We start from the raw sequence: 72,089 nt of genomic DNA, 5'->3' as shown, positions 1-72,089 counted from the left end.
ACACAAGCAATACCAGATAAAAAAATTTGGAAAACGGTTGGCCCTGCAGGTCAACCCTGTAACTTCCCGCTAAGTTCAAATCGCGATAACTTATAGAATGATAGAATGATTCGATTTTGGTAAAACGGGGTGAAAACAATAACTTCCCTATTTTCTTAGCGGGAAGTTAAAAATTTCCTAATTCAGAATTTCAATATAAATATCTAATTTGCATATATTCTTTTATAAACTTAAGTACGAAATAACTTTCAACTTAGATTTGTGATATGGTTAGTACAGAATTTCTCATTAATAAGTAATTTACTGCCTCGTAGGGTATACAAAAAGTTTTTATTCACATTTTCTAGAACAATTTTTTATTAATTTCGTAACAATAATCTAGAATTCTAGAAGATTGTAACAAGTTAATGATATAATTGTTATTTTAGAAATTTTCCCAAATAAAATACACAAAAGACATCTAAGCTAAGCACAGTGACTATATTATAAGTTCATATAAGCGCTTTGGTTTACAAATTTTATGTATATATGTCTCTCATATTACTCTTAAGAATTATTATGATTACAAACATACATACATACATACATACTTACATGCATGTAAGTAAGCAATGTATTACATATGTTTTGCGCAACATGCTTGAAGTAATAACTCTTACTACAAACAAGTAATGTACTTTGTGAAGAATTTGTGAATATTTTGTACCTCTAAATAATGTTTACTACATACAGTTTTGAGTTAAAAACTGAACCATTCTATAAAATAAACTTTAAGATGAAATATACAATAGTTGTAAAATATGCTGTAACGTCGTGTTTAATGAATTAAGAATTATTGGTTTCACTCTCATCTACACCTCCTACATTATTACCATTTTGGAGTATTTGTTAAGATAACAAATATCTATCGATTAAATAGGGTATTATCGTTAGTCAAAAATAAATCATGAAATTTGAAAAAAGTTAAAATATATGTAAAAATATACCTAAATATTCTGATTTCTGGTCATAAAACCACATTTTTCTTTTAAAATATTAAAATTAAAAATCGTAATTTTTTAAACGGTATATCACGTGACCTAAAACGCGGATAAGATCTACTGTGATGTCATAGCGGTATGAGTCATAGACCATCAGTTAGTTCAGTGTAGACAGCTGGGTATAATATATACAAAAATAATAAGTATTTATATTTATTATAATCAGATGTCTATGAATATATCTGTCAAAGTTATTTGTGTTATTTCGTATAGTGATACCCATATTACGTCATCAAACTGGATGCCCGCGTTTTTGATAGTTTAAAAAAGGTTTAAAATTTAATTTAAGTTTTTGGCAAGAAAGCGTGTGTATTTTTCCGAAATAAATTTTTGGTGGATTTGGATGGAATGGAGATTAGCAAAATCAACATTTTGAAGTACTTTTTCAAAAATAGTGGAATACCCTATTGTATTATTAGGTAAAATATGTGTTTTTACATAATTATTTCGTCATTTGTGTATTGATTTTGCCTATATTTTTAAGTAATGATATTACTTATCCTAAATATAAGCAATATTATTACATAAATGATGGAATTATTGTGTGAAAAAAACTAATAAATATTTCTGCACGTGGCGCTAAATTCGGTTCTGCAAGCAGCGAATAACTGAAATATGTTTAATAGTTAGAATCTGGATATACGAAAAGTACAAAATGTATAGGGATTGGTGGAAAGTATTTTTGGCAAATTTTGAAAAAGTATGCCGAAGTGGGTCCCATTCTATAACTCGAAGAAATACAATTCCGTACTTCCGAAGACTAGTGCATTGAGCAAAGACGAAGCATAAAATACTATTACTGCAACACCGTCCCAAGCTCATCTCCGTCAGAGCCTGGGCGTTACCAAGCAGACGCAAATGTGGGCTGCAATGAATCATATTTCATAATTGGGATTTTTCTAAAGAAATGAAGCTGGCAGTGTTGTGTATAACGACAGCGGTATAGTTGAGAAGGGTAGTATGTAACACTATGGACTAAACAATCATTATCAAAATAATAGAGAATATTGAAACTTACTATTCCACTTGAGTAATTTGTGATGAAGATTTTGGGTTGCCAGGTCCAGTATATAGAACACGGAAAGAGTTACAACCAAAAAGTTTCCATGTCATGTAGAAAGTTCGTGTTATAAAACTCGATAACAATATTAAATTAAGCAGAAAAATTTAAAAAAAATTTCTCAAGAAAAATGTTTACCAGTTTAGTGTCTTTAGTTTCAAAAACAAGAAAATAAATAAATTACCTACACCTATTTGCAGTTGTTAAATAACTTTCAACAGTTCGCAAAGTACTGAACTAATACTGAACCATTAATTCTTAATAAACTGAATAGAAATGCGACTAACATAAAAAAATTGTAAACTGAATTTTTACAGTTGAGAAGAATCAAATTTTTTGATATAAAGTTTACATGGTGTACTCGCAAAACTAGATACATACTATAGGTAATAATATTTTAGTACTACATAAGATCAAAGTGTTAAACATTTAATGAACTAATTTTCATCATATTTCAAAATTTGAAAATTGAATATTTTCTCATAATTATTATGAAAAGACACATTTTAGTTTGAAATATTTTTAGTGAGTTACTTTTAAATAAATAATTTAGTGCCAACCCATTTTGGCGTTTCGAAATATGTTCCCTCCAAATTTAAGCTTTGTAGGAGCAGATAATGTATTTCTAGTCCTATGACAACTTTTCTATGATTTGGTACGTGCTTGTAACCGCTAAAATGGGTTAGCAATTTTTTTACATTTAAATATATGTAATTTATATAACGTATTAAAATTGTGTAACTTTGTGGGCAACGGATAATAAGGGGTGGATATAATAAGGGGTGTTGATGTAATTGCGTTTTTACCATTTGTTCGTTTAATTTAGTGGTAGTGGAGATGAAGGGATGGTAAATGTTTCATTAAGAAAGATTTTTTTAATAATTTAAAAATAGTTGAAATTTTGTTAGGTATTATTGAACTGACCGCTAAATTCCAACCTCTAAAAAATTGAAATGATAATTCTTTTTCTTTCGAAAATTGTAGAAAATAGAGCTTTATTTTAAATTTTAAGTATAAAAAATGCTATAAAGCTTTTTAAAAAAGCTCCATTTCCATGTTTTTTCATCTTTATCCGCCATTTTTATATATGTTAAATACACAGATAAACTTCTGCTGTGTGTGTCTTACAATACGTATTTTCAAGCTTAAAAAGTAAAAAAAGTAATCCAGTTTCTAAAAGACTTTTCAAGGGAAAGTACTCAAATTTAGTAATTTTTGAGGGAATGTTTTCCTGATTCGCATTAAATATTTCATCACGTTTTTACTAATATGTTGGCGTCAGTTTAAACTTCAAAGAAATAATTATATTTGTAAAAAAAAAAAAATATAGGAAATATTTTCGAGACAGATATAAAATTTATTTAAATTTTTATACGTTTTGGCTATAATAAATTTTTTATAGTCTTAAATTTGGTTAGATTTTTGAATTTATTATAAATGATTATGATTGATAATTTATTTCTAGTTTTTTAAGATTTAATTGGCTACCATATTGGAGGAATCTGGGAAAAAAACTCGGCAATTAATACAATATTTTAATACAGTACTAATTTTTAGATGATTTGATTTGAGTAGGAAACTTGAGACCCATTAGTTTGTGTGTGTGGAAAATTAATTAGTAATCATTTTTTATTAATTTTTAAGGATGTATAAGAGAGAGTTAAAACTGTAAATGGTCTTAGAACCATCAAAGTGTAATTTTGGAAAGTTCTTGATTAATAATAGTCAGTAAATTATAAATACATATCTACAGAGATATTTTAAATTGTACCCATCATGTTGCTTTACTTTTTTCGTACTCTAGCAATGGCCATGATGGCAAAAATCTTGTCTTGTTAAGAGTAGTTTCGAAACTTGATATTAAATATTAGATATCAATAAAAGTTTTACTGAGATATTTGAAGCACAGAAGATTTTTCTAGTATCATTTTTTTTTCACCCAATTTACCCTATAAATACATACATATAATTAATTTCTTATGATTCTAATTCTATATATATAATTTATAGTGTGAATATTTAAATGAAGGTCTTCTTCACTTTGTGTTATCTTATGACTTCATCAATTTGGCCTTAGGTATTATAAATTATATTAGAATTTGTTGAAAAACACCTGTTTCTATCTCATTCACTTGATCGTTTATAATGAAAACAATATAAATAGCATTTAAAATAAACGTTAATTTAATTAAGTTTTTATTCTTTTTGATAACATGATCCAACAAGTAAATAAAATAGGTATTGAAATTATTTTGAGGTGGAGGCGTAACGATATGAAAAATAATTATAAGTACTAGTCTAATACATAGAAACATTTACAAAATATACTTAAAATCGAGTCTATATACGATACTTCGAACCAAACATCATATCAAGTTAATCTCATGAACCGGGGAAAATTAACTCCAAAAATTAATATCTTTCAAAAAATTTTCATCGAGTCACTTCGGCAAAAAATTAAGCATTGTCTGTTCTAGCAACTGATCCGTATGTATTTTATAAATGGTCAAGAATTTATTTTAAAGCAAATTTAATTAACTTTCCTAATATTCAAAAACTTTTACCGCCTTACATCTTGATACAAATGAATATAACGATTTCTTTACAAAATTGTGTAATAATATTTGTAGTAATAGTAGTAATATTGTAGTAATATTTTTTTTATATTAATGCTGCAGTATAAGTTGTCGGGAATTGTGCCCAAATTCATTTAAGGTAGTACCAGCATGAAATCACTTTTCGACAGATTTGGCCGAATTTTTTTTCTCGGGTTTATAATAGCTTTATTTATGAATTCCTAAAATTTCATAATTTTTGACCGTTTAGATCGCGAGATATTTAAAGACAAAGTTCGCGATTTTGAGGGTCATGTCCCATTTAAAGCATGTAAAATGTCCGGTCTCTCCAACTATTTTTTATGATATTATTATATATTGAAGAAAAAGTAGAAAAAAATGTTTATACAATAAAATTCTAAAAAAAAAATTTAGAAATTAATTTTCACTTTCGAGATATTAATTTTGACGTAAATTGATCGAAATTGGGACGTTGGCATAATTATTTCCCATTTTAAACGGTCAAAATTTCTGAAACTTTGGGAATTAATAGTAAGCATTATTAAATTCTTAAATTTAATTTTTCGTTAAATTCTGTCGAAATAAAAATTGTACCATTGCTTTAACATAGAAACTGCAAATACCATGCTGGAAATACCTTAAGGTGTTTGTTTCTCTACAGTTTTGCAAAAAAAGTTTTGGTTTATCTGCACGGTACATACATATAAACCAAATACATGCTTTGCAGTCAAGTAATATGTCTTTTTAGCTTTACAATACTACGCAACTACAAAAATATATAATATATTGTGTGACTCTGCTGCTTATAAATTTGAAAATATAGATATCTTTTTTCAATCATCAATACCATAAATATAGTCGTCTTTTTATCACAAAATGATGGACCTTGGATGAACTCATAATTAAATTAAAATTTTGTTTTTATATCCTCGACAACCTTTTATTTTTCTGGTATTATTATAAACTACAAGATTGTCTAAGTATTTTAGATAGTTTTTTATCACATTCTCTAGATTTATTGATATAGAAATATTCAATTGAAAAGGATAACCTTTATGATTCATCATTTTTTCAGCCAACTTTTAACGATAAAATAATAATAGAAAGTCCGATGACCTAGGATCTTTTTGTAATTTTTGGAAACTTTATTAATCAAAAAATATATTTATAAAGTTTTATTGATATCCCAGTATTATTAAATCATTCCATCTAAGTTAAATTAGCCCACAAATTCTCATAGCCGAATTTTGTTTCTAAATCACTTTTTTCTGAACAAATGTAGATCGTAAAGCTTATGATTTTTTGAAAGTTTATTAAATTTTCTGTTAAAATCTGATTCACATACTTTCGATCCAAAGTTATTATTCCAATAACTTTCAGCCGAACAGAATTGTGGGAAATTATTAAAGTAGGTAATCGTAGACTATTATGGTTTACCAAGTAAGTCCATAGAATGCCCTCGATAACAACAACGCATTGTCATTAAAATAAAACAGTTGTTTCGAATAAAGTTTAGTATATTTATTTGCAATTGTTACTTTATATGATAATAATTATTAATTACACTTATTTATAAATTTATGCTGCCAGTACGTTTTGAAAATTCCAATTGGGACTATGATTGTAAGTTTCAATGATTTGTAATTTTACTTCTCCTTAAACAGCAAAAACTTTGTAAGATACTCTGTAACCGAATGTTTTTTTAAAAAAAAAAAGGTCAATTATCACGGGAGAGGTAGTATACGCCGATACAATCATTTTGGTATAACAACCATGTGTCCGGAACAGGTCCATTCGTAGCTAATGAAATTATGCAAATCTCAGAAGCTGCCAAAACTTCACGCTACATTTTAGACCAGTACCAAATGCAACCAATAGTTATTCTTCTCGTCACAAACCAAACTACTAATTATAAAATTAAGAGAAGCGTACTAATTAGATTCGAAATCGAGTTTTACATTCCAAATCATGATACCTACTCAGTTAAAAACCCTGGAATGTAGTGAAATTGGAGTAAGGGTCTCATATGTAATTGGAGTGTGAAATTTAGCACCAGATTCTTATTTTCACAAAACTTAAGGAATCGTTTATCCCAAAATCAGCTCTTAGAGCGAAAACATGGGCTTTTTTACTTTTATTTCTTAGTTTGGCTTTAAGATATTCTGACATTAAAATTAAGTGCTTCACTGAAAAACAGGATAACATGAATTTGAAAGCGTAAAATTTCTTTAGAATCAATACGATAGTCTGAGATAAAGACAGTATATTTATAAAATATTTATACAGTTTTTAATGTTTTAAAAACAGAACATAATTTTTATGATATAACAACACCTCATGGTATCATAATTTTCAACTTTAATGTTTTATGCATATAATTTCATTAAAATGTTACAAGAGAATCATTTTCTATAATATTACGTATATACAGTTAAGTTAGACTAGCGAATACCGCGTGTTTCTTGCTGTATTGGGGCTTTCTAATTTAAGTAAATACTTTATATAAATATTATCAAAGATAATAAATGAGATAACTCTAGGATGTTTCGAAATAAATTTTGATTTTTACCCCAATTTGCCAAGATTTGCCCCAACTTGGCCAATGCGATCATGCGCATTGGTCAAGCACTAGTCAACTGAAGGAAGCTGATTGGCTGACGTCACTGACATTACTATTTGACAGATACTTGGGAAAGTATAACTTGTAGGTGCACGTAAATATCAATGTGCGTTGTGCAGTCCGCCACCAAATTAGCAACGAGTAACATTCACAATAAGAGTTATTACGATTAGCTAATTTATACTGATGATGACTACTTGGTAGTCAAAATACTTATTTATATAATACACAAGATTGATCAAGGAAATTGGGGAAAAAATCGAAATTTATTTCGAAATACTTTATAGATAATCGATGAAAATACTAAAATAAGTGGTAGATTACAATGAAGTTTCAAATTTTTTTTAATGATTATTTCAAACTAATCCATGAGAAATAGGAAGTTGCACAAAACTCTGAAATATTAAAATTTTACTAGTCTATATGTTATAAAACTACAGTGAGTTCGCATGACGTATTTTCGGGTATTCTAGGAGCAATAACAAGTGAAATTTACAAAATTAAAAAACCCCCCGACAAATGCGATTTATTCTTTGTAAACCGATTTTTGGAAAATTGGCTATAATATATTCTCAATCAAGTCGATTCGACCGTTTAGGTGCTACGATGCTACTGAGAACCACACAGACGCACAGATAAACACTTTAAACTTATAACACTCCTTCTTAAATCAATATCAAAGTGATGGTCAAGAACATCAGATGAAATGAAAAAAATACTTATAGAGCTATAATTTTTTTGGGACAAAATTTTTGGAAATATTTTAATTGAAATTGAAATATTTTAGTTGATCTTGTTCTTTTGAATTATTGTTTTGAATTACCTAATTATTTTACCATTCCACTTTTCGAAATGAATTGAGCCAGGTTTATTTAGTTTTTTGGGTACGGAAAACCAAACCTCGCATTGGAAAGATAGCTAAGAACACTCTCCCTTAAATTACATTTCAAATGAAACAAAACAATTAAAATTGGTTCATCCGCTTAGGCGCTACGATGCCACAGACACACACACATAGCGGGCAAACACCCCATTTTTTTAATTTGGGGGGTTAAAAAATAAATTTATTTGGATATAATGAGCCGGAATATTGTAATGGCATGCCAATATTAGCCCTGAAAAAAATGAGGAGTCTGTATGATTAGCTAAAAATGTTATAACTTACTTGTCACAAATTTACAGGCACTATATAACCAAACCTAATTACCTAAACGATTTCAAGGAATTTTTTTTCAAATGTATTAAATTCGCACCAAGGAATTCAATTTGGAAAACAAAACCGGTTATTTTTCTGCGGGTTTTTTGACATTTTAAGACAAAATTGTTAATCCTAGACTTTTGGTAATAGCTCTACAAAAAATTATTTTCAGAATAGTTTAAAACAGTGATAAGATCTCCAATTGGACGAATTATGACTGTGAATCAAAATAATTTTTTGAAGTTTATTAAAAATTTTCAGCTTAATTTTAAATTCATTAAATTTTCAATTAGTGGTGTCGTATTAATTAACCATTTTTGAAGTTTTTGAATAATTTAAGACTGTATCAATTTTTATTATTTTTTATGAATCTTTTTGGGAATAATACAATGAGTGATTTTCTATAACCCAATGGGTTCTTATAGGCGTTATCAATATACTTAAATAATTATTGCCAAAAATATTTATTTATTATTTTTTGCAAAGAAATTAAAAATCATAAAAGTAATCATAGTACTCACCATAGCTCCTAGAAAAGACAATACGAACATCATCGTACTTTCTCATTTGTTCATCGTCGTCGTCTTAAGAAGATAAAGAGTAAAGAAATACATTATCAAATATACAATAGAATATACACATTTATAATGAGTAAGGCGGGTCCGGGTTGCTACGTAGAACAGTAGTATTATAGTAACATTATCTATTGTTTTATCTATTTTAAGTTCTAAGAAATCCCAATGGGTTCAACATGCTTGATATCTTAGCACTTTCGATTATAATAATACTATATATGTACAGTATGTTCCACAAGTCATTAGCCACCCTTTAATGAGAGCATTCTTTTAAGGTAAATCGTTTTCGTTACTAGTTAAAGATAGAAGAAAATTTTAAATTAGTAATTGTTTCTTATAAAAATGAAAACATTTTTTTTTAAGGAGATTTGGAAATTGAATGTAAAACCATACTAAAACTGTTAAATTTTGGCCACCAATTTTTAATTTCATGTTCAATTTTGAATTATGAGAAAGTTTTAGAAAAAAGGAAATTGACACGCAATAGAACAAACTAAAAATCCTTTCTCATATACTAACAGACTTTCATAATTCAATGACACTCTCATGCCTAGATATATGTTGACAAACAAATAATGTTGATTTTTATGAGGAAATTTCTTTTAAAATAAAGCGGTACCCTATTTCGTTCCAATAACGAAAAAGAGTCTTAACTGACCTTGAAGGTTAAAGTCTGTGGGATAGGCCCCAAGGTGCCTGTGGGATATGCCCCATTGATACGATTAATTTTTGTTGATACATTTTTCTTTATCTGACTCACCTAGGTTTGGTTAGGTTAAATTGGCTGTCCACGAAGGACACACTTAGGCTATAGAGCCCATTGTGATACCATATGTGTTTTACCAACTTTCCGCTGATAATTTTATTTATCAGCTCCTCAATTTCAGAGGCTGAGGACACCTCCTACTTGCATATACCATGCACTACACCAGCCCATCACAACTATTAACTAAATTAATTTTGTTGAAACGGCGGTAATAGAACCCGCTACTCTAAGCATACAGCGGACGGAATTGATTACGCCTTAACCAACTGAGCTAATAGGGCGACCTGACTCAACTAAAAAATATAGATCTTATTAAGGGCTTCTGGGACATACTGTATAGTATACCGTCCTATCATTGTATACCTTCTGTAGTATTACCTACTCTGTTGCTAGACATTTCTGAGTGTAAGATAGAAATTTAACATGATGTGTTTTATCATTTAGTGTATTAGTTTCTATAATCTAATTCGAAATATATTTCTAGACTATATAATGTTGTTTCACAGTTTTTTTTTTTTCAAATTAAATGTTTTTCTTTGAAAAAAAATGTAGGATACAACCATTTGCAAGTGACATGGTAAAAAAATATTCCCAGGCTAGCTTTTACCCGCGGCCTAGCCCGTGTTTTTGGCCTTATAAATAACAAAAATAATTTAGAAGTAAATAAAATAACAATCAATTATTCTTTAGAATAGTCCAAAATAGAATTCTATATATTATATTATAATATAATTCTGTATATTATTTCCATCCAGTGCAAATATATGAAGATTAAGGAAGACGTATAAAATGGAAAAGGCCATAAATTGTATCTTTCGACCTGTGTTATGAAATGTCAAAAAAAAAAGATTGTCAGTCATTTGGACTGTCGATGAAAGTGAAAACTTAAAATTTTGGTATAACTTGCCTTTGGTTTACCGGGCCTTCAGCCTTCGGCCTGAAAAAACCCTTCGACCCCTTTAAAAAAATCGAGAAAAACGAAAAAAAAAAATCATGTTTTGGAATTTGATGAAACTCGGTGGTTGGGGTAATTTTGATCCAAAAAGTACAAAATTAATTTAATGATTGGATGCACAGTTTCCAAGATATTGCAATATTTCGATCGATTTTAGTCCGTATCTCAAAAACTATTCGGCCAGTCATCAAATACACTCGATTTTTGTAATTTTTGGGTCAAAATTACCTTATATACAGAGTTTTATCAAAATTGGAGATACAAAAAATGTCTCGATTTTTTGCAATTTTTTCAAGGGGCACCCCTTTGAAAAATTGACAAAAATACAAAAAAAAATTTTGTTTTATAATTCGATGAAACTCGGTAGTTGAAACTTTCAATAAAGTTAAAATTTACCACCAAAAAATTAAAATCCATAAAATTTTGAACAAGTGTGGATAAGTGAGGGCTATAACGTGATAGTCCACAGGAAGGGTAAATTGTCCAGCAAAGCGGACGGGTATCAGCTAGTATTTCATATTTTCTTCAAAACTATGCAATAATTTCTAGTTCTTCAAAAATAATTACAGCCTATTAAAAAAAGAAAAAAATACTTCGCTTCCAATAATACCACTTCGAATGGAAAATTCCATTACACATACAAATCACAGTCATAAAAACACACAAATTACGGTCATAGTGTGTTAAAAACCGCAAAGGTTAACATATAGCTTAATAGAACAAATTTGAATATCAAGAAATGTTCGTTTGCCATGTTCGTTTGAATTTTATTATTTCAAAAACCGGAACAACAACGCTCGAAATAATTTAGGTTTGTTAAAACGAAAATAAAATGTAATTTGTGAATATGGAAATTTGGGTTTAATTATAGGAAGTATTCTTCTTATATTTTTAGGAAAAACACGCTACCGGTGCTTTTATTACATCCAAGTCACAATAATAATGATAACAACAGCCAGATAACTGTCGCATTAACATTGTTGGATGAATGAAAATAACTAATACAAAAAAAAACCAAATCGTGTTTGATTTTTTGTTTGGCTCATTTTTTTTTATACAAAAAACTAACGAACAATTTGTATAAATAATACGATACAAAAAGTATCGTATATAACGTTATACGTAACATTATTTTAGTTAGATAAAGACACAATGATAATATTCAAAGTATAAATATGTATTACCTATACAGGAACGCACGCACACAAGCTTGTACAGATTAGTTCCCACAACATACTCCCTTAATTTATTTAAAAAAATAAAATAAATAAATAATTAAAAAAATTTGAGCATTTCTCGTTGTCAGTTTATTTGATAAGTTTTCGTTTTTTTGATGACAAAATAGAACAGCATATCGGTGTGTTTTTTTTCATTAGATTGAGAGGAACATGAGCCATAATTTATTTTTATTTCAATTTCAGTTTGTTTGAATAAGTATCCTTCTTTTTTCACGCAAAATGCGATTTTTGTGCATACAGATATCTGGCTGTAAACTACTGGAGCTAATCATATCACGGAATAACAAAAAATAATATTAACAAGTGAAAACAAACAATTAACTGAGTTAATTGTTGAAATACCATAGAAAGTGTTGATTATTCTTTCATATTACACATGCATACATATCACAAATGCATACTATACCATTTGTGCCTAATTTGCGCTCTCACGGGTATACAGTGATGTTTACGAACAAATGTTTCAAACAAAAGTTGTGTATTTTTGTATAAGGAACTTTTTTATATTTTTTAATTTTTATTATATCTCTAACAGTATACAAGATGGGTCCTACGGACCCAAGACCCAATTGACCTATGTTGCTCATTAACGAACTCAACCTCACTTTTTACGTCAGCTTGATATCGTTTTTCATTTTTGAGTTATCGTTTTGACAGACGGGCGGACGGACAACCGGAAATGGACTACTTAGGTGATTTTATAAACACCTATACCAAAATTTTGTTGGTACTATCAATATTTTTAAGTGTTACAAGCTTGGGACTAAACTTAGTATACCTTGATATATTTCATATACATGGTATAAAAATATAGAGGGAAAATGGACAAATTGATAGATTCATAGCATTATCTGTACCAAGGATCTAAATTTCTAATTGCTATGTTTCGTTTTGTCTATGATTACTTTTAGACGAGGAAATTTAACACAAAAAACGTCAAAACTCCTAAAATTTCAAAAGTAAGATGGATCAAGATGCGGTTGTTTGCATTAGGTTCGAGAAGGTATTTATAAACTTTGAGAACGTTGCAAGTTATGGGGAGATAATTTTCGTCGTTTGTGTATTAATAAATGCTTTTTTTGTGATGCACTATTTTAGGCCATTGAAAAAAATATTATCCCGTCAAATGTACCAAGTGGACTGAAAATGAATACTCAGAGGTTTTAGTGGTCGATAAACACGAATTCGACGTTCAAACATTTCTCGGAGTGCCTGGGGACCAGGACATCCTGATTTCAAAAGCAGAACAATTTATTTAAAATAATTTCCTTACCTATTCCTTTTCTTATTTTTTCGACAAACATGCGAAGGGCTTTACTGAGTACAATTATTTTTCTTATTACACTTCAATTGTTTAGCTAATGAGATGGATAGTATCTCCCGTTTGCTCAGTATTCTCAGCTTAAAATAAATTCACAAAAAGAAATTAATCATTTAAAAAAACGTAAATATTGAAGTTAGTTATTGAAATAATTGTAAAGAATTGATAAGCATAAAAATATTACAAAGATAATTTTTCCTTCGTTAAGAGAGAAAACCATAAAACATTATTATGTTTCGTTATTCCCTGAATTCTACTGTCTACATTTTACTTTTCGCGCTTTGAAATTGTTAAAGACATCTTGTATAGGTTTATACAGGAGACTAATAATGAAAAAGTGAAATAGGAGTAGGCTTGGGGAGTTTGGGAATAACTTAAAACAAGAGTAAAATATATATACAACATTGTAACATTGAACATATATAGATGGCGCACATTTCATCCATATAGATACAAGTTGAATGGAAAATAGATTGGGTATCGTTTTGTAAGGATGAGTTTTAGTAGTTTGTTACTTTACTTTTGTATATAAACCTATCACTAGATCCTAATTGTATGTAAATTGGAAATCACAAACTGTATGGGTACTTCACAAGAAGTCAGCGAGTCTTTCTTATGTATATTATATAATATATATTATTAGATGTTCGTTCGTATATTCAATATATCTATATTATAAATAAATACTAAAACATTACTAGAAGCTTATATGCATGAGTATATAAACTTTCTTTCATAGATTTTTAAATTAGATTTGCAATTAGATTGCTGGTAGTCGCCCTATTAGTTAAGTTAGTTAAGGCGTAACCAATTCCGTCCGCGGTATGCTTAGGATAGCGGGTTCGATTCCCGCCGTCGCAACAAAATTAATTTTATTAATAGTTGTGATGGGCTGGTGTAGTGCATGGTATATGCATGATGGAAAACTCAGTCTCTGAAATATGAAAAAGCTGATAAATGAAATTATCAGGGGAAAAGTGGTAAAACACATATATGGTATCACAATGAGCTCTATAATCTAAGTGTGTCCTTCGTGGACAGCCAATATAACCTAACCTAACCTAGATCGCTAGTATCTATGTTAGAATTCAATAGTGGTAACAAAAGAGGTAACTAAAAATTGTGGTGCATATTTTCGGTAATTTTAGCTGCGTGATGTGGGATTTGATCACGCGTTCGACACATGGGTCAAATATATCGCGCGCGTAAAATATTCTTTAACTTTGTAAATCATTACCTCTACATAATTTTATATACCTAAATATTTTTTTAATGCACTATAATTAAAAATAGCTTGATAACGGGATTATTGACTGATGTTTGAAAGTGAAAATATTAGAGTAGCAAATTTTTTAAATTTACTGAGTGGGTACGACTTATATTAAACTAACGGAAGTACAAGAACAGTCCCAAATATTTCCGAAGCTAATTTTTTTTTGCTTACACCTTTACTCTCATAAGAAAAGGATGAAGGACTTGAAAAAAACTGTAATTTTTTGTATATGTAATGTATAAATAATTTAAAATGTAACAGTAGAACTGTAGATAGGTAGAAAAAAAATGAAAAATACATAATAGAGGTAAAATTATATGAAGATAGAAAAAGTTTCAACCACATATACCTACCATTTGAAAAATAAAAATAATTTATTATTACTTGTTTTGTTTACTTTAATCATGTATAGTGTATACAATATTCATTTACATCGAAATCTCTCGATTATAATTGACGATATTAATATGATACATACAGCGTAAACTAAAAATTGACAAATATCTTGTCTAGTAATTTTTATTAAAGAGAATTGAAAACAATACACTCGAACCCGGACTTCTTCATTTGGGCCATTCGAGCTCTAGACCCTGTGTCTAGAGCTTGAATGGCCCAATTGGTAGAGTGCTTGGCATGAATCCAAGAAGACTGGGTTCGAGTGTAATTTTTTCAATTCCCTTTAATTAAAAATTATTTATGTTTTAGATCGAGCTTCAGCTTAAAATGCTCGTGTTACAATTCTTATTAACACTAGTGCAAACACCGGTCAATATAAATAACACTGAGCCTCTGAGTATTAGATTGCTGGTTCACTTATAATGTTAAAACCTTAGATGAGTTCACATCATTTACGATTATACATGCGAATTTTTGAGCAAACTATGATATTTTGATTTTTGATGCTCATCAATGATTTTCATAACAAAACTTTGAATATGGTTGGCAAACTGTATTTGGTAAAGAGATCGATGTTTTTATTCAGAAGTACGCTATGTATACTGTATATCTAATGACTATGTACAAAAAGTTTGTATTAACATAATAATCAAATCTGTTGTATAAATAATTTTACTTCAATGTAGAAATTTTTTTTCTTGCATTTGACATTGTTTTTTACATGATTTTCTTCCACATTTTTTGCATTTTGTCTATGATTTTGCTTTATTTTCCAGGCTCTACAATCGCCATAATATTGGATTAAAATTAAAAGAAAACTAATGTTATACAATTTGTGTTGAAATCTCATTGTGGGCATATGGAAGCTGTTTCTGGAAAGAAACATAGAGTATAACTGGTTCAAAAACGATACAACAAAACACGTTATTGTTTCTAGAGGAAGTCCGATGGACGGACACTCCAAAATGATTTTTGCAGATTGGCCTACACTAGAATATGAACCTACACTAGAACAACGCTTCCAAGTTCTGAAAAATAGATTGACTAACTACCTGACTTTGTTTCTTAAAAAATATAAACAAAATAGTACCGGTTTTTCATTTGCCATTTTTCATCGTATTAGGCCTGTTGTAGATGTAAGGAGAAAAAGGCAGAATTGTAGCTTTCCACGTAAAAAGACTAATAGCTATTGTTAAAATATAAAAAAGGATTATTACCTATGTTACGAACCTCCAATGAACTTATGAACGGTTGTTTATAATTTTTTACATAGTGCCAAGAAATTTCTAACCAGTGCATTTTTTAAATATACAGGTATAAGAATTCCTCCTAGTAGGGTCAACATTTTTTTCACTCGTCTGTGCAAACTTCTTACACGTAAACAGTTCCTTGCAGAGTTTTTCTAACATAAGTAGATTTTTATTTTTATACATAACTAGAGTGGTACTCACCCGCTTCGCTGGGTTTTAAAGTAAAGATTGATAAAGACTGCTCTCGCTTATCCCCTTTCTATAACACTCGAAATAATGGTAAGGATTGTTTTACACAGGTAAAATATATGTATGGTTTTCTATTTTTTTAAATGTATAATAGTAATTATTCATTAAGTATATCAGAGAAGATGGCCGTGTAATATTTTATATTGACTACTTTTACAAAAATCTGTAATTTATGGTAATGTCAAATGACTACTTTTATAGAAATCGGTAATTTATGGTAATGTCAAATGACTACTCTTACAGAAATCGATAATTTATGGAAATGTCAATTTAAATTAATTTTTGAAATTTTTTTTTATTTTTTTATTAATATATCTTTATAAATTATATCTCATGTGTTATTCTGATATATCAGCTATATTGCTGTACAGATTGATTAAAAACCATTCGCTAAGAAACAAACATGCTTACTTTCGCATTTATAATATATAGAGATGTATATTCCAGTCAGTTACGGTCCCCATAAATTAAATGCAAATAGTATAACAAACCAATATTTAAGAGGAGATAGGTTAGGTTAGGTTATATTGGCTGTCCACGAAGGACACACTTAGGTTATAGAGCCCATTGTGATACCGTAAATGTGTTTTACCACCTTTCCGCTGATGATTTCATCTATCAGCTCCTCAATTTCAGAGGCTGAGTGCATCTCCTTCATGCAAAAACCATGCACCACACCAGCCCATCACAACTATTAATAAAATTAATTTTGTTGCGACGGCGGGAATCGAACCGGCTACCCTAAGCATACCGCGGACGGAATTGGCTACGCCTTAACCAACTGAGCAAGCGGAGATAAGTAAGTAGCATTATTTTTATTTATTCAGGATGGATTTAATTTTATTGTAAGCCAGTAAACAGTTTAAAACAAAATCGAGAATTCACAGGCTGTCTCAATTTTTTTGATGTCGCATGCACGTAATAAGACAGTCAAATTAACATCCAATTTTTAACAACTAAACAACTAACAAATTATATAGTTTTAATTTGATTTTGCAACTAAAACAATTTATTTCAACAATAAATATTCGACAACGGTTTATAAGTACTTATAAACTATTAGAAGTATTGTTTACATTCATTGAAAACGTAAGACATGGATGTTTATCTTTCCGTTAACATCGAATAACGATAAAGATATCATTAGGAAACATGTATTTGACTGTATAGTTATGCAGAAAACTGTACAATTACTGAATGTTTCAAAAACTACGTTTTTACTCTTTTTACCTTTATTCTAGGCTAATAAGAAGTTTTATGTGTATCAATCGTTAAATTCATTAACGAATTTTCAACGAAGATTAACAATTTAAGGCCCTTTGAATTAGTACGGAAGCGGCAGTTTCTTTCCATAGATTCTACGATACCAGTTGATACGAATATCGTACCTATACATCCTTATCTTCATTTTATGAGACTGTGACATACCAAAAACCCCTGAAGAAGGTGGTAATTTGTAATTTCGTACATCTGAATAAACTGAAACTTAAACTTGATTACTATAATACAAACGTATTATAGTAATCAATGACATTTCAATACTAGAATACAAGTTATCCGATGACATAGTGGAATTCGAAAATACGAAATCAAATAGAAATTGGAATGGTGAAAAAGACGGGAAAACATATATATATTTGGTTAGCATTAATTTTTTAGGGTAAATGACGGTTTTTGGTCTTGAATTTTAAGTTAAAATAAAAATTATGAAAACGCTTTATTTAAGTGCGCACTTAAAGTAAATTTTTTATTATAATCTAAAAACAATGTTACCAAGCGTGGAGTGATTTATGCTTCGTAAAAACTTAAACATTTGGCTTTTAAAATGCATGGCATATAAAATATAAAAGGCAATAAATAAAAATTCACTATTCGCGCCTTAAAACTGAAACTACTGAGTATATAATGCAGTTTTTTCTATTAATTTTATTTAATACTAGCTGTTACCCGCCCGCTTTGCGTGGCGTAAAATATACCCGCTTTGCTGGGCAACATTCCCACTTGCACCCCTCCCTCCACATTTCCTCGCGTTGGATAACATTTTTGTAATGTACACGTCATGCTCTTTTATTTGATACCCCACTCAGGTATATTTTTAAATATTCGATATTTCCTTCCCACTTTCTCGCTACACCTTTCTACCCTCCGAAGGTTAAAAAAATTTCTAAATGTAATTTAAAACATTCTGACCAAGTTTTGAACTATTAAAAGCCATAATTTAAAAATATGAATTTTTTATTCATGAACACCCCCGCAACCCCCCTTGTGGGTGGAATTTCGTAAAATCCGTTCTTAGCTGACCTCTACTTGGCAAAAGGAATATTCCTGCCAAATTTCAAGTCTCTAGGTCTTATAGTTCCAGAGATATCGTGATGAGTGACTATCTATATAGATCTATAGAAAGTCTCCTATATATATATAGAGATAAAGGCACAACTTTGAAACACGACTTGTTTCTATTCCAAGTTATTTCACAATACAATTGGTTTTTAATGAAACTGTACAGCAATATAGCTGATATATCAGTATAACATATAAACTATAATTTATAAAAATGAAATTTAATTTAACATTTACCCACCATTTTTTAAATTTTTACAGAAATCTTTAATTTATGGTTCAAAATTATGATTATAGATGGAGTAGATCTATGATCATCATTTTGAAACATAAATTAAAGAATCCTGTAAAAATTTAAAATAGTAAATGCAAAACAAATCATGGCCAACTATTCTGATATACTCAATGAATGATGACTATTTTACATTTAACAAAATTGAAAACTGTGTATATCAAGAGAGGGTGGAAGCTATTAAGCTGTGGTTATTACTCTTAAGCCCAGTGAAACGGGCTGGTATCAATCTGGTATAATTTAGAAGAAAAAACGTAATATAGGTGTCTCACTCACAATTTACAGGAAAAACTAAACAAAAAATCAAATTATTTAAATTTGTTGGAAGCGGATAGTATTCAAGCAAATTTTCTTGTTTTTCCAAATTTAATAAAAAATACAAAAAATCTACAAATATTTGCAGGTATTACGAGTTAAATTTTCCAGTACAAATACCTTCTTCCACGCGGTCTTTGTTCACTAATTTACTTAAGAATATCTAATTTAACAATAGATAATAAAAATGTTAAAAAATTTTCATTTACGATGCAAGCAGGTACTATACACAAACAACGGTGGTAAAAATTTACAATTTCATCAATTTTGTGAATGTTTCTGTAAAATAAACGAGTAAATAACGAATGGTTATTTGATATGTATGTACATGTAAAGATAATATAACTATGTACTGTAAATAAGAAGTTTATATGAATGAAATGGAGTATTGTTTGTTATTTTATTATATTATTTCTGAGTGTAATAATTCTATATAAATAAACGTTATGTATCTGATTCTGATTCGAAAACATTTGTTTGCAATTTTATGCTAATTTTACTACTCATTATTACCATTACTTATTTTAATTGAATGGTATTGTAAACATAACAATGGAAATACATTTTTAATACTAATATCGCCGGCCGTCAATACATTGCCAAACAGAAATGTAGCCACGTACGGGCATATACTAGTAAGGCTCATACCAAGAAAAAACTAATTTTTAGAAAAATATCAACATTACAGTAATATTTCCATATTTTTTAATGAAACTTTAATGTGTTCGTTTCATGAAACCATGTTAGTCAAAATACTCATTGTTGTCCATTTTTACGCTGACATTTTAACTTTCTAAAGATCCAATCATTAAATTAAAAAATACCCCATCCTTTGAGTTTCATTAAATTCAAAAACAAAGATTTTTTCACGATTTTTTCAAAAGGTTTCCCCTTAACAAAATTTTTGAGTTACGGGCTAAAATTGATCCAAATATTGCGATATCTCAGACACTCTACATCCAATCATTAAATTAATCTGATTTTTATTCTTTTTGGATCAAAATTACCCCATCCACCGAATTTCATTAAATTCTAAAACAAAATTTTTTTTTACCGTTTTTCCCGATTTTTACAAAGGGAAGCCCCTTAAAAAATTGCAAAAATCGAAAAAAATTGTTATCTCTAATTTCGATAAAACTCAGTATATAAGGCAATTTTGACCCAAAAATCGGGTTAATTTGATGACTGGTCAAATAGTTTTTGAGTTACGGGCTAAAATTGATCCAAACATTGCGATATCACAGGAACTCTGCATAACTAACTAAATATTCATATGTCAAATGTTGGAAAATTCAAGGAACTTAATGATATAGGGGCTGATAAAAAATTATAAAAATGTTAAAAGTAAGAAATCTCAGTAACTTTGTTATAACAAATTTTAATGTAGTGTACTGAAAATAATACTAGTGTGCACTATATTGGACAATTTTTGAGTTACAGCACCATAAAAATTTGCAAATGTAAACAGTTTAAATAACTCTAGTTTTTTCTTAATAATTAATTAGGGAGGAATTTATTAAAAAGTAGCCTATGTCGTGTCTCAAGATCTCAACTATTGCTATACCATAGTTCATCAAAAATTGGTTCAGCGGCGTAGGCGTGAAAACATAACACACAGATAGACAAAGTTACTTTTGTACAATAAGTAAGGATAACAAGACTTTATTATATATTTACGAATTACTAGCAGATTTTTTTTTAGATAGAATGTAATTTTTTAGCGTTCGAAGGAATTGACGTTTCATGTTGACGTACATATGTAACGTGTATCTATAGCGAACTATTATTCACATACTAGTCCACTAAATCTCCTTCATAATGTACCTGAGTTTGATAAGAAAATAAACTAAATCTAATAATATCGTATTCAAATCCATTATATAACCAAAATAGAAAAAAAAATTTCCATCCCATTAAACATTTGATTTGAAGAAAATAATATTATGTTTTCATATATTTATTATTTGTCAAATTTTATTTTATTATTTGAACATAAATGTAAAAGAAAACACTATACATGTACAGTGATCTTGTAAAATCTGAAAGAGTGAAATAAAAAAATATTTTAATTGTAGAGAATGCCTTTCATATGAAAATCCTTTGCTTTAAAGTATTTCCAATTCCGTGCAGAGATTTATACTCTGCCTCTGCATTTTTTCTCTGATATCCATTTTAAAATTACATCCTATTATAACAATATAATGTAGTATTTGTTTTCCAACTCTAGGGCAGTACATGTAGCACAGCAACTACTGCCGCAAGAAATAGTTTTTTTCATTTTTGAAGGTTCACTCAGGCGGTACAATTTACTGTGATTATTATGGCCGCAAAGCTTAGAAGACAGTTTCTGTATTTTAGCAATTACAAAGTTTTATTTATATTTATCTTGAGTTGCAATGTCCGAGCAACGGGAGCATATTTCTTGCTTGCAATAAGATTGCACGCTTGATTTTAAAGGGTTATGTTTTAATATTAGTACTCCAGATGAGCAAAGGTGGCCATGAAGGAGTTGACTAGACATTTCCAATGTTCTTTGACTAGTAGAATCGATTTTTATGTTTCAGACACCTTATTCCGAACAGTTTCCCCCTCTATTTGGAGTTGCAAAACACAAAAAATTAATATACATACGATCTCTTCAGTTGAGTTAAAAGTTTCCAAAAATATTTATCCGAAATCCTTCCTTTTCGATAATTTAAATAGAACCATTTTTAGTTTACTAGCTTTTCGGCTTTGCGGATACTTGGACATTTAGGACGATTAAGAGAGGGTTAAGCCAAGACACAAATCCTTTCTGTGTTTTTTGACCCATAAAGTCGATTACATCCTTCAATTGAGGATGCGGACGAATTTGAAGCAATGGATAAAGGATTTTCAGGCTCAAAAACATAGAAAATGAAATATATCTCAACTTCATCCCTTAAATGAACCCCGCTGCAGCCTCAAGAAACACATAGCTTAGAAGCTCAATAACTCAAAAAGTATAGAAATCTTAAAAAATTCATTTTGTGAATATTTATTAAGTTTGATACTGCCTGTAGTACATTCAAAGATGTACCTAACAAAAATCGACTACTAAAGGAAAAGGAAATAGGCGCTCACTTTTTGCTAAAATTTACTAGAATGAATGTGTTTTAGTTGTCAAAGTATATTTCGTCCACCATGCCTTCTTTGCGCTAATGTTTACTTAGAAAATTAATAAGTAGGCAACTTTTATTACGTAAGTGTTGTACATATGTAAGAGCCTAACCTAAACATTAATCTTATATATGCATGAATCAAAAATATATGACATTTACGTAAAAAAAGTTGCCTATTCATTAGTTTTTTAAGTAAACATTATTCCTTTGACACATGGGCTGTTTATTAATATTAACAGCTTATTTTTTATTAATAAATAAAAAAATTTGTGCAAGTAACGAATGATACTTGACACCTAAGAAACACATTTCACCAAGTTATAGCAGGAAGCGAGTGGTTTATGTCATTTTTCCACTTTAAAAAAACCTAAAAGATACAAATAGAAAAACTAAAAAATCCAAAACCCGTCTCTAAAAAAATTCAAAACCCGTCTCTAGGATAAAACTAGTTTTATCCTAGAATCTCGAAATCGAAAATACTATTTTTCAGATTTTGGGAATTGATATTTTTGATGACATTGAAGCAAAAACCTTTTTTATGAACGAACATTGCGAAAACTAGTCAAAAATTTATTTATTTTTTTAGAGAATTCTTTTAGACGTGCTAAGATGAACTAATTCAATCTCATATCTGATTGTACCTTAATAGGTAATTGTACATTACAATTGATATATTTACTTAAATATCAAAAAGATATCTAGATTTTGGGACAAGTTTTAAATTTTAATCTAAAACTTAATAAATAGAGTAAGAGAAACGATACTACTGCCAGCAAATCTTTCTGAACTGTCTGTATGAGTAAACTAAAAATATATAATAACATCTCAATCAAATTTTCAACTGAAATTTGGTCAATTTTCTTTTTTATATTATATACAATTTTTTTTTTCATGATAAAAGGAAAAATAAACAAGATACCTGATTCGATTTGTGAATCATATGTTCGTATATTTTTCATATATTTTTTCCTACATTTTATCTAAAGACTGCCTTAGTGAATTTGATCTACATCTCATATTTCTCTGATATTGTATTTTATATATTCATAGACAAGTCATGTATATAATGTAGTAACTAGAAACTTGGGGGAGCTATGAAATTTATCAAGACCATCCAATTCACTGCTTTCTCCGAATGAAGGAAAATATACGTGTTTGTATTACAATATAAAATTGGTATTAGATATAATTTACCTGTGATTTCTATGTTTGCAGGCTTAACGTTTACAGAATTCAAAATTGTGTATTTTTCGGTACCTACCTATACTTAGATAAAGTTTCAACATCTCGAATACTTTACTCGTTAATTAATTTAAAATATCTTAAAGTTGAAAGTAATAAATTATACCAGAATTATAAGGCTATGATTCAAAATACATTCCTTGAAGAACTAGCCGCTATTTCAACTGTAGCTACGAATATGTAATAATAAAAATGGTTCAAGCTTCAACGACTAGCATGTATAAAACGATTTTGGCAAGGTACTCTACAACGGCTTATAAGGTACACAATTTAAGATTTTTGGGTCATAACTTAAATTGTTCACCACTTGTCAGACTGGCACTCCACGTGTACAACTTTTGTTACAACATCTCCCTTGATTTTCTGCCTTCAAAACAGACACTTTTTTTTCAAAAATGAAGGTACCAAAACTTTCCCTTTTCGAGTTACAAGATGGTAAGGTTAAAAAAAGGTAAATGAATTAGATTTTTTGAGATTCCTTAGACATACAAATTTAATGAATTAAACACTTAATTGCCAAACGCTCTTCGTTCTCATGATATATGGTCATAAAGCTAAAAGATTTTGGTTCTAAACTTTATGATTGAATACCTCGTAAAAAATCTTTTTTTATTGCTATATTTATTTTGACATTTTATTTTTTTTAAGTTTCGCACTATAAGAAAAAAAGTGGCTGGAACGTTAAAAACTGATCATCGTGTATATTTTAAAAGACCTAAGCCGAAATTACAACGTTACAAAATTTAAAACAAAAATGATAAATTCTTTGTACTTTTTGGAAAAAAGTGTTTTCCAATTTAAAGTTTCCACTTCAAGAATTTTTAAACTTACACATTAAATAAGAGTTACGACCAATACCATTAAGATTGTATTGGTATATATATTATTATTCAAAATAGAATTAGACCTTTACTGAAAGTTTTGCTCATAGCACGTTTATAAGTTTATTATTTACAGATAATTTAAAATCTAAAAATATTTCCAGTTGTTGGACCGGCCAAACCAAAAATATTGATAACTGTTATAAAAAAACGTGTCCAACAAACTTGGTTTGTTATTTATAAAGAATCCCTTTCTTTTCTTATCGTTTGATCGTAAATTTAAGTCAAATTGGAATTTTATGGTTCTTATTACCCCATCTCAGGATTTTTTATTCCTCGAGCCTATAACAGTTTGAATTGGTTCCCATTCGACTAATGGAACTTTTAATGGCTCCCATTTCCCAAATTATAGAGTAATCAGAGTAGAGTTACTAATACAGTAGAATCTCGATAAGTTAAAGTCCAAGGGAAACACAAAATATTTTAAGTTATAGAGGTTTTAAGTTATCAAGTGTCTATGTTAGGTATAGGTTAATATAGAGGTATGTACATGTTTCTATGTACGCTAGTTAATATAGAGGTATGTACATGTTTCTATGTAGCTACTGAGGGCCTATACAGAGATTATTTATTTAAGTTATAGAGGTTGCGTATTTTAAGTTTTAGAGGTTTTGGGCTCTGATGGGAAGGGAACATAGTATTTTTTGAAGTAACAGAGGTTTTTATGTTACCGAGGTTTAAGTTATCGAGATTCTACTGTATATAAGATTTTTTTGTGATTTTCTGATAACCAGATAAGTTAAGCTTATGTTCATTTAAATTATATATATAAATTATAACTTTTAATAAGAATATTCTTAAGCAGTTTCCAAGTAGTTCACGCTCATAGACACACGCCTGTTTACAAAAATTAATTATATGTATAACTAACTTAAAAACAAGTTATTTCTTAAATTATTGTATTTTCTTCCATGACTAAGGAATGTCCTTGCACCGTGTTTGCGTTGCTTTGAGGACAAAAACACAGAAAAAGTACTCATTCGGTTTCGTTTTCTTAACGTGTATACGTAACGGGTAAAAATTATTTTCATGGCAATTTTTTGTTTACAGTACCTTGTATGTACCTACTATATCAGTACTCTTACAGTTTGAACATGGCTTTACTTTAATGTCTCTATATTTATGTACGTAGTAGGGGAAGGTGTAGTACCTAAAATCAATATTTACATTTAACGTGTCTTTGATGGCTATACCTTAAAATATCTCTTAAAAAGTCTCTATTTACAGAACTGTATTTCCTCAACATGGTGTATTCTTCTTGAGAATTTAAATACTAAAGAAACATCGACAAAAAACGTGTGAGCTAAGGTTCATAATAAGTGATCCATATTACAACATTATGTGTACCATGACTCACATCCAAATGTACCTTGAACCATCTCCACCGATTGTACCTGAGGGCTTCGGGTTTTGTTAAAGTTTAAAATAAATTATTTTCACAAACTTTTATTGTATTTGCAAATCTACTTTTTATTTTATAAGATTGTTGACTTGTTTCGGGTTTTCTCCCATTGTCGAAACTATGAAATTACACTTACAAATGGGTCATATTTATACAAAAAAAAAAAATTCTTCACAATTTTTGGCAATCAAACTACGTCATGTAAAGTAGAAAACAAATTACAATAAATATACTCAATGAAATATATTCCGATCTTGCAAAATAAACCTCATTGAATAAGTCAAATTAGAAAAATAAAGACACAAACATTGGTAAAAAATTCCTAGAATTATCGAAAAAAAAAAAAGCTATTTAAAATAATATTTTGCCAAATTAATGAATGAAAAATTTAGATCAGAGCAAACAGTTTTGATGAAAAACAATCAATTTTTTCATTTAATAGATTGTCAGATCCATTTTTGTGTTCATGGATTTCCAGTCCTTCCAACACGTCCAGTCTATGCCCTTTTTTATGTATGTGAAAATGGCAATATCTATCGAGAACCTATAGATAAATCAAGGTAGCAGGTACCTATGATTCCAGGTACTACATCACTCCCTTTATATATACTAAAAAATACTATACTCAATTGAATTGCATAACTATACTTATTATTATTGAGACGACAAGTTTAGTTCACTAACAATATTTTTATAGACCGATTTTGCAACAATATATAAAATGTATCTAGATACACTGGATACACTTATATGCTTAAATTGTATATAAGTAATAATTTATTGCAGGCAATTTTATTACAGATTTTATTTGTTATGTTCGCTTGGATCAAGTAAAAAGGATTGAATGAAAATTTACGACTATTTCAATATATAAATTGATTGTCTGCTATCCAACAGAAATTTATAAATTCTTAGTCAGAAATATGAAACCTACAGTTGTACATCCTACAAAAGGGTTTATTGTTGTTCATTGTATAGACTCACTCAAGGAGTGTCCCTTTGAGTAACAAAATACCCCCTCCCCCCCGAAAAAATCTTCCTTCCAATGATTAAAATTGAAATTTTCGAGTAAAACATGAGGTAATAATCACTTCTTAGAAAGAGTAGGTACCTTTTTACAAGCTTTTATTTAGTTTCACCTGTCTAGTTGTCTATGTTTGTAATCAAATCATGCAAATCAAATTTGATCCAATTGAGCTGAAATTTTGCATGCACATTTAGTTTAGAGGACAATGCATGGTAAGGTTGTGGCGTCCTGCTTTTCCCATCGCTTCCAAAATATTTGATAAATATACATTTTTTTAAGTCTAAAATTAAAAATTTTTATAAAAACTACTATTTAAGGGACAATCTTTTATTGTACTTAAAAATAGAAAGAAACTCATACCCGACTATTTGCAAAAGCTTGAGGCAGAAAGGTTTGAAAATTACTACTATGAGTAGTGTGACCAACTAAAAAAAAAATGGCGTCAATTGTTAGATAATTCTGAGTTCGGAGAAAAAAATTCAATTTAGTAGATCATTATGATACAAATAGAAGAAACTAAAATCTAACATTTTTTGATGGTCGGAAGGGGTCCAAAAAAAATGGTAAAGTGGCCTAATCCGGTCTTTCGCGTCAGACACCGTCGGATTGAGTTAAAAATAAAAAAGCGTTTAATAAGCTTAGGCGCCGTAAAAAGGCGAAAAAAATGAGCTACGAATGAACCCGATTGGTCCATCGATGTCCCCACAAATTGCAAAAAACCATCGATTTTGCTCAAAATTTCAAAACTTCATAGCTCTTGTTGTTTTAAAGATTCAAAGCTGAGAGTTAAATGGATTGTAGCTTTTGTGCCCATGAAGTATCACACACAATTTCAGCAAGATCGAATGTATACTTTTTGCAAACCGCAGCTGAATGCAAAAAACAGGACTTTTGTAAAATGGCCCTTAAAAAATTTTGGTGCGGTAACGCGCTATTTTTTTTACGCTATCATATGCTTCAATAGTTAAAGTAATACCTACTAAAGTGCCAACCTCTCATCTTTAGTAAAAGTTACTAAAATATTAATTTTTAATTACTATTATTTTAAATTATAGCATTAAAAATAGGATGGGAGTAATGTGAGCAATTATTAAGAGACAGAAGTTATGTGACATTACAGTGTGATGCATATGCATTTAATATTGTGATGCACTTACTATATTGAACTTTTGCTGCTATTTAGCTGCCTTGATGGATTATGTTTTGCTCTTTCCTAAGGCAAGAGTAAAAATTTTATTGTATAATACCATATTGTAACCGTATTTAAACATATTCTTTGCATGTGAATTTAATTGTTGCATTTGCCGTTAACAGTTTGAATAATTCCTAGTACTTCCATAAGTGACTGTTAAATATAATTCAATTTTTTTATTAATTAAGTTACCTATGTAACTTACTATATTATTAATGTGTTGCAAAAAGCACGGCCTCTTCTGCATTCAATTATGCTTTACATGCCACGGTGAAACTTGCAGTAATGTTGAAGTCGTTGATGTCCCTTTACACGAAAATAACATTGCAATAGAAGATGACGATTTAGAGAATTTGATAAATTCAACGTCAAACGACGAATATGAAAATGAGGAGAGTGAGGAGAATAATGTTCAAGAAGAACAACAGGAAGAAAGAGAGGAAGATGAGTAAACAGACAATAGATATATTTATCAATGTCCATCACCAATTAAAAAAAATAAAGTATGATAAAAAAAATTGTTAATCATTTGTGCCTCTTCTCATTTATAATATAAGTAACTGTATTTAATAGTCACTTATGGAAGTACTAGGAATTATTCAAACTGTTAACGGCAAATGCAACAATTAAATTCACATGCAAAGAATATGTTTAAATACGGTTACAATATGGTATTATACAATAAAATTTTTACTCTTGCCTTACGAAAGAGCAAAACATAATCCATCAAGGCAGCTAAATAGCAGCAAAAGTTCAATATAGTAAGTGCATCACAATATTAAATGCATATGCATCATACTGTAATGTCACATAACTTCTGTCTCTTAATAATTGCTCACATTACTCCTATCCTATTTTTAATGCTATAATTTAAAATAATAGTAATTAAAAATTAATATTTTAGTAACTTTTACTAAAGATGAGAGGTTGGCACTTTAGTAGGTATTACTTTAACTATTGAAGCATATGATAGCGTAAAAAAAATAGCGCGTTACCGCACCAAAATTTTTTAAGGGCCATTTTACAAAAGTCCTATTTTTTGCATTCAGCTGCGGTTTGCAAAAAGTATACATTCGATCTTGCTGAAATTGTGTGTGATACTTCATGGGCACAAAAGCTACAATCCATTTAAATCTCAGCTTTGAATCTTTAAAACAACAAGAGCGAAAGACCGGATTAGGCCACTTTACCATTTTTTTTGGACCCCTTCCGACCATCAAAAAATGTTAGATTTTAGTTTCTTCTATTTGTATCATAATGATCTACTAAATTCAATTTTTTTCTCCGAACTCAGAATTAAAATATTCAAAAAGTTAATTTGATCACACTAGAGTGGATACATATTTCATAACAAATTTAAATGCCCATTAAAATACACGATTCACTTGGCGGACTGTAAGTCCAATGGTAACTCTGACAATATAAAGCTATCAATGAAATTATTCAGATAATACTCAAGCGGTGGTTTTTCTTAATAGTTATGGCTATGGTACTTACCAAAGTCATAAAATCATCGAGTAGTATGTCATCTTTCAGTCTATTAATATTATTTTGAGATTGGTTCAATTTTATTCAATTCGAGAATATATGTTTTGATGTAACAAAGAAAATCGTTCCAAAAACGTTTCAAACGAAATTTGTTTTAAAACATTACTGTTTACTATTTTGAAATGGAGCTGTTTTATTGAGTGTAAAACTTTTTTAAATACTTAAAATATTTTATGACAGTTGTGATTCGTAAAATGGTTTATGGATTACACTCTTTTTAAATTTATTTTAATACAGAGTTTACTGCAAATTTTCGAATTGATTATATTTCTTGAGAATAACTTTCTAAAATTTTTTCTATCTCTCAAATTTTAACTCTTAGATGATGTAAATGTAAAAAAAAGTGAGGATTTAGTCGGATTGTACGTTCCAATGCTGTGCAACTTAAAATTAAATTGATACTCATTTTCATATACTTTATTGAACCTTATTTTCGGGAGTATTGACGTAAAGAACCTTTTATTCTAGAGCAACGTTAATGTTTAAACATTAATGTTTTCACGGTTAGGGCCCAAACTTTCGAAGTATTTTGGAGATATTATCGACAGCCTGGGATTTTCGACAGTTTATAAGTTTTAAATATGTTTTACTTTATACAATCTAATGAATTAATCGCAAAAAACCTCTTAAAACATTACAGTAGGTTTATGCGACACATGTGGCTATTCGCAACGTTCATTAATTATATTTCTTTTCGCAAACTTGCTTGGCGTCCAAATCAGTCAATCAGTGGGCAACACCGACAAGTCCATTAAGTGAATGGTAGATAGACTTTACACATTTTAGCTTCACTTTACACCGCAAATGTTTGCATAAATTGTTTCACAAAACACATGATAAGACTTGGGGAAGGATATTGGCCCTTGACACCCAATCCTGGTATCTCCAGTTGGGACTCCCCACGAGATCCCACCACGTAACCCAAAAGTAAAATGCTAAATGCTTTCTCATATCTTACAAAAACTCTTGTATAAAAATTCATTCTTTGATTAAAATTTAGTTCATTTGCTAAGATTTTAGTTTCCTTTATAGAACTAGTAATAAAGTTTTCTTTATAGATATAGAACTAGTAATAAAAACATTTCAATAGTACAAAATATATTTACAAAAAGAATTACACATTTACAATCAATAGTTCTTGTAACAAAAAGGCATAATTTTTATTATGGTTGTGTATTCATTAAATCTTTTCCAATTGCTCTGAGTAATCTCTTTTCTTCTTCTGCATCTTTTCTCAAAACTGCAATCAACAGTTTTTTATGGCCCTAGAGATTCGAAAAATTTTACTTATTATCAAATTAAACTTTACTTAAAAACAAAGTTATACGACTAATTTTTTGTCAAGCTTATTTATTTTAGCGAGACACTAGATTTAAGACCAACGAGTCTCACAAACGGCTAATTAAAGTCATTATCATTATCACGTCAATGAAAACGATATCCAGCAAAGAAAAGCATGTAATTTTTGAAAAATTTTTATTTAATATTTCAGTAAAAAATTGATCCACAAATTCAATGGTGGATCTTTTATGGTTTTTCTAGCTGCTTCTCTCACTAAACTCTTTTTCCTGAGACTTCAGAAGCTGAAATTGGCTGCTGCTATACACTTCTAAAAACTTATTATATTTGTGTTACTACACGCCTGTAAATTAAAAAGGTAGGTTTTTAACCTACATAGTCGAGAAACTTGCTCGTATCGTTATCGCACTAAAATTATAAGTCACATGCATAGATAATTGATTGGCTATTACTGAAAATCGTAAACAAAGAAAGAAATTATCCCATATTCGTAATAAAAAGAAATATGAGATACTCACACGAGTTGTTTATTTTCGAGCAATTCTAGAGCATTTGAAAAAACTACGAACAAAACTCAAGCTCATATAGTTTCGATTATGAATTGTACTTACCTCATTAATCGTAGATTTTAAAGAAATCACTTCTCGCGAAATTTGCGTATACCAAGGTTGATGACCACTCTGATAGGAACTATCATATGCTCGGCTTGCGTTTCGACTTCTCATTTCATTAATGAATAATGCTTTTTTATTCCTAAAAAAAGAAAATATCCATGTAAAATTTATTTAAAATTTAATTTTCGAAATAATTCTATAAACTATTATATTATTGCAATTATTATTTCTTCAAAACCGAACATTATTTTAAAACTAAAACCTCAAGAGGGGCTTCGATATGGAAATTAAAAACTCATTAACTATAATGTAGTTCAAAATCTTGAATTCAATCGAAACAGATTTTCCGCATACAAGATTAACAGTTTTTAGCGGGTGAAAATATTTTCAACATAGTTTGGACGAGGGATATCATTTATTTATGATACTCACGCAGCATGAATATGCATCACTTCACTGGGACTCACATATTTGTCCTTTATAGCACGCATGTTCTCATTCCAATTCTTTTCTTTATCCCAATTCGCAGACTTTTCCATTTTTTTAACCCATTTTGGTGACTTTTCCATTATTTTTTAATTTTTTAAACTTATTTATTATTGAAATGGTTTAAAAATTTAACAGTTATCTTAATGTTTTTCTAAATTTTTAAATTTAAGAATTATGAAATTTTTTTTAATTTAATAATCATATTTAAATTTATAATACCATAGTAATATTATTGGTGACATTCGACTATACAATTGATCGTCGTCTTTTTAGGCCAGATCTCATCAAGATAAAGTTAAAACAATGTATTTAATTCGTCTTTTAAATACTTACATTTTGATATACGTATTGTCCTTCAGAGGAAACTCTTGAAGCGTTACACATCGATATATATCATCAATAATTTATTTAAGTTCTCAAAAAATTATGTTGAATATTTTTGAGATTCACATTTCGGTGCATTTTGGGAGATTATCCCTCGACAGATTTTTCGTTTACGGAACCCTTAACTCGTAGTTGAAACATATCTAAGAACACTAGCCATTAAATTATCTTTCGAACGAAATAAAAAAATCAAAATAGGTTCATCCGCTTAGGCGCTACGATGCTACAGGCAAGCAGACAGACACACATACATAGCGGTCAAACTTATAACAATTCTTTTTTTTAGTTCGGGGGTTAAAAATATCCTACTCTTTTAATGGTCATCTCATGAAATAATTTATCATCAGCCGTATATAATGATCTTGAAAATTTGATTGTCATTACCGTAGATTAGCCTGAAAATAGATTCATAGCCGAAGCGCCCTATATAGCAAATACCATCACAAGTTGATTGAAGTTATAAAATAAATCAAATTTTACTTTTTAAACTTTATTTATAAACAATATGTTTACATAAATTTATGTTTAAAACTCTTAAATGTAATAAATGATTAAAAATGAAATTTTAATTATTGAAACACATTAAGGCTGCGTTAACATTAAGTCTTTATGATAAAGTCTTAATAATCTTCTTTCCTCTTTCATATCACTTTCCATTACTTCTTTTAAACGTCGTCTACGTTCCTTAAAATAATAATTGTGTAGTAATATTTCCCCCAAAAATGTAAACTTGTCCGCTGTCGTCAAAGGTCAACAGAGAGGTGTGGAGTGGAGGTACATTATAAATACCGTTTTATAAATTTTTTATAAAAACAGTTTGGCATGCACCAAAGTAAAGCTAATTAAATATTGTTTTCAGTATATGACTTCGTCTAAAATGCAAAATGAATAGTTTCATTAGTAATTCGAAATTAGTTTTTTAAATGAAATTCTAGTTTTTAACGTTGGTAACCATAGCATTCTACCGAATTCAACCAAGTAAATGGCCGCTAAAAAATATTTGCACTTAAGAGTTTGATTACTCGAAAACTAAGCGGCAAATCGAACATAACATTTCATTTCTTTTTATTTAGGCATAAATAGGCAAGTTTAACCTTCAAATCGGGGTCCCACCGTTATCATACTCGGACCGGTAAACGTAAGGTGAATGTCTACCAAATGATGAAATTATTGCTAGAAGACTCCCTGTGTAGCCTGATATCTGTAATTGAGCCGTACCCGGTCCACATTTCAAATTTTTGCAAAAAATATGGAATTTGTGTTATCTGCCACAAAACCATCCTTAACATATTGTGAAACCAAAGCAGTCAACTAAACTCTCTTTTTACGCGGACCAATCGGAAATATTTTAATTTTGCACGAGCGCAGACGGTGGCTCCGCTTTTACGAAATATACACACCAGCCCTGGTCTTATTTTGTGTATGTATACTCGATTTACCACTGTATTTAGTTGGCTGATGTGTTTCAACTCATTCCGCAATGTTGACATATGTGCTCTGACACCAATTCTCCAGTTCTTATCATATGTCAAATTTGGGTCTATTAGCATAACATTTCTATTTCTAAAATAATAATAAATTGAATTAACTCATAATGAACTTCAGTATGAAAAAAAAAATTTTTAATTACATTTTACAAAGATGGTAAATTTCTTTCGGATATTTGCCATTAACATTCATTTTTCTCTGTACGAGCCTTCCAGCTTGTGTTACATCAATTCAATTATCGATACAATTCTCAAATATTTAACTTTTATGGATACTCGTTGATGTAACCAGTTATAAATTTAATTTAAATATATTCATAGGTATTATATCAGAGTCTTATTTTTCAAAATACTAAATTCATTTATATTTTTGTTACTATAGTATTAAATTTTTACATGCATTTTTACAAGATTTGCACATAGATATGTGTGCAATATCAAAGAACTCTAGCTTACTTTCCATAATTTATCTGTTACCTTCCAGTGGTCTCTCTGAATATTTTAAAATACTCCTTTTTGCTTAGAATAATGATAACCAGGCCCGTAACTAGGGCGTGGCAAAAGAGGCACCCCCCACCGGCGCATAAGAAATAGAGGAGCAAAACAAAAAGTATGTATTATACGTAAAACAAAAAGTTAGTAAAGAATCATGTAAAAGGCGCTTATTACTTCATATTAAGTCATAAAGATAAAATTTTTTTTTGATAACACTGGCTAATTTCATCCGATCTTCTTGAAATTTTTTTTGAAACTAACTAATTTTGGGTCATTCTTTTCGGCTGTGATGTCAATTTTTCGCAATTTTTCGCAAGGTATCACTTATGTGCTTAATTCCGGGACCAGGACTCCACATTCTTGAAACCTATTAGAGCTATGTTAATTTTGATCTCAAATTTGAAAATTTGACCCAAATTTAGGAGGATTACATACTTGGTTTATGAAAATTGGATAAAATTTGGATGTGCTAGAGCAAAATTAAATTTTTTGGATTCTGATGACGTCATAAAGTTAAAAAATTCGATTTTTTTGATAACACAGGCAGATTTGATCCAATCTTATTGGAATTTTTTTGAAACCCACTAATTTTGGGCCATTCTTTTCAGCTGTGATGTCAATTTTTCGCTAGCTATTACTTATGTGCTGAATTCAGGGACCAGAACTCCACATTCTTGAAACCTATTAGAGCTAGGTTAATTTTAAAAACAAATTTGAAAAGTATGATCCAAATTTAGTAGAATTTACTTACTTGGTTTATCAAAATTGGATAAAATTCGGATATGATAGAGCAAAATTAAATTTTTTGGATTCTGATGACGTCATAAAGTTAAAAAATGTCTTCGCTGCGGCTTGAATCTCCTCTATCGTATCAAAACGGAGTCCCCGGAGAGGTCTCTCGAACAGCCAGAAGTCGCACGGCGCCATATCAGGTGAATATGGTGGTTGCGGAACAATATGGGTTCAGTTTTTGACGAAATGATCACGAATTATGGTGCAGTATGGGATGGCTCATTATCGTGGTGTAAAAACCATGAATTGTCTTTCCACAATTTCGACCTTTTTAGACGGATAGCGTTACGCAAATGACGCATAACGTTCAAATAATATTCCTTGTTGACTCTTTGGCTGGGCGGAAGGAATTCATAATGCACAACAACCGCGCGCAGTTTAAATTCAAATGTCAGTTTATTTTATGGACACAGTATTATATAAATGTTTAAATATATATAAAAGTATTTTTTACGTGATTTTTTTTAAAGTTTAGTAATTTTTCTCAAATAATAAATATAGTAAGTAAATAACATGATTATTTTTGCATATAAATAAGATAATCCAATTTTAGTTAAAATCTAATTTGCATAAAAACCTCTAAACCACACATCTGGCAGAATATTATTATAGTACATCACGTATGTACTCCTTGTATGCTTCTCCCACAAATTTTATATACTTTGTATATTAATTTAAGATATGTAGTATTGTTGGAATTTATTGTTTTTACGTATATTATATTAAGCAAATGTTACCCAACATCTTACGATTATAAAGTGTGCATACATAAAAATGGAAAGATTTTAGAAAGTAAGATCTAACCTCAGTCTTATAATTGATATCTACAATTTGATTGAACTCCCCCAAGCGAGAATTTGAAGGAAGTGGAAATTGAGAAAAGCGTACTGTTGGCTTTCCAATTTCAATTTTTTCTTTTGAATGGATGAACGAAATTTTTTAATTTTTTTGAAGTTTCTTAAGTCAGAGAAGAAAAATAAACCTTTCATCTCTCATTTTTTAGGGAACAAAATAGCATAAACAATTTTTTTTCGGTTGCCTTCCGGTTCAAAATAAAATTGAGTATCTTTAAATTATTTTATTTTCCCTTAATCTAGTGGTGTTCAAAAGAATCAAAAACCACAAAATAATATTCATATATACTAGCTGTTAAATATCCTTTTCGCTGGACAACTTCAATTATATGTAAAAAGATTATTTTGTTCTAACCTTAACTTCATATGTCATCACTTATCCTCCTTTTGTTCACAATCTCGTTGTTTTTTTTTTAAATTATTTTTCGTTGATGATTCTTTACTGGAAATAATGTTTCAAATCAAGGCTGTGGCGATCTAAAGGCATATATTATATTTTGGTGGCCTTTTGAAGGAATATATCTTGAAGGCAGTTTCACATTTTGTAATTACTCCGTAATTCTCTGTATTTCTTCTATAACTTTATTTTCTGGGCCGTAAGCTTTTTTGCCGACGTCATCACATAAAAACTTTTATCTCCTGTTTTTACCCTCTTAAGGGTAAAATTTTAACAAATTTCAAGCTTCTATCTTTGAAAATGACGTAATTTTCATACAAACTTTCATCCTCTATTTCAATCCCTTACAGCTTATTTTGCATTAAAGTAGCCTATATCTTTTCTCAGGCTCTAGATTATCTCTGTACCAAAATTTAAATCGGTTCATAACATAAAATCCCCTTTGCATTGCATCCCCTGTTTCAATCCCTACAGCACTTTTTTCTCATTAAAAGAGGTAATTAATTTCATAATGTGGTCGAAGGAAAGGACAGGCGATGATGTCCAGAAATTGGTAGGTATTACGTCAGCAGCCGGCTTTGATAGACACTATACCGACATTTGTCTAAAGCGCTATCATCAATTGGAATGATGACTAAATTTTTAAGTAAGAATTTTCACTACTCCTCAGGTGAAGAATTGTCACTGTATGAACAGAAAAATGAAGTTCTTTTTTGAAAATCTTTAGAAATACGTTAAATATGAACGTATAAAACGTAATTAAAAAAAAGAGAATGATACTTAGAAAGTGACGTCATTGTTGAGTACCGCCATAGTAATTACATATGAAACTGTTTTTTGCAAGAAAGATAGGGGCAACAATTTTTAAATGCTTATAATGTCTTCGGTTTTTATTCAATTTTAATTTAACTTTCAAATTTTGTGAGGCAATGAAGTCTTCTTTAAAATGTTTATGGATAGTTTGATATCAATCATCCACCCCATTCAACGACATTAATTATTTGCCTCGTTGATTAAAATTGAGATGTTTAACAAGTGCCAGAATATTGTCAAGTATTGTTTGAGATGTTTAACAACTGGGCAAATTTAGATTCTTAAATCGTTATCTAAATTTTTTGGAATCACGCTATACATTTTACATACTTATATTATCTTGGGTAACTTTTACATATGGAATTGTACTTTTCTATTAAGAGTATATTTTCATAAATTCTATTCAGACAAACATATATGGATAGCATGCATGCATTTAGAGCTAGCATCATCTGTTTATAAACGCGCTATTGCGTAATTTAATTGAGCATAAGAAATTTGAAATTATCAAACTCCATTAGAGAATACTTCTTTAGTCTATCTATATCTACCACCATCTATATAATATTTTAAGATGTGTTCGCTTTTTGTGTCAGTCATTATTATTTTGATGAATTTAAAGTAGATAGAATAAACTTTTTAGCTGTGTAGCAAGGATATGAATCTCGATGTACCATTAGCAGCTTCTTTAATTATTGTTTTCTAATGCTTTGAGAATTTTTGATCAAAATGAAATTTTAATAAGAAGCTTAAAATAATATACGGTAATGGACTTTGAATTCAGAATTTGATGAAACTTGGCATAGTTGTCCATTATTATTATATCATAATTAACCAGTTAAATTTTTAGAGGTCTTCAGGGAACTGAAAAAAAGATATTTTAAAGATATTTTAACATTGATCCTTATGGGAAATCACAGATTTTATTTTATATCACATAACTGGACGTTCAGATTTTCAGTTCTCTGAAGGCCCCTAAAAATTTAGCTGGTTAATTATTATTGTATTATTACGTTGTTTTTATTATTAAAATTTTATTGCTTACAAAATATTTGGAGAAATTCACGAATGATAGTAATGTTGAATATACCTACAGCTACATCGTGCAATAAATAACCAACTGCATCATTTTTTTACTAATATTCGAGAAAATATTAGTAAGGATGTCATGTTTATTGACCATATTAACTATAATCAAATCAAATTCTTTATTTTTACGTAGTATATATAAGCCCTAAAGGAACAATCGGACATGATGTAATATCATATGAAAACATGAGGAATATGTTCTATAACTAATACACACCTTCCATGTATAATATTCTGTTTTTCATATGGAAACACATTCAAAGAATAAAGACAGAATTATAAAATAGTCATATGTCTGTATATAACTATCATTTTTTGCCATTGATTAAAATATTTGTAAATAAATCACAAAATTAATAGTGTATATGTATTTAACAGTAAAGATAAGATATATAGGTAATAAAATCATTATATATAGCGCCATCACTTTTTATAATTGGAACATAAATATCGAAATTTTTATTTTTTGTTGTTAAAATATAATCATTATCATTTGATTTTACTGCAAAAAAATTGGCGTTAATTCTGTTACTTGTAAGTTAATAACTACCAAAACGCCAATGATAAAGCTTGAAAATATTTACTTCGAGTCACAGTTGAAAAAATGATAATAATATACGTCTACGGGACCTGTATATCTGGCATAATCACTATAGGAGAAAAAATACTGGAACTTTTAGTCTTGTAAACGAAACTTTTTCTCTTCTTGCTGGGTGTATTTACTTGCGATTTTTTGTATTGGCTTCAAAAAATTATCGTCAGAAAATTCTATATGGTTTAAAGCGAAACTTTTTAGTTTTAACTCCCGTGCTATTATCGTAAAGTAAATCAAATAACTTTTAAAAGATTTTAAAAAGGTCAAAATGCTAAAGTTACCCAAAATTTAACATATTTTTATTAATAAACTCCTGTATGCACTCCCCGCCTCCTTTCGGGGGTCTGAACGACTCTCAAAATGAAATAGACCAGTTTTTTTGCAACTGTTATCTCTTCAAATTACTTTATTTCTATTATTTATTTCATTTATTATTGATAACGGAATGTTAGTTAAAACACATAACTTTGATAATAAATCGTATATTTTTAAGGAAAAAGAAATGTTTTTTTCCTATAATATGGTTCATTGCTTATGAAGAGAAATTGTTTAATAGAGTTATTAGTATGACCATTTCGTTTTCGTATATCTAGTACGTTTATATGGTAAAAATAATTATCAGACATTTTCAGTTAAAGAAGAAATAGAGAGGATTGGTTGGAGATAGGACGACACTATACGAATATTGAATCATCAATTTTATTCAATCATGGAAAAGTCTATTCAATATACAGGAGATGAGACAAAAATAAAATTACAAAATTAAAAGAGACGCATTGCAGGTACAATAAGTTACTACAATAATAAAACCACTCATTTCTGTAAAAAAAATATACACTGGCCACTATACATTTATGAGAAAATATTTATACAGATTTCCGAGGGTAAATAGACGAAACCTATCAGGAAATAGACGGATCGTGGCTATTATTTTCATTCAAAGAGGTTTCTCGCTTTTTATGTTAAATTTTGGTATAAGAAACAAATTTGTATAGTAACGCCTTCTTTGGAGCTACAGGTATCAAAAACTCATAACGTTCCACATTTGTACTGAATTTGTTGGATGTTAGAAAAAATGTTGTTAATAAATGTTTAGATTTTCTTGTTTTCTATGAATAGGACCATCCACCAGAAGTATTGTGATATCGCCAATCAGCATACTGCATGGACTTGTCCGCCATAACTATTGCTATTGTTACTATTCGCTACATTGTCAAACTAGTATGGCGTTCACACCGATACTGACATAGTGATATCCACAAAAATTTCTTCCCATATATTTCAGTTTTGGTGCCGGACAGTGTACATAAAATATATTAGATTTTTGTTCTTTTGCTTCAATCGGAACCAATTATAAATATTTTATCTTTATAACAAATCAATTATATTAATAACTAATAACTGATTTTTTATAACAAAATTATATTTTATTTTCTGTATCCAGTGTATCGTAATGACAGTATGCGGATAATGCAGGTACATAGAGATTAAAGTCTTCTCTCAGTAATGTATCTATTCAGTTTTTGATCCAACCGCCAAAGTACTGTTAACGATATAGCCTTAAATAATTTTAATTAATTAAATCAAATAATTTTTCAGTAAACGTCTTCCAATAAAATAAAAATTCCTTATTTCAGTTAATATCCTCACACAAGACAAAGGTCTTGATCTTTAACAACTTTCTTGTTCGTCAAGGACTCTAGAAACTAATACACTATTTCAGAAACAAAAATCCCTTTCGAATTTAATATCCTTAATTTTAGGATTTGTAATTTCTCAAAATTTTCAACTTTCAATTTCTCAAATTTAAGCATCTAGAATTCTAGAATGAGCCATAAGATCTATAATAATAGGTATAAATAGTATGGGAAGAATTCAAAAACTTCAGATCGCTTTAAATTATAAAACAACCAAAAAATAGAATAAACAAGTCTCCTTTTGACTTATTTTACAATGTTTCATTCGATTAGATTCGATATAGTTGACAGGACCACGACCGAAAAACTAATGTCACCATTGATATAATGTATACGCGTATATTTTCTTCATCCAGCTTCTTACATGCAAAAATTCTGGATAGCGGAACTTTTTTTTTTCATGGAAATCGGGAAAGTTATGAATCGATACCCAAGCTTTAAATTGAACGATATCCTTTTTATGTAACAGAAAGATAATCGAATAAAAAATGAAATTCATTTTGCCTAGCGTTCGATATAACAGGGTCTTCGATAACCGATATGAAAAAATTTGCAATTTCCTAGGTGTCAAATAATATCTCTCAAATAATATCCCCTTTTATTAAAAATCGAACAAAATAATTATTCATTTAGATATCCCATGAAAAAGAACATCTCACTACCAAAAATTTTTTTATGTAAGATGCTGGCCGTAATAGCATAAAGAACCTACAAAACGGTGATGTATTACAGCTTTTTGGGTTGAAGCCAATTATTAATAGCTATTTGTAAAAAATTATTATTTATAAATTTTGAAAACGGTGATGTAATAAAGTTTTTTGGGTTGATATTTGTAAAATTTATTATTTTATTAAGTTTTTCTTGAAGGTATAAAAATTTCTCGGATCTAGAAAGGCATTTTCTTCATTTTTCTAATTAACCAGAAAAGGTTATTTTAATTAAAGAAGGACAAAATATACTTTCTAAAAACTAACAACTTTTGCTTATAATAACTTGTTTATAAACTTAACAATTTTTTCGTAAAATGTTTCTGGGTAGAAAAAGTTCTAAAATTTTTATTAGATTCTACTCAACAAATTCTTCTCACTATTTTCAACTAGTTTGTATTTTTTGCCCAATTTTTTAAGTGCCCAACCAAAAAGATGAATGAAGTTATTTATTGAATTAAATTGATATAATAATAATTCTGTATTGAATTCCTAGCCTTAAGTAAAATTATTTTACATTTCATACCTCTTTCATATAACAAACATATACTTAATATAGGATTAAATAATTCTAATATCTGGTACAATTTACTCTACGGCATCCATAGCACACATCAATGCTACAAAATTTATTACTTACGTTGATATAGTTAGATCAAAGGTTTATCGTAATCAGGTTATCAAATATATAATACGAAAATAGTCATCGTATATTATATTTATATTACATGCTAGAATTTATCCAGATAATATGCTTTTACCTTACCAAGTATTCATTTAAAATATTTCTGAAACATAGTCATTTATTCTTTTACCGCTTTCTATGGCTGTAAATAAGAAAAATTATTTAGCTGTAAAATGTAGCCCAAAAATAAAAAAAAGAAACTTAAATTTACGAAGATAATAATCAGGTCCGTAACAAAAGCGTGGCATGGAGGCACCCACCACCGACGCATAAGAAATAAAGGCGCAAAACAAAACGTATGTAAATCAAAAAGTTAGCAGAGAATCATGCAAAAGGCGCTCATTTATTTACATAAAGTCGTAAAGTAAAAAAATTCGATTTCATTTTTTTCAGATTCGAGTTATTATTTTCAGTTGTGATGTCAATTTTTCGCAAACTATCACTTATGTGCTTAATTCCGGGACCAGGACTCCGCATTCTTGAAATCTATTAGAGCTAGGTTAATTTTGATTACAAATTTGAAAAGTATGACCCAAATTTACTAGGATTACATACTTGGTTTATGATCTTGGTTGATCCGATCTTATTGGAATTTTTTTTGAAACCCACAAATTTTGGGCCATTCTTTTCAGCTGTGATGTCAATTTTACGCTAGCTATCTGGGTTAATTTTGATTACAATTTGAATTTGAAAAGTATGACCCAAATTTAGTAAGTATTACATGCAAAAATTGGTTTCTCAAAAGTGGATAAGATTAGGATGTGATAGAGCAAAATTAAATTTTTAGGATTTTGATGACGTCATAAACTTAAAAAAATTCGAATTTTTGGATAACACAGGCAAATTTGATCGGCTTTTATTGGATTTTTTTTTTAAACCCACTAATTTCTGGTCATTTTTTTCAGCTGCGATGTCAGTTTTGCCCTAGCTATCACTTATATGCTTTATTCCGGGACCAGGACTCGAAATTCTTGAAACTTATTAGAGCTAGGTTAAGATTGATCACAAATTTGAAAATTATGACCCAAATTTTGTAGGATGCCATATTTGGTTTATCAAAATATCCAATATGGTACTATTTGATACCTTTTAATGTAGGTATCAATTTGCGAATATATTAATAATAATTACAGTTTTAATTAATAACAATTGAATGAACACCTATGCCAAAATTTTGTACATAGCATCAATATTTTTAAGCGTTACAAACTTGGGACTAAACTTATATACTATTTATAGTTCATATATAAATGATATAAAAACATGAAATGAAACGTTTTTAATAAGGATATTTTTATATAAAAATTGTTCTTAAATATAAGTGTACGTAATACTAATAAAGTGCTTAAGTATTTTTAAGTGTTTAAAAAAGCCCTCAATAACACGAATTGTTCTTTAATAATCTTTTACGAATTAAATTTTAATTTTTCGTATCGAACATTCATAAAGTAAACAATATGATATATTTTCTGCCTGACTGATGATGTACATTCAGTCAATGGAATTTTTATTAAGAACAGTCACAGAGGTTATATAAAGAATTAAACAGACTAAAAAGTTTATTAAAAATTTAACTTGCAAATAAATATTATAAAGAATACAAAATTATATTAAAGTTATTCCTATTGTACTTAAATACCTACTAGAGTTTAATAAAAGAAGTAAACATAGTTAGGTAGGTAACTATAGAAAGCAAGTAAAGGCTATATGTATAGAAATTAACTTTCATACATTCATACGTACAATTGAACTCCTCATATTTAATTAAAACGTCTTCATATTGAAATTTGAAATGTGAACAATTCAATTAAGTTAACAAGGCATAGGGCAAATCAGTTATAAAGGTACAATATCAATCCGTTTCAAACCGCTTGCGTTGTGTTCCTTACATTCATCATAAGTTTGCTATACATATATCAGGTTTATCGTTTGCTATATTATATGACATATTTTTGTTAACAATAAGAAATGAACAGAGATGTATTAAGTAGAAGAAATTCATCTTGAAATTAACCAAAATCGTGTTTTATGTTTTAAAAACGTATGACAGGCGAGGGTAAAATATACAGATTTTAAAATATTTCAGGCAGTACGAGCGCCAAGGAAAATTTAAACTTGTGGTTGAAATTATTTGTACCTTATTTTCCACTTTGATTATGAATTTTGTTACAACTTTATGAATGTAGACGAAAAATAAGAATACAATTTTTCAATATCTGCCTTGGTTTTCGAAATATCGAAAGCTAAATAATTAAACCCAAATTTTCAAAATTTTTTTCTTTCTTTTTGTCTTATTTTGTCAAGCTAAGCTATAACATAATTCACCATCAAAATTGAAAAAATCAATATTTTTTACATTTCTGTTTCCAACACCGTGCTCATACATCGTTAATTAGTCGGGTACAACAGATTTTTTATTTTAATTTTAATAATTTATTAAAATTTTAACTTAAATTTAAATAGTTTTTTTTTTTAACTTTCCACCGAGTAATTTTTGAGAAATCTATGAAAACCGTTTTCCCATAACATTAATGTTAAATATGTCCACTTTTGAAGACATTTATTTATTTAAATAATCGGGCAAACCTCCTTAAAATTTTCGAAATTGATTTAGACTTAGCCCAACTTCATAATTTTTTAAAATCAAGCCTTTTATCCAAAATTGCCTACTTCTGAAGTCATTTTGTTTTGAAATAATCGGACAAATCCCACGAGATTTAATTTAAAACTTTTTGATGTAACTTTCAATTTTGTCATCACTTTTAAGTTTTCGAATTATTAAGGACAAGCGAAGCGTTTTTATAATTTCACAGGTGTATTTCTTTGTAATGTATTTCTTTGAGTAAATTTGTCCCTCAAGGCCAGAAGTTTTAAGATGGCGTCCGTAAATTACCTTCAATTTTAAGGGTATGTTTAATAGGAAAATAATTGGCCAGACAACTATTTCACAACTTTGATCAGATTTTTGGTTATGCCAATATTTTAATTTTTATAAGTGCCTTTTAGGTTTCTACTATGTTCCAAGAATTGTGATTCAGTTCGTTCATTTGAATGCATTCCGATGATTTTTGGAATAAACCTTAATACGGCCTTATAGAAACCACATATGAATACATAGCTAATTCGTATATGTATAAGTTTTATTTGAATTTATATTATATAACCATAGTAGGTATCTATATGATGTATTAGTTATGTAACGAATTTTCATATTAACGTATATCAGCCATGAATAGAAAATCCATAGCCGTATCTCTTTATTTTTTAGCGAATCTTATACGGATATTTGTACCTTTTTATACCATGCATATATTAAATATACATAGTATATTAAGTTTAGTCCCAAGTTTGTAACGCTTAAAAATAATGATGCTAGGAAAAAAATTTTGTCATAGATGTTCATAAAATCACGTAATTAGTCCATTTCCGGTTGCCCGCCCGCCCGTCCGTCTGTGGACACGATAACTCAAAACCTAAAAAAGCGTACTCAGGACCTAAAAAGTGAGGTCAAGGTCGTAAATGAGCATCATAGGGTCTTGGGTCCGTAGGACCCATCTTGTAAACCGTTCGAGATAGGACAAAAATTTAAATATAAAAAATGTTCCTTATAAAAATTAAACAACTTTTGTTTGAAACATTTTTTCGTAAACATCACTGTTTACCCGTGAGGGCGCCAATTAGGTGGAAATTTTATAATATGTATACTATACTTGATTATCAGTTATGTATCAGTTATGTGTCACATGTTTGAATGTCTTATGTGATAAAGAAATCAACACTGACTATGCATGGTATTTCAACAATTAACTCAGTCAATTGTTTGTTTTCACTTGTTTTTTGATATTTTATAGCAAATAGAATGTGGAAACTAAATTCACTAAAAATTTACGTGCATTAATTAAAATTTACGATCTCGACTTATCAATATTTTAAGTATAGAAATGGATTTATAATTGTTTACTTCATTTCTGTATCAACTAGTTTAGGCACGTACCAAACGAATCTGTGAGTCTAAAACATAGTTCCGTATCTGTATTCGCGGATCTTAACACTGATGATTCGTTTCTCCATCTGAGGATCTATATTTTTGCAGATCTAACACATCACTAGGATGTATACATACTTATATAGAGGTAAATATATTTTGAATTTCATTATAATATTACCTACATGAATTCATACAAAATATTTTATTTTATTTATTTGTAATGTAAAGACGATAGGTAAGAAGATTAGAAGGGAAATACTACAGATACACATAACATATGTAATATATTGTATAGAAAACAAATACAGGCTGAATTTTTTAAAAATTTCCACTTTGTTATTTCGAAACCGATTTTAATGATTCTTTATCTATATTCCCATTTCATTTTGGTCCAGTTCTGACAACAGTATCAATGAGTATCTCAGTATCTTAAATTTGCATTAAGTATGCACGACAAGAGGACGAATAACTGTATATCACGCCAACCGTTTTCGATGAATCTTTTTTTAGTGACAAATTAGTTAGTGTACTTCAGATTCACTAAAACAAAATAAAAATAAAACTTTTAACAAAAAGAAAACCGACTTCAAAAGAAAAACCTTTGCAAAATCAATTAATTTTGGGATAAAAACTAAAAAAATATAATATAATGTAGTTATAAAAATATAAAATTATTGTTATTTTTGTCGTCGATGTCAGCCAAGCTTATGTAGCAAACTTCTGTCAAATTTGTTTCCTTGGATGATACCGACTCCAAAAATAACAATAATTTTAACTACATTATATTATCGTTATTTTTTTACTTTTTAGTGCATATCAGGTTGTTTTGGAAAAGTTTTTCTTTTGAAGTCGGTTTTCTTTTTGTTAAAAGTTGTTTTTATTTGATAATCAAAATACTATTAGTATTTAGGTTCTTTTTTACGGGACTTCTTCATGAACAAACAGGGGTGAACTTTGCTCCTTTGATAGAACTATATATTTTTGTAGCATATTCTTGTTTTTTGCGAAAACGGAATTTTGTTTTTGAAAATTTTTTTCGTGAACATTTTGTAGACAAAAATTATTTGTTTTTCGAAAATAATCAGTGAAAAAAAAAATGGTACAAACTTTTTACCTAGACAAAACCTAAAATCTAGAGAAATAAAAAATTGATGAAGGAAAAAGTTTTTCACAACAGGATATGAATAAACTATATTTTCATTGCTCGTAAAAATCAAAGGATACAATTTTTCCGTTTTTCAATTATCTTTTCCGTTTCTGAAATACAAGAGTGGTAACTTTTAAAAAACTCAGCTGTATGTATCTGTAACTGTACGCAGTATCTTACCTATATCCATTGTAAATACATACATCAAATAAAATGTATTTTAATTTCGTTTGACTTTATTTAAATATATCTTGATATTTGTTTTTGTATTATTGAATTCAATATATATTTTATGATCTGACTGATATATCGCTAGTTAACTTTTTAGTATTTATTACTAAATTTATTTCAAAAACAAAATTTTATTTAAAGAGATGTCAAATAAGAGATAAATAACGGAAATTAGAAAGTATATATGTGTATATGAAATGTTTTTCGCTTTTAAATTGTTAATTTTAAATAATATATACCTATTTTAGTTTTAATTATATTATTAGAGAATGAAAAAAGGTATTCAAGGCTCAAAAAAATAATTTATTAAATTCTATGATTAATTTCAATACAAAAATTATTTCCCTAGAACGTATCCATTGGCCCAAAAACTATTTCTCAACAAGTGACAGTAGAAAAAAAGATCAAGTTTTGTAGCCTAAAGTACAAGTAGTTATTTTAAATTATTCTTAAGACGGAAGATAATATTATTATTAAGGCTGTTGTCTCTGTACAATGTTGTAAAAATGTTGTGTACTACGTCATACTATATTCAAATATAGTATTCATTTTCACTCTAATGTTCATATATCTGGTATTCTGTATGATAATAGACATCTGTGATTCTGTATACAATAGACATCTCTCTTACACTTGCTCTAAATATAATTGTTTCTGTTATGCAATAAATTTAAATAACTCTGAGTAATTATTTCAAGAATGAAGAGATCAAAAATTTTGTTTAAATTTTTTTTTAAACTTAGAACAAATACGTGAATGTTTTTTTCTAGACTTAAAAAATTTGTTAATAACACAACAAAACACAAACTTTCCTATCTTACATTCTTAATAAGTATATACAAATTTATAATTCGGTCGATATGCCCATAGCGTGACAACAGCCTTAAATCTCATTTTCAAACAGAAATTTTATTTTTTTGTATTAACAGCTTCTGTGCTTTTAAGTTATTTATTTTGATATTCTAAACTTAGGGGCTACTTTACTTTACGCTAGTTTTTAAATGAAATTTGTATATTCAATTTTATGCTTGAATACAAAATATATACAAAAATTGGGGAAATTCGAAAAAAATGCATAATGCATGAAAATTAAGGTGATGAAACTAACGTAGGTATACTTGCAGGTAGAAAATATTTAGTGATTACTACAGAAAGTTTAAAAAGTTTCTTGCAGAGAATAAATATATAATAAAAGATGTGTATACATATCATATAATATTGTAAAATTATACTTCAACACTTCCAAAATTGTAAAACACAAAACATGTAAAAATAACTGTATTCATTCAACCTTAAATAAAGGAGGGTCATAAATGACACCTTGTTTAAGGCTGAAGAGAGATTGTCGAGCGTTAGCCATAGCTTGGAAACCAAAAATGGACCTGTCTTGCATGAGAATCGATTGACAATATATAAATTTAGTTTATGTAGAATGTATTTGATCGCTCACACATTCTCTTTACTATATTATTATCAAATATTAACATTGGCCAAGGATTCAGCAAGCATTGGTTAACCAGCCGTTGCCAAAACATTGGTTTATCAATCATTGATTTACCAGCCTTTGCTCAGGCCTTGACTTAGGCTACTAAACAAGGTTTTGAATTACTTGCCTTGGCTAAGGTTTGGGAAGAGATTAATACTGGTCGGACGTCAATCCACAGAGATTGGCATTTTCTATATTTATGTCGAAAGCAAAATACTGCATTTTTCTTGAGTGTATAGAAGTAAGAAAGGTAAGCGTATGAGGCTTTATAAAAAAATTTAAGTGTTGCGAAATATTCTGTAAAAATTATTGAAAGGCATGTCTTACCGAACTTTCTTAGGAGTGAAAAACGTATTGATGAAGGGAAGATGGATTCCCCATTTTCATGAGAGTTACAAAGAGAGGAAGTTAGCATTAGCTTTGCACAGTTTTTTGAATTGTCTTGTAAGTTTCATGTTAGTCCACGTCGAATGCAATATCTCTCTATCAAGCGTAAGAGTGGATTATAATTTTGTACCTATACCTTAAGCACGGTAACAACAAACAATAGCAATAATTTTTTAAGGATTATTTTGTCATCAAAAACTTGAATGCGCGTGACTTGGTTTATTACATTTGGTTCGAAATTGCTTGCAAACAAAACTTGATCTTTTTTTCTAGACCAAGTATTCGATCAAAATGGCAAGCAAGTTATTGATTCGCTAGATTATATTAAGACTTGGATGTTAGGTTATAAACTGGCAACCATGTTTTGGGTCATTAGATTTGGTTGAAGCTTTGGAACGAGTTGGCAAACCAAGACCTGACTTATTAAAGTTAACTTAACCTTGGCCAATATTTTGCCCACTGAAGCTTGATTTATAGCCTTGGCTAATGTTTGTGGAGACATTCGCAATCCAACACTTGATTTAATCTATTTATAGCCAATGTTTGGTTATGAATTGGGAGACTTTGGCTCGCTTTATTGGCTTTGATCAAGGCTAAAGTAGCGATTGACAAACCTAGAATTGGTTGATTTTTCTTGGTTGGAACATGTAAAACGGAAAATAATCCAAGGCTTTTTTAAATAAAGATGGCTCAGAGTCTCGATCAAATAGCCGTGCTTGTCAAATCCAATAGCACTAAATAAACTTTTTAAACACATAGGATATATATATATATATATATATATATAATGAAACACTTTTTGTATACTCACATATTCTTATTAAAAACAATTTTTTGTTTTGTTTTTTAAATGTGTTATTTACTTAAATTATAACTATGCAAAAATATTTAATAATATAATCATCCATGTGCCTTAATTCGTGCATGAGTGCATTAATTTTGTAATAAAATCATTTCCATTAGACTTATTTTTAATATAATATTTAAATTATATCTACATACATAAATATAATAAAAAGGGTATGTATATTATATATGCGGTATATACTTTTAATACAGGATGCAACAGAAACGTGTAATAATTTAGATTAAATACAACAGACTTCGTTATTTGTTCAATGCTTATGTTAGATATCACACTACCATTATATCAAATACGACCTCGTAAAAATTGTATAAAGCCATGTTTCGTTGTATAAAATCCAATTTTTGTTCCTCTTTTAGGTTCAAAGGTAACCCAAGAGATTTTTGTTTGTTTAAAAAGAAGTCAGGTGGTGGAACACAATAAATTTCTTTGAAAAATAAGACTCCAAGGCGAAAAAAAGAGTGTATTTTATATTCCGTTAGCAAAGGATGCAATGTCTATCAAAAAATTCAATATCATATTAATCAATATATTAGTTAATGTGTGATATCTGAAGTATACCTGATTAAGCACCATTCATTAATTTATGAAATAGAAATAATTAAAATAAAACAGCAGTTTAAAAAAATTTTTTTTAATTCTCAAATTCTTAATAAAAATTTGTAATAAAATCAACATCAGGTCAAACAGTTTAAATAATAGACAGAACAAAATATTAATTAAGTGAACGATAAACGATAAACGATTGGTTACGTTCATAATGATTCAAATTCTCGTTTAAAAAAATTTATAGTACGGGAGAATTTAGAAAGGGAATATAAAAAAACTTAGATTTTATGCGTTATTTTTTTTTAAATATCAATTTTGCGTTAATATTTTAAATTTTAACATGTGACGTCACAAAGCTTTCGATCTTTCCCTACTCTTGTCACACAATGTCATAATTCGTTGACCTCTCCCCCCTTTAACGTTGTGACGTAATTAATAAATGGTCCCTTAGTAAGTGTAGTAATTGAAGAAATATTACTTGAAAATATAGTTTAGCATTTAAAAAATGTATATCTACCTTAAATACCGAATTTTCTTGTAAAAACCGTTAATTTCTTCGATTGGCCAAAAACAAGACAGCTAAAAAATTTATCCATATTTCAATTTTAGTTTGTTTCGGTAATGATTACAAATCAAAGACTTGGCTTAATAACGGTCAACTTGGATTAAACGGATAAATTAAGCTTAGAAATTAATATATATTATCTGTGGCTGGATTAATATGAAAAACAAATGTTAAGTTTTGTAAAAATTTCATGATAATAATTCTGTAACACTTTGTAAAGGTACATATATTTATATTTATGAAGTATTCATACATATAATAAGGCATTTATGTTTATAATAATGAAATTATGGGCATTTATGTTCCTTTAACCTGCAATATAGGGTACTCATCAACAAATAACCTACGCAGAAGAAGATTCAACCATCAAAAATTTCTATTGTTCCTTTTTTGATATAAAACCGTAATTATAAAATATTAAAGTTTCTTGAATATATAATATTTAATTTTATATATATTTTGTGAATAATAGAAAATTATTAAAAATCATAATAATAAAGTATTCAAAAATAATCGTCTCAAATAGTTCGCTTCCGGGATTATAATTATACTAGTCTGTTTAATATGAAATTTAAGTTGAAACAAAAAAAAATTCACAAAATTTTCTAGAGTATTCTTTTTAGAATCATTGTAAAATCTATCACCTGCATTTTTGCCAATTTATATTAAATTCAATCAAAAGAACGCCGTTAATTTATCACAAAATTGGAAAATGTAGGTATATAAGTAATTTGTGTTATTTTTAACTTTTTTATGTCGGAGTATTTGTATTTTAATCCGTGCAGTGTGTGGCCTACCCATTAATTCTTCAACGGGTTACCTGAGTACCCCAAAACTTAGTGACCAGGTAAATTTTTAGTAAAATTAATTTTTAACTCACACACCTATATTATCTTTTTTTTGTAAATTAGGACCTCTTAATTTAATATCAATATAAACATGAAACTTTTTTAATAATTTCGAACGTTTCTGCTCCTGAAAATTGACCACTTTGCACTTAGTGCGCTGAATTTCGCTTTTTCTACACTAGAATCGTGGGTCAAGTCATGACTTTATTACTATGTTCACCTCTCTTTTCCACTGGCCCAAAGAGATCGCCTGTGAGGTGGATCTATTTTAGTGACAAAAATTCTACTTTTTTTTTCCCAAGCAAACAAATCCATCCCTGCTATAAACTCAGTAACAATATTTATCCAGTATGAATATATTTAAATCAATTTAAGAAAAAATAATCTTATTAATAATTACGGGTCTTTAAATAAATACAATAATAAGGATATTATAAATATTATAAGTAAAAAATATAATAAATACACTGAAAAAGGATATTTAATTTAAAATATTTATTTAATTTAGAAATAAATAAAACATAAAATAATATGGTCTTTAAAAAATTTTCAAGAAGAAATAAATACAAAATCCGATTCACAAATCCTATTAAAACAAAAAGAAGAAAAAAACATGTTGGATATATACGCATATAAAACACACCCTAAGCTATAAACATTTATAATTACAGATCCTGAATTCCTGTAATAAATAACTCCCTCCCTAACCTAATTTCATATATTTAACCCCAAATCGTTTTCATTTTAAACTGAATTTCCGTCAATATTGTTGATTACATATATGTACGTTTTCTTTATAGATATACACAATAATACGCATTTATTTTGGAGAAAAATTAAGAATTTCCTTATGTGAAATGCGTGTTTTATACAATAAATCTTTAATTATTATTGAAAGGGTTGGAAATTATCTAAAAAATAAGTGAAAGCAAACAATTGACTGAGTTAATTGTTGAAATACCATGAATAGACTGTCTTGATTACTCTATCGCATTACACACATACCTATACATGCCACACTATAACTGACAATGCCATATTAATACATGCTATAAAATTTGCACCTAATGCGTGCTCTCGTAAGTAGACAGTGATGTTTACAAAAAAATGTTTCAAACAGTTGTTCATTTTTAAATAAGACACATTTTTTACATTTAAACTTTTATTTTATCTCTAACGGTTTACAAGGTGAGTCCTACGGACCCAATTGACCTATGTTGTTCATTTACGAACTTGGCCTCACTTTTAACGTCCTAAGCATGTTATAAAAATTTCACCTTGATATCTTTTTTCGTTTTCACAGACGGGCGGACGGGCGGTCGGTCGGATGGGCGGACGAACGGACAAGCGAAAATGGACTAATTAGATGATTCTATGAACACTTACAGAAAAACAAAAAAATACCAACATTTTTTTCGTAGCATCAATATTTTTAAGCGTTACAAGCTTAGGACTAAACTTAATATACCATGTATATTTCCTATATACATGGTATAATATTGTTTCCATTAAATGTATAAATAATCAAGAAAGTTTTGTTTTGTTTAAATTTAATTGGGCGTGAAAAATTTTAAAAGTTATTTAACTTTATAGAAATAGAATTGTTAAAATAAAGTACCTAGTCGACAATTATCGAAAAATGGAATTTACAATTCAAAGATTTCAGAAACTGTTGCTTTAAAAATGTGATCGTTTCCTTTTTCCAGGAAAATGCGTTACGTTTTATTTGAATATAAAATTGTCAAAGATAATTAATGCTTAAGGATGTTCTGTACACATTTTTGATTGGCGTGAAACTTTATAATTTTTTTAAGATTCCTCTTAAATATTCATTGGTGGAAAAAAATTTATAAAGAAAAGCGGTTATTCAGATAAGAAGTTACAATTAAATTACATTAAGCATTGCAATTATACCCTTTACACTACACACTCGATTTGAAATTTGGATATGTTATAGGTACTCATATTCTACCAGCCTTGGTTACTTTTTATTTCTCAAAAATCCTGTTAATTTAACCAATTTTCATTGTTCACAAGAAGGTATAGTGGAATAAGAAAAAGTATCTGAGTGTAGACAATGAAAATTGGGAAAATTAACAATATTTTCGAAAAATAAAAGTAACCTGGCCAGGTATAATATGAGTATCTATAACATATTTAAATTTCAAATTGATAGAGTAACTTCTTTATAAAAATTTTTTACACCAATGAATAATTAAGAGGATTTTTAACAAAATTTAGTATTTTGATTACAATGTAGTTCCCATCAGTATGAATTAGCTAATCGTAATTATTCTTATAAGAAATGTGTTTCTTGTTGCTAATTTGATGACTGTTTCATGACAATTTTTGCTGCTTACTTCTTTTAGTTTATTTGAGAGCATTATTATTTTCAGTGCATTCTACTAGTTTTGATAATTTTTATGGCTGAAGATCGAATTGGCTTTGTTGATTTGTTGCGGGTGAATGGTTGCGGAGATAGAATACAATTTAACAAACTTTATAAGAGAACGAATATATCTGGCAGGAAAAATTTTTTAGGTTTAAGCTTTCTCCAAAATTGAATTGTAGCCAAAATAGAATAGCAACATTGAATTTTCATTCAAAGCCTATGGAATCATTAAATCTAATCATTCGACTCGAATGTAGGGACTTTATATTTCTTGAAAAAATGTTTCGATCACAAGTTTTTGAATTACAAGTGTTCCTCTATACGTATTTCATTATTAGTAAGGTTAAATTCAAATTCGAGATCACAAATAATTCGACTCCGTGCCAAACAACAGGAATTGTAGGAGACAATTTTTTTTAAACTCACTATTTTTTATTTATTTATGAAATAATGATTTTTCTACACTTAATGTAATACGCCAGTTTTGTTTTTTAGGATGTTGAAATTTGAAGAAAGCTTAACTGATATGAGTCTAATTGTGTTAGACTTATTTTTATACCATGTATCTATGTAATATATATCATGGTATATTAAGTTTAGTCCCAAGTTTAAAACGCCTAAAAATATTAATTTCTGGTTGCATCTAGCAACCGGAATGGATACATGGAGGTTTTGCGGCATTTCTATCAGATTTTTTCCTCTTTGCTTTCTGCAACTTCAATTTAAAAACTTTTATCGAATGTAATCATTGCATACTGCATAGTTTTTCATTAACAAATGTTTTAAAAAAATGGTGAAGCAAATACCTACCTGAGCCTTTCTGAAAAATGAATGTTCTAAAGCTTTTGAAGTTATTAAAAGCAATTAATTTAAAATAGTAGGTAAAAATTTCTAATAGATGACCTAAGATGACTTCTCAAATTCACATTAAAAAGGACTATCGGGACACAAATTATCAAACTGAACAAAGATAACAGATATAAAAATAGTTGGTAGTCTTTTAAATAAATAAAGAAAACTATACAAATATTTTTTAATTGAATTAAATATTTTGAAAGGACATTCATTTATAGGTAGGTACTATGAGGATTCATATACTAGAATACTAATAATGAATTATATTAGGTATATATTACTTTTATAAGTAGTGTAGAGAGATGGTACATGTGTACGATAAATATTATTAGATTTTATTATTCAAAAATGCATAATTTATATTGTTTAAAATATTTCATTGAATTTTTTAAGCCTAGTAAGATTCAGTCTTGTAAACCGTCAGCCTACTACTAGGTGAAGATTTACAACTTCATCACGTATATTTGGCGGAACAGACAGTCCTGTTATAAAACATATTTAGAACTATTGATAGTTATATGGTTTGTCACTACACCCAGTGTTTGCAATTTTATTTCTTCAAATTTTTGTTCAATCTGTGTCAGAACTTTTTACCTGACCAAACTGTCTGCCCTTTGGTTTACACGTTTTTAGGGTGTTTTCTACCATTTGTTGATATTTTTATGACTATATCTAGTTTTTCATATATTTTTCATTAATTTTCAGAAAATTGAAACCATCCTGTAACGTTATTATTTCTACCGAAACCACCTGCCATTTAACACAGATATTGTTGGTGTATAATTTCACAAATTTTTTATCTTTTTCCTTAGATTTTGTTTTTTTCGTCAAATTTGGATTCTCACTCTATCCTACTGGCTGGGCAGATTGGTATCCATGTGTAACTATGGTCTATTTCTCTGAAAAAAATCGAATTTACAACCGCAATCGTTTTTTTGAGAACTTGTACTTTCTAGTTTTGGAATCTATAGGTAAAAAATGAAAGTATCTTTGGTGACATGCTTTGAAAATGTAAAGGGGGGAGAATTATAAAAATTTTTTACAAAACAATATGCAGGGGATTAATAGAAGACGAATTTTCGAATGATATGAGACAAATTCCCATGCGACGACTTTTTCAGATGATACATGGCTTTAAATACAGAAGAGTTAATTTTGCTCGGAAATATCTTGCTCCAAAAAGGTGATCTTACGATATTTTTTTATAGCTCATTTTCAAGAAATATAAATAAACAGTTTTTTGTAAGTTTCTAAACTTTAGAGACATTTCTCACCTTTTCAACTGTTCGTACAAAGCGGCTTGGGGTGATTTTTGAGTAAAACATTCTAAAACAATAAAGTACAAGTTATCAAATGAGCTATTGTCGTTCCAAATTCAATGATTTATCGCAAAAATATAGCTTTTTTAAAATTTGGGTAAAATTTGGTGTTAAAAAATTTGTGCTTTAATACTATAGATGAGTATTATATAACCTTAGATTACTATACATCCAAGACAGCTTGATTTCTTAATGTTTGTTGTTATCTCTCAACTTTTACGTACTAGATGAAAATCGAATTCTTGTGATTTTTAATTCATATAAGTCTTTGAGCAAGGAAATATAATAGCTCTTCTTAGGTATAGAGTACTTATATAGATACGTATCCTGAGAAAGAAACATGAGCAAAAGAGCTTTATTTTTTTAAGGTGGGCTCTTCTTCCATTAGCTTTGGTTTCGCTTGACTAGCTACAATTTAAAAAAAAATTCTTTCCATTCACTTATAATATTGTGATATTGGTTTAACATTATTACTTGATGATAGACACTGCCCATATTTAGCCTCTATTTAGTCATAATCATAACGAAATTCAAAAATACAAAATAGAAACATTAATTTTGGTATGGGTGATGGGAAAACTATGTGAAAGCGCTAGTAAATTATAATAGTCAAAAATTGAAAAATTGTGATCGTAAAACACTTTTATTTAATACATTTCAAATATATATCTTAATATTTTTTGGAAAATTGTATATAGTTTACTTTTGTCAACGTAGTTTTCAAAAATTAAATTATGTTACGGTCTGACAAATTACAATGTAATATTGTTACAAAATTTTATAACCTTAATTAATAAAACCGTCAATCATTTTTTATTTATATTGAAAAGGTTCATTCTATTCTTTTTCTAGGGTTTAGCATAGAAATAGGGTATAAAACTTATTCATGTATATATCATTCAAAAATGTCAACAGTCTATTAATTGTTGACCTATTTAAATGAATCATTTTCTTTGCGTATCGACGCTTCTATATATATCTGAAATGCATACAGAAGCGTCGATTAGAAACGTTTTCAAGAGAGATACCGTATCTCTCATCCGCACTGTAGGTATCTCTATCAGATTTAGAGACACAGTACATATGAAAAATATAGTATCTTTCCAGACGTTTCTAAATTAGGCTAGTTTTGTGAAATGTCGAATAAGATAACGTTGTTTCGTTTCTAAAAGAAAATTTAAGTATAATAAATTCAAAGAACAAGATCTAAAGAAGCGCTTGAGGCGCTGAGAACTTCAAGCGCTTCTATGCCTATGGAAGCTATGAATTTGACTGTCTTTAGCTTTTAAATATAATCATTATATACTTTAAATTTATTTCTACTTGAACGATAGCATAGGTTTTTGAGATAAGAGAAAAGCAGGTAAACCCAATTTTGATCCACTGATTATATAAATCTAACTAAAAGGTAGCGTTAAATCTTGTGAATGCACTCCATATTCACTTAGGATCAAAATATGTTAGGATCACGTATTTTAATCCATACAATATCAGTTTGATCCTTTGATTTAGATATAAAATATAACTATACTTATTATGTATAACTTATTATAACTTTTTTAAAGAAAATATTTTATTCAAATATGAATAATTATTGTTAACCATAGATAGCGATTCCATTATTAATGTTTTTCATACCTGCAAAAAAATTTGTTATAAATGTTATCAATTATGAAATAAATTTAGCTCATGCACAGTCCTGTTTTATATCGGTCATTGTGGTTTGATAAATTGTTATTCATTTGTATAATTCTCTCAGAAATTTTTGTTGGATTTTCTTTCACAGAAATTTTTTCCACTGAATTTTTTTCGACAATATTGGTTTTATTCCACGGTGAAAGAAATTTTGTCACATGATAAGATACAAAATTGTAAAACAGGATCTGTTGGTATTTCTGAAAGAATAATGTATTCAATTTAGAGCATTTATTATACCTATGTGATAATTTATTCATTTTCTTTATGTTATATAAAATTATCTATACTTTATTTTTAACAATAAATTAGTATTGAGGGTTGGTTTTGTTCTACTCAATAATAGGTAGTGACTATGATGCGATGTGATGATTCTGTGAGTTACACAGATATCTGTTTTAAGGATTACGTACTAAGAACGAGGTTTCATAGGGTGTTAACACATATATAAAGTCTATACAGATTATATATATATATATATATATAATATATAGTTCGAATTAGGGTACCAGAATGAAAATGTGTATACTAGAGAGACAAGACAATTGTCGGTGGAAATGAGTGAAAGATGGTACGAGTCTTATATCTATTTGGGTATTTTGTACATAAGGTGTTTACTTAGTATTTTTCTTGATACATTTCGCTAGAATCAATTTTTATGAAACCGTAGTGTAATTAATTCTATTGAAATTAGAATATCTACATTTAAAAAGAAATGTAAGTTGAAATAAACAAAAATTAAGAAAATGTATAATTAAAATTTTATTTTAAATGAAAACTCAAATTATGTCAATCAAAATTATTATCATTTTGATTTCCTTCGTATTATATCCAATATATCCTCACTATATATTTCAAAAGCTAGTTTTTTTCAGCTATTTTTTTCACTTAATTCCTGGCGGTAGCTGAATAAATCCCATATTTAAGTATCTACATTTAAAGAAAAAAAAAACATTCCAAGAAATTTGTAGCGATTCTAAAAATATGTTATAGTCCCCTGCTTTTAATGGTTCTTTAAAATATCAACACGATTCTGCGCTAGCTTACAAAAGGTATCACAATAGGTAGGAGAAAAAGGTTTGGATTTTACTAATGCAAAGTTTTGAATAAATTTCATAAGATGTTCTCAATTATTTTATCAGCGATATATAAGTATTTGGGTCGTAAAATGGTCTAATTAACAACAAATGTTTAATGATCATTTTCGTTAATTTTACACAGTGTTTTAAAATTTAAAAAAAAAATCCTAGACCCCTCGATGTTATCAGAATTCCACAAGTTTGTGACGAGTTTTGCTCAAGGTAGGTGAACATTTTGTTTATTAAGTCCCAGTATAAGAAAGTTATTGTAATGGATTCCAAAATCCAAATCGAAATTTTCAAGATACTTTTATGTTTCATAATGTTTAAACGCATGTGTATTTGTTCGCCGTAAACATTCAAAAGACATTCGGCATTTGCCGGAGAGTTTTTATTAGGGAAATCTAAAAAACCGGCCTTGTTATTTTGACAAAACAGTGCAAGCGAAGAGAAGTCGAAAGTACGTACGCCGACAATTTCGTTTTTGGTTATATTTTTGGGCGTAAATTTTTCCCAGAATCAAAAACGGGCATAGCTTTTTAAACAAAACCGAAGTATAAACAATGAAATTTTCTATAAAATTTTTAAATAACAAGAAATCAAAATAAAATTTGTACTGCAAGCGTATAGATTCGAGCACGAGCCGTCTAAGTGGAAGGCATGCGCTATTATCACAGATCGTAAACTGATGTTTTCAACATGGTAGGATGTCGCTTACGAAGTGACGATCGAAAGCATGGTGACCACCAAATTAGAATTTGTACTCCCTACTAACTTTTCTAATAAAATCAAAAAGCCTTAAAAATTGGAAAATACCAAACATTGTTAGAAATTAGGACTTTGATTGGCAGTGTTTTTGATAGGTAGCAACTCTATCAATAAGTAAAGCAAACTTAGGTTACTATACTTAATCTATACGTTGATATTTTTCATAAATCACACTGTATAAAAACTGATATCACAACTTGTTATACCATCCCTTATTTTGTGTTTAACAACTACTATTAACACACATACATACATAGGGGCGGTATTTCCAACTGATTTGTAAAATAATTAAGTCGTAGGTACTACGTAATTTAAAAGTAATTTAAATTGTTTCCATAAAACTTTTTTTTTTATATATACATCTACTTCGAATATATATCGTCGAATACCAGATTGTATGCTGTGTTTATCACTTTATAAGTGTAAAAAACTGTGTAAAACACCACCAATTGAATGTTGATAAAAATTTATTATTTGTGATAAAAAAATAAAATGTAATTGTTTTTCAATATTAGCTGATATAATTTGAATATGCAAATTTATAAAGCCACACGACCGACGAGTCGATCTTTCGTTCTAATAAAAATTAAATATAAATTCTATTCTGATATGAGAAAAAATTTGAATATTGTTTTTGATTAAAAATTATTTTCATTTTATTTTAATTATAATTATTTTTTATACAAATTGTGGTGTTTTTAATAGAAAAATTTTATGGAATGTAACCAATAAAAATTGTTTTTGAATTATGAGTATTACTTTATTTTTTTTTTAATCAGAAAATTCTTATGAGAACCCATAATGGATTAATAGTTCTCTGTGATTTTTTTAACGCATTTCATAAGAACTTGATAAGGATTGATAAAATTTTTATTTAAGAAAATTATGTTTTTTCCCGTGTGCAAAGGGCGTTAAACGAAATAAAGTCATTCGGCGAGTTTTTGACGGTTTATGTTCATTGTCATTGACCATAAAATAATAAACTAATAAAACAAGTGAAAATAAACAATTCACTGATACAGTCTTTGAAATACCCTGCATCAATAGTGTTGAATATCAGTGTTTTCGAAAGTATTTTCTAGAAATGTTCTTTTTCGTTTTTAGAAATTATTTCCCAAATCTCACTATTGAAGCTACTTACAAATTTTTAACTCTCTATCTTTTGTAGTTTTGGAGAAAATGGATACTAAAGTTTGATTCTAATTTGCGCCCTCACGGGAAAATCTCTTACGGTTTATAAGGTGGATCCCCCGAATCCAAGACAAAATTGATCTATGTTGCTCATTTATGAACTCTAACTCACTGGATACGTCCTTAGCCCGCACTAAAAGATAATTTAGAATGACACCTTCTTTCGACTTTGGGTTATCGTTCTGACAGATGGACGGGCGGGAGGTCAGATTTGTTCTAATTAGTTGATTTTAAGACCACCTATACCTAAATTTTGTTTGTATAATCAATATTTCTTAGCGTTTCAAATTTGGGACTAAAATTAATATATCTTGAAAATTGTTTGTAAGTAATTTAAATTTAAAAAAAAAATTGCATCTTAACTTGGAGACATTAATATAAATATTATCAACAATAATAAATGAAAACTTTAGGATATTTTGAAATAAATTTCTATTTTTTGCCCCAATTTCCTAGATCAGTTTTTTGTATTTTATAAAGACGTATTTCGGCTACCAAGTAGTCATCGTCAGTATGAATCAGCTAATCGTAATTACTCTTATGTGACTCGTTGCTAATTTGGTGGGGGACTGCTTTGGTAGCAAGTCCGCAAATTATTACTTTTTTAACATTTCCTGTTCAAACGTAACAAATCTTTTAACATAATATCAAAACAGCATAAAAAAACCTCACAAAAAAACGACAAAATCGAACTACAAGGAACACTCGCGTAAAGGTTAAAAACTCAACTTTCTCAACTAAAAAGCAATCGAAGAGTTACACAGTTTTTGAATAAAGCCTTGTCTTTTCAATTCTGACGAGGGTGTACTATAGGTATCTCAAAATAATTGATTAGCTGAAATAATCAGCAAAAAAGATTGAAAATCCCATATAAAATATCACAATTTGGTCTCGAGAGAGTATCGCACTACGAAAACTGCCTTGAACCTATATCTTTGGAGTTTGATTGTTTAAAATACTATTCTTTTAGAAAAGATTCTGTTTATCGAAGCTTTAAAACACCTTAAAAAAGATATGACTTCCCTTTTATTTTTCATAAAGATAAATAATATTAATTTCTCATACAATACAAAAGCAAGCCCTCCTCGCATCGCAATATGAATTCAACCTCCATAAAACAATATATACATATAAAATTTATAAATACGTCGTATTGTGAATATTTGAAGCGGAACAGTCAGTTTTCCTTACACATTTAGTTCATCATATCCTACTTATAATTTGCGTTCGCGTCATTATTATTACGTCTTGGAGGTGTAGGCTTGTAGGCTTTATTACATAATTCATTGTGTAGAAGATATATAACAAAAGATATGTATATTTAAAAGACATTGTATTATTTGTGTAGCTATAAGCAATAAACATAAAATAAAGAATCGTAATCCAGAGAATGAAACTGGATAGTAAGCTTTTTAAGAAAGGTTTCGTTGTTTTTGTCAAAATATTCGGATTAACAATTCTTCCTTATTGATTCTTGAATAAATACCTACATGGTGGGATATTCCAAAACTACGGCATTAGAAGACAAAACATTATAGAGAATCTAGGAAAAAATTCTTTTTCAGTTTCAGAATTCGATGTATCATTAATAGTGTTTCACCGAGGTTACGAGGCGAGGCGAAGTTCAAAAATTTAAGCCTCGTTACTACCCGAAGCGAGGCAAAGTATAAATTGCATTGTTTCAAAAGCTGAGGTGATGCGAGGTAAATTTTCCCTAACACCTCGCCCCGGTATAGGTGACCCCTTCCCTCTAAATTTCTTAAAATATTTTAGGGAAAATAATTATTTATAAAAAATTATATATAATTTTAGTATTGAGATTTTATAATACAAAGAAACAGAGAAACAGTGAAACAATGACACAGAAAAAGAGAAGTAAAAAATTTAGAGAATAAGCAACTTATATTCCGTGTTTTAAAGAAATTTATTATAACAATTTTTTTTTCTCCATTTTATGCCACATTATGTACACTTGAAAATTTAGTCAGAGATGGTAATGAACATTCTTCCGGGGCGAGGCGAGGTGATACCAAAACCTCGCCTCGTCTCGTACCTCGTGACACTAACACTAATCATTAACGAGATAGAGATTTGTTATGGGTCTATGTAATTTTCAGAATTATTTAAATAAATCAAATTGAAATTTTTAGAATGAGCAAAGTTTGCAGTAAAAAAATTTGCTCCATTTTATCTTCTTTTACTAGGTTACTATCCAAATTCAAATTATGGCCTTTTAATTTCCTCCTTACAAACCCCATCTTTAACGAATCATTAACATTGTATGTTGGATCTAAAGGCACTATTTTTTAGGTTCATATACTCTTTATAACTCTGTTTTTTAATGCGGTAGCCTTGAGGATGTACGGTGTATATAGCTTAGGTTTTTCCTTCGTTGCGAATTTGTGCTAAACTACGTTTTTGAAAACATGTAATAATTGAAACAAAGTAAAATTATAGGAAAAAAAATATTGTTTACTAGACAGCTTTTAAACTATTTTCATTATAGAAGAGCTTTTTATTCACTACGGATACGTAAAAATTTTTGACCATTTTAAAAATATTCTATTGTTGGCTTTTAAACAAAATAGAAATTTTTTTAACATAAACAAGAAAATATTTTATTCTGACATGTAATGAATCTTTCAATGTTTTCTCAAAGTCTTGTCAAAAGTTTCAAACAGAATAAATATGATACGTTTAATCTACAAAAGAGGCGTGAAATGAATGTGTTTGTAAATGCATTTTATTATAACTTCACAAATATATCTCAAAGAGATGTTTATAAATTTTAAAGAACATTTTTTGATAAATTAATGTCTTTAAACTTTGATAAAATATTGTAGGCCTGTGATTTTGAAATCAGTATGCCTTGGATATATTATTTGTGTGAAGACTATCCCGTACATGTAAGGAGATGTTTCTTGAAAAAAGAAATATCTATAATGACTACTTAATATATCTCAATTACGACACAAAAATTGCTATTGGCATTAACTTTTGAAAATATACCATAACTATACCCCCCATTTTGGCCATTTTAGTTTTGGGTAGAATAGAACTCTAGGAAACTTCACTTCGTTCCATGCTATTTACTCTCTTCAAGAAAATAACCCTTTAAGAAATTTAAATTTTTTAGCATATCAGTATACAAATCAAATATGTTTTAATTGCATTATCTTCAATTTTAATAAATTACAAGGGAAAAACGAAAAAAAATATATTAAAACTTTTTTAATCAAATGAAAAAAAAAAATACATTTTATTAATCAGTTTAAAAAAAAACCTGAAACATTGTTGGATCACCGTGTATAGTCACACGCTTTAAATTATTAAATAAACTCTTTGATTTATGAAAGTCGATTTACAGAAAAACTATCCTTCGTCATAGATGTTTTCACCACTTCATTTTTTTTGTCGACATTTATAAAATCTTGTAAGCCTGGGATTTTGTGTCCGGATACCTTGGATATATTATTGTGGTGAAGAATATGTCATTTTCATAAGAAGATATTAACCGGAACAGCAAATACCTACTTACAGGTAGGCCTGATTTTCAGTATCAGTATTTGGTGCATTAAGCGAAGAAACTATTAAAATTTTTTTACCTTTTAATTATGGTTTAAGCGTTATGTTACTACCGAAATAAGTAAAGAACAATTAAAGCTTTGAACATACTCATAGACAACTTGCAGCGTACTTAAGGTTACACCCAATATAAAGAAAATTTAGAAAATAATGCACAAAGAAGACTAATAATCGTGACTACGTTAAGTCCTGTAAAGCTGATAGGGAAAGTTTTGTTAATTGCTTCAACAGGGATCTCTATCTGCTCACATTAATGGTAAACAGTGTTAGATATACTATATAATTAACACCTATGAAAATACGATAAAAATTTTTTGACTAGATATAAAGTTAAAGCTATAGAGTGTTCTACAGGGTTGTTTAAAAAGATGTTACCACTTAAAGGAGAGACATTTGGTGACCTATTTTTTTGATAAAATCTTTTTGGACAAGTTGTATCCCAATTAAGTGGTAACATTTCATGTAACAATCCTGTATAATCATAACGCGAAAATTTCAACTTATATATACGGGGTGTCAGAAAAATCCCGGAACAGCAGCCAAACTTGGAAAGGAATGGTATTAGAAAAAGAGGATTCATATAATAGTTTTAGGTTTAAAGCAGAATGTTAATTAATTTAAGCCTTAAGGATGACCTTCTATTTCTACTACTAAAAGCTGTGGAAAAACTTTAAATTAAAAAATCCTGTATTCTACAGGAATTGAAGTAGAAATTCTATTAATGTTTTTCAATATATTTTGAATATGATCAATTTTCGACATAATTTATTAAATAAACTGTTTACTCTGGCTTACTGTCGGTAGATCTATATCAAAGATAAAAATCGATTTCTCCCTAATCAATAGAGTTCCCGAAAAATATTAATGAATTAAAAGTATTTTTCTATCTGTCTCCAGTTAAAATTTAGAACTCATTTTCAATGTCCCTGGAAAGCAGTGTATCCTTCAGGCCAGAACTTAAACAAGCCCCTTAGCTCTACAACTTTTGTATGAAACTTTTTCCTAAAACTATTATTTTCCAAGTGTGATTGCTGTTCCGGAACTTTTCTAACAGTCAATTTCTAACACAATTTTTATTAACTTTTTTTTTCATTAAACTGCTTGTATTTTATATTTGTTTTAGTCTGTTCAAAGAACAACAAACCTAATTTTTCACATTTGTACGAATTTGTTTATAATTGTAGCTATCATGTAAACAAACATATCTTTTTATAAAAAAACGAAAAATAAAATGAAAAAAACGCGAATAATAAATGAAATTAAAAACCACTACGAGAAATAAATAATACCTAAGATAACCCTTCGATCATAAATTAATTAAATTTACAGAATTGTATATTCGAATCAGCTAAATAACAATTTCTTAGTTCGGTATAATATACAAGAAAACAATGTCCTTTATATACCTATATCTATCTATTCGTTCCACATTATTTCATCCCTAAGGAATATTTATGATTCAAATATAAATTAAACCACATCAAAAATATTATTACTATAGAGATATATTCATTCTATATTGTTTTGCTGTGTTGAACGAACCCTCTTACATAATTTTAACAAATTGCTTGTGTTAAAATTCATTAAAATGTAACCAGCTAATTAAAACTAATAATTATTATACATATAGCTCATAAACAATAAGCAAAACATTTCTCATTTCTCAAACAAGTGGATATATTTATTCATTAAAATGGCAGTATGCAATTTGGGCACTTCTTTTAGAGACACACTTGGTAAAGGTTGCTACCATTATTTACTATTATTTTTAACTCAACGGATTTCAAAAAGAAAATAATTTCATTTTTTTCTGGTTTTTGTTATTTTTGAGTTATTTACAATAAAAAAATGGCTTACAGAAAACCTACGGAGTGTTGAAAATTAATTTTGTTTTAAGTATTTCTCTGAAAACTACTTAAAAAATACTTTGAGCTTGTGGAAATGACATTTTATAATGCGTGTGATAACTTGGTGAAATATAGATACTTTATAGTTTTTAAACTTACGATAATATCGTTACCAAAGTTTTGATTATATATTTTTTTAAATAATTTCATGAATAATTTGTTTCATTTTTTTTCTGAACGTGATATTTCAATATAACATTTATAAATTTAAAAATGAATCTCGATGTACGAATTATACAAAAAAATAGTCTTCTTAATTAACTTACAGATATATTTTAACAAGAACTGTTTAAAAGAATTATTTCATTTACCTATCAAGTAAATTTGTGCTCAGCTTACTACATTGGCACGCTCAGATTCGCTACAATAGGTTAGGTTTTATATTACAAACTAATTTTCCGAAAATTTATAAAATATTTAATCTAATTATAAAATTGATCTAATTAGCTATTAATATTTTCATTATAGAAATAGAGACCCCTTGTCTATGTAAGTTACATTTCGTATTTACTTAATAAGTTGCCTACACAATTATAAATATGAAATATACCTACTTATGTTTTCAATCTTTTTCAAATAATATATTATGTATATCAAATTGTTTTCAAGGACCTAGGATCTCTGCAACTTAGGAAACGTAATTATAGCAGAAGTAAGTATGCTTCATAACAACACAGTAATAGAAAATTCAAATTTATTTCAATTAGTGGTTGATTGTAGAATGCAAAATAATTAACTTTTTTGGGACCGAACTAAAACTCAGATGCAGTAATTTTCTATTAATCGAAATTTATTTTTTAATATAAACTTTTTATAATTATATTTAATTTAAATAGGCATTGATAGTGATTTTAAGTATTTAAATAGAAGCATTAATCGTTTTTGTGTGGTGTCAAGAACTCCATTTCAACAAGGCAGTAATATTTTACTCATTATTTTAAAAGAAGACCTTGTTTACCGTGGAATTCTTCCTACAATACCAGTCGGTCGATATATTATCCTATTTTTTGGCTGTTCAGGGCCTGCCTAAAATTACTCGCAATCTATTTTCGAAATTTGACTGTATGTAATTGTTCTTACACGTATCTGTAAACTATTAAAAATATCCGCTGTTGAACTTACAAAATTCACTTGGAAAGTTTTCTGATTTATTTAGAAATCAGATTTATTTAATAATTATATTCATGCCAATATCGTTTTTTTTTCACCAAATTTTGTGTTTTTAAGGATATTATAAAAGATTGTAGAAAATCTGTTTTTGAAAACTATAACATACACAGTAAAACTGTACATTTATCGAGCAATCCTCAAAACTAGGTCACCTACTGCACTGACGCAACGACGAGAAGAAAACTTGATGCATCAATATATAGTACACTGTACGTGTTTATGTAGAATGGAAAATGCATTTTAGATGCAACTGCATTACGATATTACTCTTATGAGTAGAAAAATTAACTACGGGCCGAAATCATTTTACGTTCTTACGTAAAGTACGGTGAAATTTAGTGAAATAATAATTCTTGATTTAAAAAAATAAATATCAAATTTATTTGTGCATATCTGATTTTAAAATAATTAATTAATAAAAAGTTAAGTGAATGTTTTTAAATAATTAAGTGAGTTACTAAATAATAAGTGTAAATTAAGTGCAATATAATTATAGTATATAAATATGCGTTCTTTTTTCTATTCCCAAATACACCGTTACAGCGTAACAGGTGGTTTATAAGTTGTTTCTATTCTATTGCTATACGTATATTTTCCGCCGTAAAGTATTTCTACTTTATTTGATAAAATTTTTTTTTCAATTTAAATAAAAAATGTATAAATACTTCACAGAGTTTCAACATGACACTTTTTTACTTAAAATGAATTCCCATAGCAAGTGCTTAAAGATTTTCTATGAAAATTTCGAAAGTCTAATTCTTACGGCTTACAAAATACATATTAAGTTTGACTGAATTACGTGGGCTACAGGTTTTTTAGTCTTAACAAAAATATTCAAATTCTTTTAATTTTTCTATAAAATAGTTATAAAGAAATGCCTCGGATGAATTTTAGTATTTTTGAGAAATGTAGGTTTTGAACAAAAATCAATTAATGAGTCCTGTTACAAATCAAGATTAGTATTCGAATTACTCTAAAAGAATTGAAGGGTTACCGGAATTTGTTAGACCCATAAAATTAAGGTTTTGATTTGCTGCATGATTTATTTTTTTAAGCGCACTAATACTCTTTACTTAGTGATTTCATTTCTAACTAATTGTAGAACGGTTTTAAAATTACAATTTTTTGACATTTTCATTGGAGAAAGTAATTTTTATAAACAGAAGAAGAGTTTTTCTTAGTAATGAATTGGTAAAATAGTGGATAAAATAAAATATTAAATTAAATTGTGTGTTCCGAAGTATTTAAAAAACATACTTGAGTGCAGTATTTTAAAACAAAATAGTTAAAAATGTTTTCGTATCAAAACGGGTGGATATTTTGTTTAAGTGTTTTGTACGATCAATTTTGTTGTGAAAAGTATCAATTTTACTACGCAAATTTCTAAGGATTTGGCATTCTATGGGAGAAAGGTAAAATATTGACATTTGTTCATAATAAAATTAACAAAAGCATAAGCTTCGTTTTTGCTTCTATAGAAGCTTATTATTATTATTAGTATACTAATACTTGTGTGAAATTGCTTCTACTATCTCTATTGAGAAATTGACCCTAAAACTCATTGTACAATTTGTGATTATATACTTGAAATCGACGATAAAACTAACATAACGTATTACGCCGGAAAGTCATCAATGATAACAAAATAGAGAGTCTTGTATAGCCTTGCGAATCCTTGAGAATCCTGTATAGCCTTGCCCTAAAATTTCAATTGAAAATGACCAAACTTCCAACCAACATCATTTGTTTGTTGGTTGATCGCATCATATGTTTTTGTATAAAATATTGCAGACGTGGAAAAGTAGGCGGTTTTTCAAAAATATTTTTCGAGAGAAAAATAAGAAAAATAATTCCGAAAAACATTTTTTAGAAAGCCTTTTATTTTCTAAATATCGTACACTATTCTGATAGTGCTGCAGCTGATCATGAAAATTGTCTTGTTTTTGTTAGCCACTATTACCAAGTGGTGTAAACTTACCAAGCGTGTATGTTTAGCGTATAGTGTAGATAAAATAGTGAGGACGTCGGGAATCGAAAATTGACTGTTAATGAGGCCATCTTAATTTTTCATTTTTAGAGGTTGGAGGCAAGGAACTAGGTAGGAAAATTGAAAAAACAAGACCATTTTCACGATTACTTGCCGTAAAATAAAGTTTTGTAAAGAACAACATACCTTGAACGGTTTTTTTTTAATTGAGAGTGAGATTTTTTTTACAAAAATAAGAACAAAAGTTACCTATAATCATATACAGTAAGTCTACCTATACCCATTTGATTTATTTAGGGTGAAAATTCGCTGTCAAAATGTGTTTATGCCTATTTTTCTGGTTTCTACCAAATAATTTCTTATTAAATTTGAAATAAAAATTATTTAATATATTTATTTGTTTTTATCACCAAGAAATTCCAAAAGGAAATATGTAGAACTTATAGCACAGTTAATTTCTTTGCAATATGGATTTAACAGATGATTACCAGAATTATTTATCCGGAATCCTTGTTGTAAATGAAATTAATACACCCACCAAATTTTTCAGCTTAGGAATAACTTGTAGATTGTGGATAACAATAATGTAGTTTTCAAAGAATAATTTTTTTTCTGTATATGCTTTTTTCTTCCATGGTTTGAAAAAAGTATGATAGCCATTTCCAAAAAGTAATTTGTAGTAAAATGTTTGTGTAAATGACATTGTTATTTCATGTCTGACTGTTGCGAAAATATAACAATCGTCCAACTGTTATTATTTATATACCTTCTGTGATTCTACAAAATGTAACAGACAAAAATATTTGATTACTTAACTACACAGATATTGTGCTTTTCAATATTTGCTGCATTTTTCATTCTTTTCGAATTTCATCAGGTACGATATATGATATTTTTAAACAAGCACTACAAAATATCTATCTCGAGTTCGGCTCTAAGCATTTTGATGAGAATTCATATACAGACAGAATATGGATATATTTTTTGGGATATATACAGACTTTTGGAAAAGAAGGCGTTTTAATTTTTAGATGGTGTTCCTTAGTCCTCTGTCTCTCAGGTACTAGTAGATGAGATGTGCAAATTTAAAACATATCCTTCTGGAGATATATAAACTTTATTTTTAGTTTAGATATCAAGAGCCTTTTGCAAATAAAGAATCAAAAAGCAAAAAAAAAATTTTTATTGTGTCATTATTATTGTGTCATTTTAATTCGATATCTTAATCTAAAACCTAACACTTAACAAAGTTATCTTGGTTGTTTTTTATGTTCAGTATATTGCATAGTTGAAAACAAAGTAATAAATCCATGGCGTCAAAAGATATGGATTGATTGTACACAGTAACCTTATGATTCCAGGTACCCGTAAATCAGTTGACAGAAGACTGACTCGGTAAGCAGAAGCTTGCAGGTTCGATCCTCCCTCGAGTATACTTTTCACCACATATAACATTGATGTAAAAAATGCTTATAATAGGTGTTAGAATTCCGAATCGGCATACTGTACACTATAAATTGTTAAAATACGTGAAATTTAACAAGAGATATTTAATAGCTACTAAACTTTTTTTCGGCTGAACCTAGAGTGTTGCAGTTTTTAAATTCAGTAAATAATTACTTTTGAAAAATTCATTACGGTTGAAGTGAGGAAAATTTTATAAATGAATGCCAAATACGGAAACTCTCTAGATTTAGCAGACAAAAATGTCTCAAACAGCTAGCGAAGTTAGGTATATTTTCGTTCAAGATAATTAATTATTATTTTGATATATCCACTTTA

At 28.7% G+C, this 72,089-nt stretch overlaps 1 protein-coding gene across 1 annotated transcript; it reads right to left on the bottom strand.

Moving 5' to 3' along the window:
- Positions 1 to 31,059: 31,059 nt before the first annotated feature.
- Positions 31,060 to 32,364, bottom strand: LOC123291720. Its single transcript, XM_044872115.1, has 3 exons — positions 32,242 to 32,364; positions 31,807 to 31,948; positions 31,060 to 31,161 (listed from the first exon to the last, which is right to left on the bottom strand). Exons 1-3 carry the CDS (start codon positions 32,346 to 32,348, stop codon positions 31,060 to 31,062), a joined length of 351 nt encoding a protein of 116 aa, XP_044728050.1. The 5' UTR covers positions 32,349 to 32,364.
- Positions 32,365 to 72,089: the final 39,725 nt, after the last annotated feature.

Source organism: Chrysoperla carnea, chromosome 1, assembly GCF_905475395.1.
Source record: "Chrysoperla carnea chromosome 1, inChrCarn1.1, whole genome shotgun sequence".
Taxonomy (NCBI): domain Eukaryota; kingdom Metazoa; phylum Arthropoda; class Insecta; order Neuroptera; family Chrysopidae; genus Chrysoperla; species Chrysoperla carnea.
Note: the sequence above shows the minus strand (reverse complement) of the source record. Positions and strands in the feature narration are given on the sequence as shown.

Coding starts and splice junctions, on each gene's coding strand:
- LOC123291720 (XM_044872115.1), bottom strand. CDS start 32,348: ATGGAAAAGTCTGCGAATTGGGATAAAGAAAAGAATTGGAATGAGAAC. Junction 31,949..32,241: donor GTGATGCATATTCATGCTGC/GTGAGTATCATA, acceptor TTCTTTTTTTAG/GAATAAAAAAGCATTATTCA. Junction 31,162..31,806: donor TAAAATCTACGATTAATGAG/GTAAGTACAATT, acceptor TCGAATCTCTAG/GGCCATAAAAAACTGTTGAT.